The sequence below is a fragment of the Schistocerca nitens genome, chromosome 11 (genome assembly GCF_023898315.1).
Source record: "Schistocerca nitens isolate TAMUIC-IGC-003100 chromosome 11, iqSchNite1.1, whole genome shotgun sequence".
Classification (NCBI taxonomy): domain Eukaryota; kingdom Metazoa; phylum Arthropoda; class Insecta; order Orthoptera; family Acrididae; genus Schistocerca; species Schistocerca nitens.
The window spans coordinates 11,039,149-11,108,599 of NC_064624.1; the positions used below are offsets into that span (position 1 = coordinate 11,039,149).

General features: G+C 41.0%; 1 protein-coding gene across 1 annotated transcript; it reads left to right on the forward strand.

Moving 5' to 3' along the window:
* The first annotated feature begins 31,046 nt into the window (after positions 1-31,046).
* On the forward strand, positions 31,047-47,463 carry LOC126212954 (iron-sulfur cluster assembly 1 homolog, mitochondrial). Its single transcript, XM_049940479.1, has 2 exons — positions 31,047-31,233; positions 42,979-47,463. Exons 1-2 carry the CDS (start codon positions 31,081-31,083, stop codon positions 43,219-43,221), a joined length of 396 nt encoding a protein of 131 aa, XP_049796436.1. The 5' UTR covers positions 31,047-31,080; the 3' UTR covers positions 43,222-47,463.
* The last annotated feature ends 21,988 nt before the right edge of the window (positions 47,464-69,451 follow it).

Consider the following 69,451-nt stretch of genomic DNA (forward strand, 5'->3'; position numbering starts at 1 on the left):
GAAATTCGATTCAAAACAGGGTTTCTTTAACACTTTTGTTTTTCAAAATATTTCAGTAGTTAATATAGTCTTTTGCAAAGTAATCTACATTCATATCTCTTAATATAACCTTTTCTTTCATTTTAGATCATTTACAAAAAAGTGGAGCAAACTTTCCTTGCCCTTGGGATACCTCTCACAAGATGTCTAAATTACAGTAAAAATAAGGTTTACAGAGGGCTGGAGTAATGTTTTACTCTAGGAATGAAAGAAAAGGCAGCAGTTACATTAGAAATAGTGATGGCTACTGCACCCTAACTTTCAACACCTTGCGGAGTTATTATTTTCCTTTGAATGCTGTTAAACATAACATAGTGTTGCAACCTGTTAGAAGTGGCACTTAAATCTACTGTACTACTGATCTTCTAGACTTTGCAAAACTTGGTGTCAGGATCGTGAGCACACATTCAGTCATGCACGTTTTAAGGAGGTTTAGCGCATGTGGAAGTGGGGTGACGTAATTGCCTTATGGGCCAAATACTTGTGGATTTGACAAGCAATGTGCATGGTTCACGATGTGCACACCTAGACTTTACAAGCCAACTGCAAGTTTACATCAATGCCACCAGGTGGTAGCACATTGCGGCACACTTTTATCCCTGTTTGTTCGGTGTAAATACTGCTAGATGATAGCACACTCCTCAGATACGCCAGTGCACTCACTATATAGTAAAATTAGATCATACATCAGTATATTTTATAGTTATACCGACAGAAAAATCTATTTTGTGTGTTTCTAAATGGAAATGGAAATGGAAATGAAGTCCTAGCCTTCTTGACAGAGCGTAGGGGAACGACGCAGGAGACCCGCACTGCTGTGCTAGGCGAATTCCTGATGGAGGCGGCTCGCCATTACCTTCCTCTGACCGTAATGTGGATGAATGATGATGATGAAGATGACACAACACCGAATCATCTCGGGGCAGGTGGAAATCCCTGACCCCACCAGGAATCGAACCCGGGACCCCGTGCGCGGGAAGGGAAAACACTACCTTGAGACCGTGAGCTGCAGACATTTCTGAATGAGTTACAGTGTATTAAGTTTTGAATTTTACCATACAGTAATCCATTTGAGTTGCTGACAAGGGAACCTCCCCATCGCACCCCCCTCAGATTTAGTTATAAGTTGGCACAGAGGATAGGCCTTGAAAAACTGAACGCAGATCAATCGAGGAAACAGGAAGAAGTTGTGTGGAACTATGAAAAAAATACGCAAGATATACAAACTGAGTAGTCCATGCTCAACATATATAACATTAAGGATAGTACTACCTCAGTAGCGCCGTGGTCCTGTGGTCAGCGTGAGCAGCTGTGGAACCAGAGGTCCTTGGTTCGAATCTTATTTTTTATTTTCAGACAATTATCAAAACTCAGGCACACACACACAATCAACTTCGCTCTCCAACATTTCAGGACATGTTCAGATTTGCTTGGACATATGCAGGATTTGACGGTCTACACACGGAAAAATTTGAAAACGTTAAAAACATATGTTTTGACAGAGCACATGGAAAACTGTGCGACTGTTGCAGTCATTTGTTGTAGTTTATGTGACAAACTCTTATGTTTTCATCACTTTTTTGGGAGTGATTATCACATCCACAAGAAAACCTAAATCGGGCAAGGTAGAAGAATCTTTTTACCCATTCGCCAAGTGTACAAGTTAGGTGGGTCAACAACATATTCCTGTCATTTGACGCACATGCCGTCACCAGTGTCGTATAGAATATATCAGACGTGTTTTCCTGTGGAGGAATCGGTTGACCTATGACCTTGCGATCAAATGTTTTCGGTTCCCATTGGAGAGGCACGTCCTTTCGTCTACTAACCGCACGGTTTTGCGGTTCGGTCGCAAAACACAGACACTAAACTTATTACAGTGAACAAAGACGTCAATGAACGAACGGACAGATCATAACTGCGAAAATAAAGACATTATATTTTTCATTCGAGGGAGGACTTGAACCAAGGATCTCTCATTCCACTGCTGCTCACGCTAACCACGGGACCACGGCGCTCCTGATCTCACATTGTCCTTGATGATGCATATGTTGCACATAGAGTACTCAGTTTGTATATTTTGCTTATTTTTTTCATAGTTCCACACAACTTCTTCCTGTTTTCTTGATTGATCTGTGTTGAGTTTTTCAAGGCCTATCCACTGTGCCAACTTATAACTAAATCCGAGGGGGGTGCGATGGGGAGGTTCCCTTGTGAGAATCATAAGGGCCTGAAGCACATCACCATTGATTGTGACATTGTAGCATTTATTCGTGGTTCTGAAATCTGCCGATCTTATGGTGAGTCAGGTTTATTTGAGTTGTACACCCACATTGTAAATGATGAGTAGCACCGTGGTGTAGTGCTTGTGATACAAAACTGATGCATGGAGTGTCGTGAGTTCAAAACTCACCTGGACTGTACAATTTTAATTTCTATATTCGGTTTGAGTACATTCTAGAAGTATCCACGAATGTCAGGAATCATTGTACTGGAATTTTCTGTAGCTGTGTATATACTGTATGTGTTCTGGACAGAGGCAGTTCACTCCGTGCTCTTGTATGTGCAAGTGCTGAATAAACCTTCATTAAGTCAAGTTAGTGTTCGTCATTCATCGAATTACACCTTCTTCTATGTGACATTATTCTGGTGGACGCGCTGGGAATCGAAACTTGTGATAGCGCACATTATCGACGACACAGTGTCTCCGTCAGGTCGTGACAGAGCCGCCGTTTACGTGGCGAGAATCCCGAGTTTGAGCCCTATTTGACAGATCGCAGTCTATCGGAGACAGAAGAAGAAGAAGAAGACGGTTACGATGACAGCAACTGTGTTCCACCACACGAGACATCCTTCTGGGTTCTCTGGTGACGATGGCCAAGATCCAAACAAGTGGCTGAACGTATATGAGCGTATAGCCAAATTTAACGAATGGGATGACACTGTGTGTTTGGCTAAAGTATTTTTCTACTAGGAGGGCACTGACAAGCAATGGTATGAGCACAACAGGGAGAAGTTCTCAATCTGGGAAGTATTCCAGGCGGAACTGCGCAAGTATTTCGGTGACACACAATGACAGAAGTGCAAGCTGTCCAGGAGAAACTACAGCATCCTACATTCAAGACGTCTTGGAGCTGTGTAAAATAGTGGATCTTAGAAAGAAGGAGGAAGATAAGGCTGCACATCTCATGAAGGGTGTTGTTGAGGACATGTATCAAGCCCTACTCCTGAAGGAGGTTTCGACAGCAGGCGACTTCATAAAACGGTGCCAGTATATCGAGACAATGCACCAAAAAGAATTACATACAAGAAGTTTGAACGGCTTCCAAATGTCGTATCGATGTCTGTGATAGAGGAAGAAACTGATTTCACAAGTGTTCTTCATCAGATGGTGAGAGAGGAAGTTCAGAAGGCACTTGGATTGCACGGCGAGCAAAAACCTGAGACGCTTCAAGAGGTCATAAGGGAGGAAGTGGCCGGCCACGGTGGCCGTGCAGTTCTAGGCGCTTCAAGCCGGAACCGCGAGACTGCTACGGTCGCAGGTTCGAATCCTGCCTCGGGCACGGATGTGTGTGATGTCCTTAGGCTAGTTAGGTTTAAGTAGCTCTAAGTTGTAGGGGACTGATGACCTCAGATGTTAAGTCCCATAGTGCTCAGAGCCAGAGCCAAGGGAGGAAGTGGAACAGACACTGAACCCAATCTCTCGTCCTTCATTTCCATTTAAAACGGTGAAAAAGTCGAGACCCAGGCGAAGTTACGTTCCTACAATGCCGCATGAGGAACCTGTTTGGGCACCAAAGAAGACTGACGCCTAGAGGACCCAGGACAACGAACCAGTATGTTTCCACTGCGAACGATTGTGACATGTGGTGTGCTACTGTCGAGAAAGGCATCGGATATTTTATGACGCCCGTGCCAGAAGACAGCAGACCGATCTTAGCCGACGCCAACTCCGGGACGATGAAGATGAACAGGAAGATGTGGGTGCAGGATGACGTAGGTCACCATCGCCGCAAGCTAGCCGCTAGAGAGGACACTCCCGAACACGCCGATCGAGGTCTCCATCGCCGTTTAGAAGCTCCAGCCGATCACCTAGCCGCCGCAACCTGGAAAACTAAAGTGTACGACCTTCCTCAGAGGTGAGGGCACCGAAGATAAAAATCCTCCGCTGTCGATCTCTACAAAAATGATAGGAAACTACGTCGATATCCTCACGGATGGCCGACCAGCCCGAGCTCTTGTGGACTCTGGAGCATCATATTCAGGCATTTCGGAGAAGTACTGTCGACAGTTGCAGAAAACCGCATTCGTCAACAGCAAAACGTCTCTGCTGAAGGTGGCTAATGGGAAATACGTAAAACTTACAGGAAGATGTGTCATTCGTGTGGGAATAAGTGGCCATACACAGCCCTTGGAATTCATTGTCTTACAAGAGTGTAGTCATGACATCATTCTCAGATGGGAGTTTTTGAAAGCTTCTCAGGCAATTATAGAGTGTGGTCGCTTGAAGATTATGCTAGACGAGATGAGATACTGTGGACAGGAAGGTGCGCATCTGAGTGTGTGGGGACTATGTGTGCCGGATGAGGTGATCATTCCCGCAATCAGCGCTAGAAAGGTAAGTATCACGTGTCGTACCATGCGTCAACCCATATATCTTGTGGTGGAATGTAAGAGAAGCATACCACTGAAGAATAACTTGGTCATCTCAGCCTCTGTCGTCTCAAATAAGAACGGATTCGGTGAATTGTGGATAGTTAACTGTCGCCGAGAACTGCAGATCCTTCCAAGATGCATGTGCGTAGCAAATGCTGAGCTGTTAATTGAAAAACAGCTGAGTGTCATGGAAACCTCCCATGCCGAGTCTGTGGGCGAAATTAGCGCTACCACTACGAGACAAGATCTTGTAGCTCGAATATCACCAGATCTCACTAAGGAACAACAGAAGAAGCTACTTGCCATTCTTCAAGAGTACTCTGAATGCTTCAATCCACAGGTGAAGAGCAAATTAGACAAATTGATGGTGAACCACCAGATTAGCACTGGAGACCATCAACCAATAAGCCAGAGAACTGAACGTCGAATAATTTGCGACGAGGTAGAGAAAATGAATAATGACATCATTGAGCCTTCGCAGAGCCCATGGTCCTCACCAGTGGTTCTCGTCAGGAAGAAGGATGGCAGTTGGTGCTTTTGTGTTGATTACAGGAAGCTTAATAAGATAGCTAAAAAGGACGTTTACCCTCTTCCATAAACTGATGATACACTAGATTGTCTGAAGGGGGCTAAGATGTTCTCAACCGTGGTCATATACTCCGGATACTGGCAAATCGAAGTAGATGAGGCTGATCGTCAGAAAACTGCATTCGTCACCCCTGAGGGCCTGTATGAGTTTAAGGTAATGCCATTTGGTTTGTGTAATGCACCAGCAACTTTTGAACGAATGATGGATAATCTTCTAAGGCATCTGGACGATGCGCCTTCGTTATTTAGATGACATTGTAGTGTTCTGAGAGACATTTGATGAACATATAAAAAGACTGAGGGCCATTCTCAAGTGTCTTCAACAAGGCGGAGTGAATCTTAATCCAAGAAAGTGTCTCTTTGGAGCAAAAGAAATCAAAATACTTGGACACCTTGTGTCAAACAAAGGTGTGCGACCAGACCCAGGAAAGGTGAGGTCTATAATGGAATTTCCTATTCCTAAAAATATTACTGATGTGCGAAGCTTCCACAGATTATGTTCTTATTACCGTCATTTTGTTAAAGACTTTTTGTGTGAAAGCCAGGCCACTCCAAGAGTTGTTAAAAGCCAGTTCTAAGTTTATCAGGGGTGGTACTCAACAAGATTCTTTGGATGTCCTGTGAAAATCTCTGATGACTGACCCTGTACTTGGTCTGTATGATCACAGAGCACCTACAGAACTACCACACAGACGCCAGTGGGCATGGGATCAGTGCTGTTCTGGTGCAAATTTCGGATGTAAAAGAGGACACTTACAAAAGCTGAGAGAAACTACTCAACTACAGAAAGAGAATCTCTTGCTGCGATCTGGGCCATGTGCATATTTCTACATTATCTCTATGGAAGGCCATTCACAGTTGTTACAGACCCTCTTTCACTTTGTTGGTTGACAGGTCTTAAGGATCCAGCAGGACGACCCACCAGGTGGACACTACGTCTTCAAGAGTATGACATTACCATAGTGTACAAAAGTGGAAGAAAACACCAAGATGCCAACTGTCTCTCAAGAAACCCTGTGCAAGACCATCAAGACTTTGATGAAGATAGTGACTGTCTCGCTGCACTCCAGTATCTGTCTGCTGAGCAGAAGAAGGATGCCAAGATATCTCAAATTATGCTTGCCTTAAATCGGTCAGAGGATGCAAAAGGACAATTGAAGGTAGTTAATGGATTACTTTGTAAGAAAAATTTGATCCGTTTGAAAAGAGGTGGCTACCAATGATTCCTAAACACATGCGCTTAAATGTTCTGCAGAAATTCCCTGACACACCTGAGGCTAGACATTTAGGATTTATTAAGACCTACAATACCAGGTTTATTTAGGAGTGTCCGTCACTATGTGTCGCACTGTAGAGAGTGTCAGAGCAGAAAGTCAGTTCCTCAGAAACCACCTGGCCGACCCATACCAATTCCACCAGCCGAAACACCTTTCCAGCGTGTTGGGATTGACCTCCTCGGACGATTCCCAATGTCTGCTAGTGGCAATAGATGGATTATTGTTTGCACTGATTATCTGACATGCTACGCCATCACAAAAGCCGTGAAAACAGCTGAAGCACCCGAGGTAGCCAAATTCGTGGTGGAAGACAATGTATTAAAACACGGTGCCACAGGTCGTTAATTATGGATCGAGGGAATGTTTTTCAATCGAATCTTGTGACAGAGATAAACCGTTGGCGCAACATTACTCATCACATGACGACTGCCTAGCATCCGCAAACTTACGGGCTTACTGAACACCTTAATAAGACCTTGGTCGACATACAATCAATGTTTGTCAATGTTGAGCAGAGCAATTGGGATGAGGAGCTACCTTTCGTGACATTTGCCTACAACACCGTCAAACAAGACACCATAGGATTTACGCCATTTTTCCTGGTGCATGGTCACGAGGCGTGATGGACACTGTGTTTCCGTTAGATTCTGATGACGCGGATGGCGACTACATCAGCCAGGTGTTAACCAGAGCTGAGGAAGCTCGGCTGTTAGCTCGACTCCGCGTGCTGCAGGCTCAAGAAAATGATCGCCGTAGGTATGATGCGAGCCACAGCCCTGTTGTCTACCAGCCTGGTGACCTCGTCTGGATCTTCACTCCTGTTCGGAAGGGTCGGTCTCTCTGAGAAGCTCCTCAGGCACTACCTTGGGCCTTATGACGTCGTAAGACAGTTGTCTGATGTTACTTACGAAGTTGAACATTTCAACCCCGACGCAAGACGACAAAAGATCAGAGATACGGTCCACATCCTTCGAATGAAACCCTACGAGGATCCTGCCACCCAGAGTAAATTCGAAGTTCCAGCAACAGGCAACAAGTGGAAATGTGACGAAGAGCGTAAAGGCAAAAGAAGTTCTAAGAAGATCACCGCCAGGGCGAGCATCAGTCATCGGGAGTCGGAGCGTTCAGGACCGAAGACTCATTCCCGGGCTAGGAGGATGTAACGCCAAGACACTGTTCCCTTAAGGAGGGAGCAGTGTCGCAGAAGAAGCTGAGTAGCACTGTGGTGTAGTGGTTATGATACAAAACTGTTGATGGAGGTTCGTGAGTTCAAAACTCACCTGGACTGTACAATTTTAATTTCTATATTCGGTTTGAGTACATTCTAGAAGTATCCACGAATGTCAAGGATCATTGTACTGGAATGTTCTGTAGCTATATATATACCGTATGTGCTCTGGCCAGAGGCAGTTCGCTCTGCACTCTTGTACGTGCAAGTGCTGAATAAGCCTTCGTTAAGTGAAGTTAGTGTTTGTCATTCATCAAATTACACCTTCTTCTATATGGCAATATGAACGTTCACAAAAAGCTGTCTCACTGGTTTCTCCAACAATCACTTAAATGTGGGATCATCAGCTGTGTGCTTTAAGACCTTATGGATTTCTGTGCCTCATCTGTACTCTAGCCAATTGATCGTGTAGACATTACTACTTGAATTAATCATTTCCACAAATGGCACTTCGTCTTTGGAGTTGGTTGTTTACCATGCGGGGATCAGCTTTCGTGTACAGAGTAAATATGAACTGTGTCAAATCTATTTTAAGCGCTAACAGAAAAGTAAAGCTATGAGGACGGGCCGTGAATCGTGGTCGGGTAGCTCATTCGGTAGAGTACTTGTCCACGAAAGGCAAATGTCCCGAGTTTTAATCTAGGTCTGGCACACAGTTTTAATCTGCCAGCAAGTTTCATATAACTGCACACTTAACTGCAGAGTGAAAATCTCATTGGGAACAGAGAAGTAAATAACCAGAAAATTTTAGCTTCAAAGGGACTATGACCATCGAGACCAGATCTGTTGATTGAGAGAGTACGAAATCAAATAGACGTGACTACAGACAAAAATTTAACAAGGAAGTGTACAATTAGCATAAATTGTAGTGTGGGTGCAACATAAGAACATCTGATTCTCAGCTTGGGAGTAAATTTGTGGACTAATACATCTGTTGGGGATCTCGTACATTTGTCTGAAAAAATGGAAAAGCACAGAAACTCATTACTCACACAAAAATGTGAAATGGAAAGTTGTAAAAGTTTACCCATTATTTCAATCTTGCCCTAAACTATATTTAATTATGTATAAAACAACAAATTCCACAAAAACAAGTCTTTCTTTTGTCAGATAAGTTATGCATATTATTATTATTATTATTATTGGCAGTGGCTGTAGTTGTTTAAACTTGTTGATAAGCGTAACTGTTAAACAGCAGACACTATTAGTTTCACATTCTCAAATTTATCTAAATTTGTGAACACCCAGAACATATACTCAGAGCTGCTACTGATTAGAAATAAGGATTACAGAGCTGCAATGTTTGACCATAGGAATGAAGGAAAAATAGCATTCATGTAAGCATAAACAAATTTTGTTACCAATATATTTTTACAGATGAAAGATTTAACACAAAAGGTAGTCTACATTGTGAGTTATTAACACCAATATCTACCAAGCGCTGGCACACAAAAAAATAAAAAAATAAATAAATAAATAAATAAAAACACATTGGATTATCTGTTTTGGAGGCTGAATGGTGCAAGTTATTTCATCAAAGTCACACTTCATGTCTTTCAGGATTGGCCACTCCTGTGATTTCTCAGACGTTTTCATTGAACTGATTGTAGCTCTATCGTCAGTAACATCAGTAATTAATTCAGGAAAATATTCCCCTTCCAGGCTGCTTTCATGGGTCCAAAGAAAGCAATGTCTAAAGGCCATGTAATACGGGTGCTGTTTGCTGGTGGACAGATTAATGAAATGTTATTCTCACCACAGAGCTCTAGAACATAGTTTCTCAAATGTGAGGAAAAATTATGACAGATTACTACCTTCTTTCCTTCTAGCTTTTTCAATCTCAGTAGCATCAACTTAGTGAACCACTCACTGAATGTGTTACAGTCAAATCATCCAGTAGGGCTATGTGAGTAAAGGCATCCAGTCCACCCATTTTCTGGCCGTGTAGATCATAAATGTACTGATTTGCAAACAACGAATGTAGGCAAAATTTCTTCATCATTGCCAGCAAACATTACAGATATGCTGCTCTTGGGGGAGTTACAAATGTTTCCTGAATATTTTGAACCTGCTTTTGTGAGGACTTTCTTTTTCTCCGGATTGTCAGTGATATTGATTTCATTGAAGTTCCATATACTGCTTGTGGGACATTTTTCAGTTCAGCATGCAAGTGTCATCATATACTCTGAGAACATGCTCTCAACAGTAGCTCTAGACCTTTTAATATTGGTTGCGAAGAGTACAGACAGTTTAGGGTGCTTTTTGATGAAACACAAGAGCCATTCATGGCCTGAACAATTGTCTTTGAATCTGGAAAGTATACATGTCTGCATGGAGAGGTATGACTTCACAATCATTCTGAGTTCCATTGGAGTGACAGGAAACCCAAATTCACTCAACTGCAAAACACATTTTACATACTGTGCTTCTTCTGTATTAGTAAAAATCTGAGGGAAACCTGGACATGAATTAATTCCTCCTCTGACTTCAGTTTATTAATTTTGGTTCTTGCTGCAATATTAAAAAGGTTTTCAGCTTTCCTCTGCAATATCTCATTCCTCCTAGTGGCTTGTAGGCATTTCTCCAGAGTTTCAGCTTTCCTCTGCAATATCTCATTCCTTCTAGTGGCTTGTAGGCATTTCTCCAGAGTTTCTGGGCTGTAATACAGTTAAGCCACTTTTTAATAAAGGAGGTAAAGAAATAGGTCAAATTTCGGCCCAATTTCAATTTTTTCCAGCATTCTCAAAAAAATTAGAAAAGGTAATGTGCAATCAGCTTTACAACCATCTTATCACAAATAACATACTGTCAAAGTCGCAGTTCGGATTTCTAAAGGGGTTCGATATTGAGAAGGCTATCTAAACTTATAGTGAAAATGTACTTAATTCATTAGACAAAAAATTGCAGGCAACTGGAATATTTTGTGATCTGTCAAAGGCATTAGACATCACAATGTCTTTTTAAGTAAATTAGAATACTACGGTGTAACAGGAAATGCTGTAAAATGGTTCAAATCTTATATCTCTGGCGGGAAACAAAGGGGGTTATTAGGAAAGAGACTTGTATTAAGCTACTAAAATGTAAACTTTCACGGCAGGAAATATCATGTCCATTATAATTATCCGGGCTGTTATGCCGTGGTCGGTTGATGAATTCTGAGGTGATTCCCAGTAGCGAGCCAGTGTGTGTTGGACCTTCCATCAAGCTACGGATCCCCTTGAAGATGTCTCCCGCAGTCGGAGACGAAACGTTGGGAATCACCTCAGAATTCATCAACTGACCATGGCATAACAGCCCGGATAATTATAATGGACATGATGTATTAAGCTATCAGGCATCATCCAACTGGGAAATAATTACATGTGGGGTCCCACAAGGTTCCATCCTAGGGCCCTTACTTTTTCTCATGTATATCAACGACCTTTCATCAGTAACATTACCAGATGCCAAGATTGTTTTGTTTGCCTATGATACAAACATTGCAATAAATATCAAATCAAGTGTAATCTTAGGAAGATTGGCTAGTAAAACATTTGTGGACATTAATCACTGGTTCCTAGCCAATTCTTTGTCACTAAACTTTGAAAAAAAAACACACTACATGCAGTTCAGAACTTGTAAGAGATGTCCCACAAGTATATGCCTAACATATGATGACAAGGAGATAGAAGAAGTGGACAGTGTTAAATTCTTGGGATTGCAGCTTGATAATAAATTAAACTGGGAGAACCACACCACAGAACTGCTGAAGTGTCCAAACAAATCTCTATTTGCAATGCGAATTCTGTCAGACATAGGGGACATAAAAATGAAAAAGCTGGCACACTATGATTACTTTCATTCCATAATGTCATAAGGGATTATTTTTTGGGGTAATTCATGAAGCCAAGCTACAGTTTTCTGGGCACAAAAACGTGCAGTAAAAGTTATATGTGGTGTGAATTCAAGAACATCCTGCAGAGGCCTGTTTAGGGAACTAACTTTTGTACCATTTCTGTGCAGTAATGTGCTCATGGTAAATAAGTATTGTAGTATCTCTTTATATGTTTATTACCTTATAAATAAAAAGAAACATTTTTTATTTTTTTATTTTAAATTCAGTGCATTAATGTGACCTTAGTAAATGAGTGTCGTAAAACGATCCTTTCGTATAGTTCAAATGGTTCACATGACTCTGAGCACTATAGGACTTAACTGCTGAGGTCATCAGTCCCCTAGAACTTGGAACTACTTAAACCTAACTAACCTAAGGACATCACACACATCCATGTCCAAGTCAGGATTCGAACCTGCGACCGTAGCGGTCATGTGGCTCCAGACTGTAGCGCCTTGAACCGCTCGGCCACTCCGGCCGGCTTCTATATAGTGTTCATTAAAATAAATAAATAAAAAAATAAATTAAATAAAATTACAATCATTCCACTTGGGACCAGTGGAAGGTTCATTAGCTTATTTGTTTTAGTTGTAAAGATTTGTCATGTATTAATGTCTTTCTGACATGTTCTACATCTTGGAGAACCTCCTCACTATGGATCAATTGGAAAGAAATTAAATCTAATCTAATCTAATATCACCTACTGCCAACAGTTCTCTTGTACTTCAGTGGCATTTTCACCTATCTGAAAGTTGTTACAAATGTTGTTCACAGCCAGGAGCACACCATAGTGGTAAACTAGGTCTGAAATGTTTGTAGGAATGAAATGCACCCTGGGGATAATTTACTACACTTCTATTGTGGTGCAATGTTTTCCCAAAATAAGAAATTTCATAACCTACAAAAGTAAACTGACAATGACACAAATAATATTGTGTTAAATGAAAAACTACAATACTTTTCAGCAGTTAGACATTCTGAGTAATTAAAATAATGGTGACTGGTGATGAGTTAACCATACAAAAATAATATTTTTCCAGCACACTTCAGCACGTGTTTACTTTTATGCCTGTGAAAAATTCAAAATGGCTGAAATGGACCAGAAAAGCAAATTTGCCAACTTAAAAGTGCTATCTGACTTAGAAAAAATAGTTCAAAGATACACAGCAAGTAGGACAGCATCTAGGAGCCAACACTTTCTTCCCCCCCTCCAAGTGGAGCAATGTTTGACTGTATAGAGCAAAGTGACCCAGAGACAGTATTGAAAACATTTGAAAATTTAAACATACATCAGGAACACTTGTATCAACAGGAGAAAAATAAGTTTGAAAATTGGATGTATAAAGCCTGCAAAATTAAAAAATTCGTGTTACTTCTCTCATCACAGTTCATTTGTTGATTGATGAACCAGGGACCTTGCCGAGGTGGGATGGCTTTTGTACTTCAGTGATACAGATAGCCATACCTTAGGTGCAACCACAATGGAAGGGCTACCTGTGGGGATTCCAGACAAACATGTGATTTCTGATAAATGAAATAGCCCTCTCGCTAGTTGCACGTGCAAAAGTCTGGATGATTGATCTGGCCTCATAACATCAGCCAACATGCGCTTGCTATGCTGGTACTGTAAAAGCTGAAAGCAAGAACACATTACAATCATTATTTTTCTCAAGTGCATGTAGCTCCACTGTCCAGTTAAATGATGATGGCATCCTCGTGGGTAAAATATTCCTGAGGTAAAATAGTTCCCCATTTGGCTCTCCAGACGGAAACTATTCAAAAGGATGCCATTATTAGGAAAAGCAAAACTGGCATTGTCTGGGTTGGAACATGGAATGTAGGTACCTTATCGGGCAGGTAGGTTAGAAAATTTAAAAAGGGAAATGGATGGGGTAAAGTTAGATATAGTGACGATTATTTAAGCTCAGTGCAGGATGAACAAGACTTCTAGTCAGGTAAGTACAGGGCTATAAATACAAAATCAAATAGGAATAATGTTGAAGAAGCCTAATAATGAATAAGAAAATAAAAGTCCAGCTGAGCTGTCGTGAACAGCATAGTGAATGCATTATCATAACCAAGACAGACACAAAGCCAAACCCAGAACTGTAGTACGAATTTATATGCCAACTAGCTCTGCAGATGATAAAGAGATTGAACAAAATGTATCAGATGATAAAGAGATTGAACAAAATGTATGATGTGATAATAGAAATTATTCAGATAGTTAAGGGAGGGGAAGTTTTAATTGTGATGGGAGACTAGAATTTGATAGCAGGAGAAGGAAGGGAAGGAAAAATGGTAGGTGAATATGGATTGGGAGAAAGTAATAAAAGAGGAAGTTGTCTGGTAGAATTTTGCACAGAGTGTAATTTAATCATGACTGATACTTGACTTAAGAATCATGAATGAAGGTTATATTTGTGGAAAAGACATAGAAGCACCAGAAGGTTACAGAATGTCAACATTATGTTAAGTCAGAGATATCAGAACCAAATTTTTAACTGTAAGACATTCACAGGTACAGATGTGTACTGATTAGGAACCATAGATTAAAACTGAAGAATTTGCAAAAAGGTAGGACATGAAGGAGATGGGACCTGGATAATTTGAAGGGAGGAGGAGTTGCTGAGAGTTTCAAAGGCCCATCTGCTGTAATTAACTGAAGCAGAGGAAGAGAATACAGTAGAAGATTGATGGGTGGCTTTGAAAGAAGAAATAGTGAATGCAGCAGAGGATCAAATACATAAAAAGACAAGGCCTAATATAAATCATTAGATATCACAGGAGATATTGTATTTAATTGATGAAAGGAGAAAATGTAAAAATACAGCAGATGAAGTGGGTGAAAGGGAATACAGAAATACAAACATCTAAAAAATGAGAGTGGTGGAAACTTGCAAAATGGGTATGCAAGAATGGTTAGACAACAAACGTAGGTCTACTGAAGCTTGTAAAACTAGGGGAAAGATAGATACTGCCTACAGGAAAATTAAAGAGGTCTTTGGAGAAAAGAGAAGCAGTTGTATGCATATCAAGAGCTCAGATGTGCTAAGCAAAAATGGGAAAGATGAAAGATGTAAATAGCATATAGTGGAGCTATACAGAAGGGGCAAATAGAAGTGGCTCGGATGAATGGAAACGACCGGATATGAATGTACACATACAACCACACTCCGTGACACCCAACAGGATGGAGCAACTGCCCATACTGCTAGCCAAACCTTGGAGCACATTTACACAGTCTTCATGCCTGACAGAATTGTTAACAGAGCCCTAGCAGGCCATCCAGATCATCTGATCGGTCAGTGTGCAATTGATTTGTGTGATGAGTCTTCAGGTCTAACGTTTATTGCAATAACCCTCATAGTCTTCAAGAACTGCAGCAGAACATTTCGGATAACACTGCAGCAATTACAGCAGTCCTGTTTCAATCCAGCATCTTGCTGACCAGGGGGCAAAAGTGCCAAGAGATGAGTGGTCGTCACTTTCTACATCTGTTATGGTCAGGTCAGTATTGTATTTCCTTTCCTCTGTGGTGCTGCTTTGTACCCTGGAACTCTGTTCTCTGGGACTCTTTTCTTTGCCCCACAGAGAAATGAACGTGAAGGCAATATTACAGGAAGGCAAGAGGAAGTAAATAAAGAAGAAATGGTAGGCACAATCCCGTGAAAGAATTTGACGGGGTGCTGAGAGCCCTAAGTCAAATGAGGCCCCTGGAGTACACAAGATTCCCTCAGAACTACTGATATTTTTAGGATAGAAAGCCAAGACAAAACTACTCGACCTGGTGTGCAGGACGTACGGCGCAGGCAAAATGCCCTTACAATTCGAGAAGAATGTCCTAATTCCAGTTACGAAGAAAGCAGCTACTGACAGGTGTGAATATCACCAGACTACCAGTTTAATGAGTCACAATTACAAAATGTTGACAGAAGTTATTTACAGAAGAATGGAAAAGCTGGTAGAAACTGATGTCACGAAAGACCAGTTTGGTTTCCAGAGAAATGTAGGAACACACGAGGCCACATTGAGCCTAAGACTTAGGTTAAGGAAAGGCAAACCTATGTTTATAGCATTTGTAGGTTTACAGAAGGTTTTGACAATGTTCACTGGAATATTGCCTTTGAAATTTTGAAGATAGAAGGGGTAAATATAGGTACTGAAAGGCTATTTATTACTTGCATGGTAACTATAGGGCAGTCAAAAGAGATGATGGGCATGAAAGGGAAGAAGTGGTTGGGAAGTGTTGTGATGTTTTTTCTGAAGAGTTTGTCTGAAACATGGATGATAAGAAATTCAGAGAAGAAGGGAATAATAGCTTTTTAAATGTGGTCCTACAGAAGAATGCTGAAAATCAGAATGGTAGATCATGTAACTAGTGAGATGGTAACGAACAGAAATGAGAAGAAAAGGAATTTGTGGCAGAACTTGAATAACCACCAGTTTTGTACTGGAGGGAAATAAAGGAGGTAAAAATTTTGGAGCAAGACCAAGAGATGAATATAGTAAGGGGGCTGAAATGAATGTAGGTTGCAGCAGTAATTCATAGACGAAGAGGTCTGCACAGGGTAGAGTGGCGTGGAAAGCTGCGCCAAGCCAGTCTTTGGCCTGAAGACCACAACAAAAACAATAATGCATTGATCTAACATAATTCTCCCAGAGACTCAGTCCAGAATACTTTGCTCTGAGAGTTTTTCAAAAGGCTATTCCTCAGAAGATGCTACAATGGCTCACTTTGGTTACTTTCAATCCCTTGCAACCTATGGAATAGTTTTTTGAGACAAACTAAGAGTCAGTCAAATAAAATGTTTACTTGACAGAAAAGGGCTGTGCAAATCTTGACATGCAGTCCTACAAGAGCACACGCAAGCCCTTATTTCAATGATGTACATAATTACAGTATCAGAAGAAAAATGACATTAATTACACCACATTAAGATTGTCCTCAGCACAACAAGGGGTGCAAAATGCTGCAACCAAAATTCTTGATCACTTACACAGCAATATAAAATATCTGACAGAGATGATGATGACGAAGTCCCATACTCCGTGACGGAGCGTAGGGGAACGATGCAGGAGACCCGCACCGCCGTACTAGGCAAGGTCCTAGTGGAGGTGGTTTGCCGTTGCCTTCCTCCGACCGTAATGGGGACAAATGATGATGATGAAGATGACACAACACCCAGTCATCTCGAGGCAGGAAAAATCCCTGACCCCACCGGGAATCGAACCCGGGACCCCGTGCTCGGGAAGCGAGAACGCTACCGCGAGACCACGAGCGGCGGACATCTGACAGAGAGCAAAGTAATATTTGAAAATAAACTGAAAAAGTTTCTCATCATTGCCACTGTAGAGTCTTGTACCACGGGAAGCAAGGAGAGGACATTGTTTTGTTGCCAGTATCCTATTTCTACAACACAACTGCATACATGTACTAACAAGATTCTTTATTCACAAGAATAAGAAGCTACTTATCTTTAAGCAAGTTGTTGTGGTACGAGCTCTTCCGCAATAATCCACATTCGCCTCACTGCTGGTGAAGTACAAGTCCAGCTACAATCACTACACTCTCATAGCCGGTGACACGAACTGACAGACGCCAACTAGAATAGTGACTGAGCTAGTAACTGAGCTGACTCTCTGGTCAGGACTACGACTGTAACTGACTGGCTCAAATGGTCAAATGTGGGTAAATTGCTAAGGGACTAAACTGTTGAGGTCATTGGTCCCTAGACTTACACACTACTTAAATGAACTTATGCTAAGAACAACACACACACTCGTGGCCGAGGGAAGACTCGAACCTCGGGTGGAATGGGCCACGCAATCCGTGATGTGGCACCTCAAACTGCCTTCCAGTCTGTGGCAGCAATCTAAATACTTGCAGTCAAGGGGGCACTGGCGGCACGTTGCTTGCGAGTCTGTCTTTGGCCTCTCTCCTGACAGGTGTGCTCGATCCAGCACCTACTGTCGATCCTCTCGCAACCTCTTTGCCGACCGGTGTGCCGGTGGGCGACAGCTTAGGCCAGCACAGTTATAAAGTAAAAAAGATGGTGGGTGGGAATTACTATCTCTCATGTGTAGGTCTCCTTTTTTTATTAAAAAAATAATAATTGAAAAAATTGAAATAGCTTGTCAGTGATCAGACCCATATCACTGACCTCAATTTGCAGTAGGATTTTGGATCATATACTCTACTCAAACATTATGAATCACCTTGAAGAAAATGACTTATTGATACATAACCAGCACAGATTCAGAAAGTATAATTCTTGTGCAACACAGCTAGCTCTTTATTCCCGTGAAGTAATGAGTGCTGTCGACGAGGGATCTCAGATCGATTCCATATTCCTAGATTTCCAGAAGGATTTTAATACCGTTCCTCACAAGCGACTATTAATCGAATTGTGTGCATATGAACTATTGTCTCAGTTGTGTGACTGGATTTGTGATTTCCTCTCAGAGAGGTCACAGTCCGTAGTGATAGATGGTAAATCATCGAGTAGAGCAGAAGTGATATCTGGCGTTCTGCAAGGTAGTGTCATAGGCCCTCTGCTGTTCTTGATTTACTTAAATGATCTAGGTGATAATCCCTTAGGTTGTTTCCAGATAACACAGTAATTTACCGTCTAGTGAAATCATCAGACGATCAATTCCATTTACAAAATGATCTAGAGAGAATTTCTGTATGGTGCAAAAAATCGCAATTGGCACTAAACAAAGAAAAGTGCGAGGTCATCCACGTGGGTGCTAAAAGAAATCCGATAAATTTTGAGTATATGATAAACCACACAAAACTAAGGGCTGTCAATTCGACTAAATACCAAGGAATTATGATTATGAGGAACTTAAATTGGAAAGGCCACATAGATAATATTGTGGGGAATGCGAAACAAAAACTGAGCTTTGTTGGCAGAACAGTTAGAAAATGCAACAAACCCACTAAAGAGACAGCCTACATTACACTTGTCCGTCCTCTGCTGGAGTATTGCTGAGCGGTGTGGGATCCTTGCCAGGTGGGATTGACGGAGGACATCGAAAAAGTGCAAAGAAGGGTAGTTCGTTTCGTGTTATCGCACAATAGGGGTGAGAGTGTCACTGAAATGAAATGCGAGTTTGGGTGGCAGTCACTGAAACAAAGGCAGTTTTCTTTGTGGCGAGATCTATTTACGAAATTTCAATCGCCAACTTTCTCTTCCGAATGCCAAAATATTTTGTTGACACCCACCTACGTAGGGATAAATGATCGTCATAATAAAATGAGAGAAATCAGAGCTTGAATGGAAATATTTAGGTGTTCCTTTTTCCCAAGTGCCATTTGAGAGTGGAATGATAGAGAGGTAGTATGAAAATGGTTCAATGAACCCTCTGCCAGGCACTTTAATGTGATTTGCAGAGTAACCAATGCTTGTTGAAGACAAGAGCTAATCTTGGAGACCTGCAGACTAATAGTGATTACCATAGTTATAACATATACAACTATGTGTCCCTCCAAGTAGAGCAAACAAGAACAACTTGTACTCAAAAACATGTGAGCTGCATCGGTGTCATACTTCATTATACACTGTCATCGTATACAAAGAGGTTCAAAAATGAAACAACTTTTAGAACAGAGACAAAAACATTTCTTATTGATGAGCATTTCTACAATGGAAGTGGATGTCCTAGCTTTCAGAAATACTAGACTATTGTTTGCTGTTGAGTACTTTTGAATCTGTTAAGAGATGTGCCATCTATAATGTGCACGTCTTTTCACAAGAATGTTTCTGCTGTTCATTTCCTGTTTCCTCTGCCTCAGATCAGGTGCAGTACACCTCCTGAGAGAAGGGAACCCGTTGCCAGAATAACTGTGACGGTTATAACGTCAACAGATGTTCATATGTTCACACTTTCAGAAGTGTAGTATAACATGTTCATCTGTTTATATCTTTCAGAATTTTAATGTAACAAAGTTCAATGTTGTAGTGATATCACTGATTATACTTCTTGCACATGATGTATAATCCTTGCAGACTAGGTATATGTGGTTCTCTTTCCAAACCACATAACAAGCAAGGTGGCTAAGGCAGTATTAATGCAATGGACTTTTATTCAGGAGGAGCATGGTTTGTACCCTCTCCAGCCATCCTACATTAGGTTCTCACAAGTTTCTTATATGAATGCTGGGATGGTTCCATTGATAAGGCCTAATCCTTCCTGCATTGAATATTTTGTATATGTGTATATTATTTCTGTAATGCATCTAGCATGTCATATACTGTTATGCCAAACAGTCAAAGAATGAATGAATTACAGTCTAGCTGTTCTGCCGAACTTGTGAATTTCATCACATTTATTCAAATAATACTTAACCCTAGAAGTGTACACCGTGGTCACTCTGATCCTTCAGTTTTTGTACGCAGACCGCTGCCACCAGTTTAAATGCAGCATTGAGCAAGACCGAGTAGAGGACTGACATCCAAAGTTGTGAGACGTCGTTGTTTAATTAATTTTACGTAAATGTTTTTTAAGGGTCACTGTGGCCCTGGAGTGCACATTGTGTAATTGTTCTGTTGCTGAGTGTGAAGTTCATTTATGTGGAAATGGCATGTGGGACTAACATTTTACTAACAGAAGATGCTATGTGGGAACTATTGTTGAAAGAACTCAATTGTGAAAGTCAAACAATGAAAACTCCAGGTAGCAATATCAACAATGTAGGAAAAGATAGACTGCTACTTAGCATAAAGACGACATGTCCAATTGTGGACAGGTACAATTAAAAGGCACTCAGACGCTCACATGTAGCTTTCGGCTACAGCCTTCATCAGTAAAGAAATGAAATGAGCGTATGGCATTGTCGGGCAGGAGGCCCCATCCGGGAGAAGTTCGGTCACCGAGTGCAAGTCTTATTTCAGTTGACACCACATTGAGTGACGCATGTGTCGGTGATGAGGATGAAATGGTGAGGACAGCACAACACACAGTCCACGAGCGGAGAAAATCTCCAACACGGCCCAGGCCCATTTGCATGGGAGGCAAGCACATTACCACCCAACTAAGCAGGCGAGCGTCAGTAAAGAGAGAGAGAGAGAGAGAGAGAGAGAGAGAGAGAGAGAAAAACACACACACACAAGTAAGCACATCTCATGCACACGTAATGGCCCAAGATGCTGGAGTTGGCTGTCGTGTTCATCTGAAGTGTGCTTGCTTGTGTGGTGTGGTCTCTGTCTCTGTCTCTCTCTCTCTCTCTCTCTCTCTCTCTCTCTCTCTCTCTCTCTCTCTCTCTCTCTCTTTACTGACAAAGGCTGTGGCTGAAAGCTACATATGAGTGTCTTTTAATCATGCCTGTCTGCAGCTTGATGTGTCTTTTTTGGTAAGTAGAAATCTACCTTTCCCTACATCGTCAATTGTGAAAGTGACATAAGTGACTTTCCGATGGAAGTGATTCTAAAGCTGATGTTCCTGCAGTAGTTATGGACAACAGAGAAAATTACCAGTCTACCGAAGCCTCAGACAGAGATGAAGAAAATACAGTCGTCCACAGTGAGAGTGGTTATTGTTGGAATACAGTTGTCTGTAATAGTTAAGACCTGCCAGCTGCCAATAACAATGTAGGTCCATGTCCTAAGAGTGTGGAAGTAATGAATCAACAGATTTATGAACACCTCAAAATATTCATGTAATATGTGCAGTTCATTAAATGAATAGCATCTTCATCAAATTAAATGATAAAGCCTTTGCATATGGCTCACTTCCAGGTTCTTCACTAAAAAGTTTCCATAGCCATTTTCACTTAGTCTCAAATTTTCAATTTATTAATACTAATACGGATTGAAAAAGTACATGAGAGAGGTGAAATAAAATGAATTTGGTACATGAGAGTCCAGTTTCATTACAAAATATTATATTATATTTTCTGGCTATTTCTCTAGCAAATAATTGATGCTCAGTGTGACCCTGGCGTACACTTTGTGTGACAATTTGGAGGGTTAACTAATTGCATATTGGTAAACCCTAGCTGAAATGAAAGCAGTTTGGTAGTCTCACATTTTGACAGAGTTTGTTAACTGCAACCTTGGAAAGGTAGAGGCAGGAGCTGTTACCAATGGTTCCAAGGAAACACCTTATGATGTGCTTCTTGAACCTGAATAATCAGGGTGTAATTTCAAAATCAATCAATTCACTTTGACCTCCAACCACCACACCCCTCCTGAGTAAATAATTCGACTTAAAAACCACAACAACTACTACTACATGCTGGACAATTCTTATTGCACAGTCTAACAACAGGGTATACCACTTAGTTACTATCGAGATGTTACCGAGGCACTTTTTGTAATACGAGCAGCTTATAAATAATGAGTATGAATTTGGCGGTTCCTCACTTTTAAGGAGAACTTGAACTGACACATGCACAATGTAAAATTTTATGTGGTGTGCCTATAATGTACCAGTTTTGTCTTAGTTACAGAGCTTTTCTTATGCTCACATCCCATCAGTTCTGAAACAACAATATTGCAGAATTATGTTTGATGATTCAAATACATATTTTTTCCTATATGAGCCATGAAAAAAACCTCACAGACCTTACACTAACCATATGTGCACAGTAGAAACTTCAGTGTCATTAACTTTCTCTAAATCAGAACTAGAAAGCATACATTCACCGCAGACTAGTATAAACTGAACAGCCAGACCAATATGACATTCAACCTGTAGAAAAACATTTCCCCTGTAAAACTTTTTTGCAATGCCGCTTCTGTTTGAGAACTTTGCACAATTTTGTGTATGTAGATAATTTCAAAACCTTCGTTGCCCTTATCCAGCATTTTGCACAAGTTTTCAGAGCCTTTGAGCTTCCTACTTGACGTACTAGTAGCAGGGGAAGGTGTACAATTTTTTCTGGGGTTCTGTGTTTCTACTCCATTGATGTATTTAGGTTCTTCCACCGTTGAAGACAGTGAAACAAAGATGAAATAGTTCATGGATGAAAGGCCGGATGTCAGTGTCCAGCACACAAAATATTTCATCAAATCACCACAATACCATCATTATGTCTGTCTGCGCACCTACGCCAAAATATCATGCCTGTTGGACACTAACATCTGGTCATTGACCTGTGAAATATTTCATCATGAATTATGCCAAAAGAAGTTGAAGAGTCGCATACTGAAATAGTGTTTCCCATTGACTACAAGTTGTTCTTCAGTTTCTTCTGCTAATTCACACATTGTTTTGGATACCTCTCCAATAGCCCCCAGCTGTCTTCCCAAGTAACTTTCATCACCGTGTAAAAAAAATTTCCATTGCTATTATATCAGACCATACAAGTGGAGTGCACCCACGAAGGATGACAATCACTAGACTTTTTGGAAATTCAAGCGGCATTTGTCGATACAGATTTTGAAGAGATGGTCATTATTTGTAAACTCTTGAGACGTACAACAAAATGTAAAGAATAGCAGTGAGTACACCCCCTTTTGAGTGACAGGCTAGCAAGTGGAAAGTTTTACACAATATTACATAAACTTAAACAAAAACCAAAAGATTTTTTCAATATTTTTGAATGAGGGTTGAAAGTTTTGATGACTTACTTTGCATTTTATTTGTGTTAACATACAAAGATACAAACATAAAAGTGTCTGTCCCAGCTGAACACAAGTTGTCCCAAGCACCTGAAAATATTATTTGACTGATTTCTACTCGTGCTTCAATTTTCAGATTTATATCTGAATAATCCTTCAAATTTGTGTTGAAAAGTCCTGGTCTTTTTTCCACTTCTTCTGTTAGAATATCATTATCATTATCATCTTTGTGCACAGCCATGTTGTGCAAAAATGTTGATGCTGTGATTACGTGTCACTTTGTGATTAGTTGAAAAACAAATACAGAGTAGAGAACGCATGTAGAGTGACAATTTTGTCACTTGTGCATGCACAGCAATAAAAAACTTAGTGATGAGGTAACACTTTTGACGTGGAATTGTTTGCAGGCTGGCGGAAGAAAGTGTCACCCCACGGTCACATCGTAACATGGGCACAGCTGTGTATAGATCCACAGACAGGTTAAGAGTGACAAAACGGTCACAGAGACAAACGTCACCTGTGTGCACTAGCTGTAAATAGAAACAATAATCAAGAATTTTCTTGAAATAACAATACATGTAACAAATATACCGATGTCAAAGATGTAAACAGAAAACGAGAGCATCGTTTCCAGGTTGGCAAACAGTGAAACTAATCGTCGGAAAATAGGAGTCTTGACATCACGATGAAAGTTTGGAAAATTTCCAGTGCCCTGACTGTCTGCAGTAACAAAAACTACTTGCACCACCTGGGAAAACTGATGAATTAATATGAATAAAATTGTAGTAAAACAGCATGCAATACACCATTTTGTAGAGGAAGTCCAATAAAATATTTCAAGACAATAAATAATTATTTTCACCAAAATTTCAATTCCACTTACCCTTTCAAAGAAAGAAAAAGCAACAACACAGAGATCTACTGGTGCCAAAGTGACACTTTAAAAATATTAAGTATAAATTTGCAATACAGACAGGTAGAGGTAAATTGTTACCTACAACCGACCTAATAACCCCATCCCCTGTAATCTCCTCACCCTCATTGACCGTACCTTTTCCATCTGTATTATTGCCACTGATATCGACGTCGAAAGTAGATCCCCTCCTAAACTCTGCAGTGGGGTCAGTTTAAAGACCTCCTCTGAGGTGGCATTACATCCCACAGCTCGCCCGTCCTGAAAGCGACACCTCCCCCAGTGTCGTCCTAGCACCTCTCGACCTCCTCGGATGCCTCACTGCGGAGGTCCTCGATCCCAGTGGAAGTGACCACACAGTAGTTCTCCTCACTGTCTCCTACACACAACCTCTTCCCCACGCACCCCATCCCACTCCCCTCGAAAACTCCCGTGCCGACAGGAATACCTCTCAGGAATCCACAGATAACCAAAGTGGAAGCCACGAGCATCCCGACAATTTCTCCCTGCGGGAGACCTTGTCGGAAGCAGTATCCACCCACATCCTTACCGAGGCTGCAAACCCCCTGGCCCCACTCTCCCCCCACGATCACTACTCCGAGAGCCCCCGTCACGTGTACCACTCCTCCCTGAGGACTCACAACTGGGGTACACTCGTCCGCCACCGGTAAATACGGAGATGCATCAGGAATTTACTGAATGCTAAAAGAAGCTGTGACTGACACCGGATGTGCACCAGACTCGACACTATACTCCCTGTTAACTCTTCCAAGTACTGGAAAGCATTCCATAAACTCACTGGCAGTAACCCCATACCTCACTACCCACTTCTCCACCTAACAACAAGAGCAAAGCTGACCACTTTGCATCATATACCTCCAACATCTCCTCCATACCTGATACCCTTATTTTGATTACTCCCTTTTCCCCACCATCCACCAACACATCCCACCGAAATGAAATTTTCACTCTACAGAGAAGTGTGCACTGATATGAAACTTCCCGGCAGATTAAAACTGTGTGCCGGACTGAGACTCTAACTCGGGAGTCAAAGGTCAAATCTTGCTCCAGCACACATTTTTAATCTGCCAGGAAGTTTTACATCCCACCAACCTTACATCTACACATCCTCCACATGTTCCACCAAATGAACTTCGACCACCTCCCCCTCTCAGACCGTGAACTCTGCTCCGACGTTTACCAATCCTACCAGCTGTAAGACTACCCCATCTATTCCACCTCATCAGGGCTACCTCGCCCTCCTCTCTCCACATTTCCTTTTCCCCTGTGTGCCTTTCTTACCCCACCCCCTTTTTCCAATAACTATTAGCCTCATCAATTAACCCCCCCCCCCCCCACACACACACACAGCTACCCCACACCCTCTTCTGCCAGTACAGCCACTCCTACCTCCTATGCACCAGCCCTCCATCCTTATGACGCCACATTTCCAACCTTCTCACAGTCCAACCTTTCCCTCTTCAACCCGCTAGCCCAGAGTCGGTCCTTCCAGTTGCTTTTTTCAAATATCAGTGTTTCGGCATTGTGTTTTAAGTGTCTCATTTAATTTTTATTGTCAACTGGCTGCACAGATGCTGACTCCATGGGGCCGGAGGGGGCCCGATCCCCCTCTAAAATTCTTTGGGGAGGGGGGGGGGGGGGGGCGGAGCACCTCCAATAATTTAAGAAACTTATTAGTTATATTATGCTTTGTAAAATCACAAAATTACGTTGGAGTTTTTTTTTATTTTCCTTGTTTGACGATAGTTACCTTTTAAAATACATTCAGTAGTGAGTTAAAACAAATAATTATTGCAGTAGTAAGCAGGTTCCCTGAAAATGAGTGGTGTGAATCATGATTGTGTTATGGTGCTGTGGGCACACTTGGAATTTGTCCCGGTGCGCGAACCTTCGGGTAAAGTCTGGCACCGTTGGGGTAGGGCTGCGGCCACGCTGACATCAAAAGGACTGGAGTAGAAGCACCTGGAACACGCCGCTTCACATCGCCTTGACACTTCGAGACTTCACGATGCCGTGGCTATATAAAGCCCACCCTGCTGTCTCAGTCATTCAGTGCGGATAGTTTCGTTCAGTGCATGCTGCAAACATGTTTAGTGTTCCGACTTTAGTGTCTAGTGCACTATTTTATATGGCTATATTTTAATCCTTTACTTTAGTCTCTTAGTGTATTGTGAATTAAGTTTGCAATGGATAAGCTTGTTACTAAAAAGGTGTGCTTGGAAGTTGATGATACTGCTAGTCAACCTCAAACAATTATTGTGCCATCATTTGCTTCATCATCTTCAGGTGAGAACCGTTCACAGTCGAAACCTGGACAATCCGGTAAGGGAAGATCATTTCAGAAGTCTTGGTTGATCAAATATACATGGCTAGAATATGAAGCATCTACTGAAAAAGTTTTTTGCAAAACCTGCAAAGAGGCAGATGCTAAAAATCTATTACAATTTTCTTCAAAAAATGAAGTTGCATTTATTTCTGTAGCGTTTTTAAAGGCTTTGGAAAAATTCCGTCTTCATGAAAATACACTTATGCATAAAGGAGGTGTTCTGAAACTACATTCTATCACTAACTGAAGTGTGGCCTCCCAATTGAGTGAACAGTTAGATAGTGATATGAGGAAAGGCCGTTTAGCTCTTTCTATGCTGACAAGGACTAGCAATTAGAGGGCATGAAGATGTAAACTCAATTTTTTTCAATTGTTGGAACTCCAAAAGAATTTCATACATGAGTTTAATGATTGGTTAGGGCATTTGGGGTATAAGTGGACGTCGCACAATGTTCAAAACGAGATCATTGTTCTACTAGGAAAGTCTGTGTTGAGAAAGGTATTGGCTTCAATCAAGAAGACTGAACATTTTTCTATTATGGTTGACAAAACAAGTAATTCTTCGATTCACAAACAAGTGTCGTTTTGTATTCGTACTGTCAGTGATTTCTTAATCATCAACAAAGACTTTATTGGCTTATACGAGACCCCCAACACTGAATCACAAACACTGTTTAGTATTTTAAAAGATGTTTTTGCTCCTCTTGATTTGTCAATGGATAAATTAAGAGGGCAGTACTATGATGGTGCCTAGAATATGAGAGGTAATTTCAAAGGACTAAAAAAAGTTAATTTTGGATATACAACCAAAAACACATTATGTGCACTGCACTGCTCACAGTTTAGACTTGGCAGTTGTAGACAGTCTCTGCCATCTTACGTGTATGAGGGATATTATGGCTTTAGACAAGGACTTAATAAACACCATAAGGGAATCCAACAAAAGGATGGGACTTTTCTGAAGCATACGCTTTGAGAGCACCAACGACCAAGCTGGTCTGCGACCCCTATGCCCAACTCGATGGACTATGCGAGCTTCTCGTATCTTGAGAATATTGAAAAACTTTGAAAAAATTCTAGAGTTTTTTGAAACATTTTCTGCAGAGGACAAAACAGAGGCAGGTTAAAAATGTGCTGTCTACCTCGAGACAATGTTATAATTCAAGACTTATTTCTTTTTACATCTTTATTGCCATCCATTGAAGCCAGTAGAGGATGCCAATGAAAAAATTCAGTGCCCTCATCTAAGTGTTGCTGATCTGGAAAAAATATATGAGGGCTTGATTTGTATATTGAATGGAAGGTGTGATAGTTTTGAACACTTTTGGGAATTGTGTTTAAAAGAAAATCCTTCACAAGTTGATGATCCTTCACTTCCTCGGAATCGAAGTACACCAAAGAAATATGAAAACAATGAAGCCAGCTCACCGCACACTTTCAAAACCCCAAAGGAATACTACAACACTATTTACATTGAAATTTGTGAAACAGTGCACTCTTGCATTACTGAGTGGTTTATTTCAACTAGACTCACACAAGTCATTGCAGTTGAACAAGAGTGCTTGCATTTAGTAAACAGAGGTAAAACAAATTTGGAAAAATCAACTGAGTTTTTCAAAAATGACCTAGAAATTGAGAGACTGCACTTACACTTGAATATGTTAGCTGATATCACTAATAAAAATACTGGTCTTAAAAAACATGCCTGATGTAAGAAAATACATTACACAAGAGCCTGCAGTTGGAGGTATGTAATGTGAAGTAGTGAAGTGCATTAAGCTTCTCCAAGTAGTTCCAATCACAACAGCAACAGCAGAATGGCCATTTAGCTCCCTTAGACGTCTGAAGTCATATCTCCAATAAGCAAAGGGACAGAAATGATTGAACAACTTCAGATTCTTTATTCACCATTGACCACATGAGGTGGAATAGGCAATTTACATGGATATCATATAACAATTTCCTTGAATAGTACCTTAAAGCTAAATGAGCATTGCAAATAGTGCCCACAGATGATAACATACACCATAACATAAGATAAATACATTCAGTGGCATCACATAATGAAATCCTTAAAAATTAATGTCGATTGATTTTATATTCAAAAATTCTGTTATATTGAAAAAGGATTGATTAGTAACCAGTTTAGTAGCTCGCTCCTAAAGCTACTTATGTGAGCTGACTGAGAAGAAAATGGAAGTGTATTAAATATTTTTAGACTATTGATTAGATGGGAATTCCCTGTTCTTGTCAGCCTGTGCCTAGGTATGTCTAATTTTGTTTTGCCTCTGGTATTATGGTGATGTATGTTTTCCCTCATTTCAAAATCTGCTATATTGTTTTTTGCATACAATGCTGAGGTGTATGTATAAAGATTAATAACGGTTAATACTTTCAGCTGAATGAACAATGGCCGGCAGTGCTCTGATCTACCAGAATTGCTCATTACCCTCATCACTTTCTTCTGCATTTTTAGAACTTCAGTGATGTGAAGCGAGTGTCCCCATATCAGCAGTCCATACTCTCTAGGAGACTGAAACAGTCCAAAATAAATAACTCTTAAATATTCTTTTGTCACCAGGCTCCTCAGTTTCCATATTAAATACATAACTCGAGACAATTTTGTGCAGGTATGGTTGATGTGTGTTTCCCACGTTAACTTAGAGTCTACATGAATTCCTAGAATTTTAACTGCTTTCACCTCTACCTCTTTTGACAATCCTAGTATAAGCTGTTGGTTTTTATCAGGATTGCAAAGCAGTGTATTTGATGAGAACCAATTTAGTGCTGCTTCCGGGACATCTTGCATCATATCTTGCAGAACTGATATGTTCTCATGCTGAGCAAGCAAATTTGTGTCACCAGCATAACAAATAACAATATTGGGGATACAATGGGGTAAATCATTAACTGCAATTATAAAAAAGAAGGGTCCAAGGACAACCTTGTGGGACTCCTGTCTTAACTTCTAGCAATTGTGAGTCTTTGTTTCTGACAGAGGCAAACTGCTTCCTATTGTTTAAGTATGATTCAATTACTGCCAATGCAGTGTCTTGTACACCATAGAATTTGAGTTTAGCAAGTAAGATATCATGAGAAATGCAGTCAAATGCCTTACTTAAATCACATAAAAGAAGTGAGGCTTTATTTTTATTCTCAAAGGCTGTTATTACTTCATTCACAATTGAAAGAACAGCAGTGGTGGTATTTCTTCCCTTGCGGAAGCCAAATTGACTATTAGAGAGTAAGTTATGCGACTCAAAGTAGTAGTTTAATTGGTTATAAATAAGAGATTCAAATATTTTCGAGAAAATGGTAACTATTGAAACTGGTCGGTAATTTTTGAGATCTTCATGCCCACCGAGATGTTTTGGATGAATTGGATATCCGACCAGTTATCAACGAGTTCATTTTCAGACATCCAGTCAGACGGTCGACATTTGCACCTTTCTAAAGACACTCTAGCCCTAATAATGGCATTTACAGCAATATTAAAAATCTTTATAATATAGGGAATTAAATCCATACATAATGTTAAATTTTCAGTTTCGAAATATTAGTACTAGTTTAGTAGTGTATTAGTATATTACTATAGTACTGTATTAGTTATTTTCAAATACTTAAATATTTTTAGGGTGTAAGACCCAGTTAAAACCCGCTATTTACATGCTTTTTGAGTGAAAGTATTAAGCATACAGTATTAACTGTATTAATGCGTTGACCTTGACATTTTGTTTTTATTTAATGAACCCAGAGCATTTCACAAAGTAAGCTTAAATTAGCTATTTCACTTATTAATCAAAATGCTATTACTGTGCGACAGCAATATTGTATGTTTTATTCTTTTAATGATAGTTTAGGATTTATTTAAATATAACTTCAGTTTCTTCAGAGCTATGTATTCACTGTTTTAGTAATAGTCTATAAGCATGATTATTACTGTATATTAATTTAGCTTTTTACGAAAATACCGCGCGTGTTTATGTTTTGTTTCTTATTTCAAAAACAAGAACTGTGTCAGGCTTATCGAGTTTCCCGGAGTGTCGTGTTATCGAGAGTCCAGTTTTAGGGGTTCTAATGTTGATCGTATGATTCTAAAACGCTTAAAAAAAACTTTAAAACTCTCTAGTTTTCATCTAAAATTTATAAAATTTCCCGGGGCAAGACCTCCAGTATGACCCCCTCCACTCCTATATTTGTTATAAGTCGGCGCCCCCTGATTGGCTCAAGAGCGGATTGGCTCTGGTCTGTACTGCTGACAGCCCAGCCCACCCTCGTTCCGCGATCCATATGCGATTATGCGCGGTAGAGAGAAATGAAATAACAACAAAGGAAAAAAGGTAATTTTCATATGGGTCAGTGTCACTACCAACTCGTTAAACATACTGGAACGGCAGATGGTAAAAATGCTAGTCAGGGGCAAGAGCCCTTTCACTAAATAATTATTATGCTCAGTTGATACCTCAGCAGACAAGACGCTAGGCGCTCTGTGAGCAAATATCTCTGAACAGCACAGCTGATTTTCCGCGTCGAGTTCCATAGACTGTGGTCGATTGGGTTCTATTTACATCTGTGATCAGTCTGCAAGATGGCGGCCCGTGTTGTCGCAGCTGCGACGGTGAAAGCAGTAAAAGGTGTCAGGAAAGCAATACCAACTAGAGCAGCACTCGTACTAACGCCAGCAGCTGTCAACAAAGTGAAGGAGCTGATGAAGGCGCGTCCGGATAGCATAGGATTGAAGGTGAACTTCTGGAATTTTGTGAATGTTCACAACCGTGATGTAATGACCCCAGATTAGGATTGTCTCTTACGTTTGTTGTTTTTCGTTTGGCATTACGCAATGCCGAGGGCTTACGCATTGTTTCGTCAGCATTATTTGTCATTTTCTATCACACTGAGTATGGGCACCAGATAGATTGACTTAGTTGTATGCTTGATGACCCTAGTGACATAATTTTGGCATCAATCATACCGGACTTGCTTTTCGAAAATACATTGGAAAACTCTTGAAAATAAGTACGTTGCCAAAAATCTATTAATATTTTGGGATTAGTTAACGACGCGATACCGCGCCGATATAGGCCTACCGATGATGTCTTTAACCTGATGAATATACGACCACAAGAAACCTATGTACCCTGTTAAGAAACCGCCAACGATATGTCAATAACAGCAGCATAATAAAATCTGACGAACGAGATCTCTACAAGCTTATGGGTTTTGAACTGCGAATATTCCTGTTATTAAACATATATGAAAAACTTGAAAATGGGAAAAGAGAGCTTTGATCACGCTCGTGAATTCCACTCTGGAATGCGCAGTTTATATAAAACAGGCAGACAGTGGCTTCACAAACTCGCAGCCGAACTATACCTTTCAACCTAGCCCATATATCGCTGGCTACATTACACTACATTCCAGTCCGTCGAGATTACGTCATAAAATCCTTTTGCAGACGATGCAGTACTTTCTGAAAGAAGCTGCATAAATATTCATTTGGATCTTGATAAGATTTCAGTGTGGTGCTGAGGTTGGCAGCTTGCTTTAATATTTAGAAATATAAAATCAGCACTTCACCAAATGAAAAGATGTAATCCTATGACTATAATATAAAGGAATTTTTGTTGTAATCGGCCAACTCGTAAAAATAACTGGGAGTAAAACTTTGTAGGAATATGAATTGGAATGATCACATAGGTCCAGTCATGGGTAAAGTAGGTGGTACACTTCGGTTTATTGGTAGAATATTGGGGAAGTGCAGTCAGTCTACAAAGGAGGTTGCTTACAAATCACACATGGTACCTGTCATGCTTGTGTGCAGGACACTGAGGATATTGAAAACATACAGAGAAGGGCAGCATGAGTGGTCATAGGTTTGTTTAATGTGCGGGAGAGAATCACAGACACAGAAGGAACTGGACTGGAAGACTCTTGAAGGTAGATGTAAACAATCCCAAGAAAGTCTGTTAACAAAGTTTCAAGAACAGGCTTTAAATGATTGCTCATGTATGGATTGTGAGGATAAGATTGGAATAACTACTGCACTGCAGAAAGGCATTTGATCAATCATTCTTTTGTGCTTCATATGTGATCGGAACAGGAAGCAGCCTCAATGACTGGTACATTGGGTGATGCCTTCTACTATACACCTCAAGTGGTTTGCAGGGTATAGATGTAGATGTAAAAAAATGACATTCGTAGATATAAAACAGTCAAATACATCATCCCCTAATGGGTCTCCATCACTATACCTTGCCTCTGTTCCTAAATTTCTGTATTGAAGAACATAGTAATGTAATTGTTCAAGTCAAAAAGTAGTTTAAAGTAGGTTTGGAAAGCTGATATACACACCTGTAACATACGGAAGATAACTAGATGTGAACCATATCCAACTGGCTGACAATTCTTGAAAAAGGACCACTGCACTTCGGTTATCTACAAATAAACTTACAAGATAGTATCCATGGCACCAAATTTCCAACTCTCAAAGGTTATCTGGTGGAAAAGGAATTTTGCCGTCTTAGATAATGTATGTTTAATTTAATTTACAAATGATGTTCTTTGTAATTAGTCTTGGTAGTGTGTCTAATCAAAATGGTTGTCTCTGGGAAATGGAAGATACTGAAAGATTTGCTGTTGATATATCTTATATTAAATACTGTGTGCACTTGCTGTACCAATGTAATCACATAGGATCAAATTCAGTTCACTTTGGTATTTCAGTTTAGACTTTCAGCTTATTGTGGGGAGCGTGGCAGTGTACAGTTTTTTTTTTTTTTTATTTGAAACCAGTTTCCCCAAGGGCTTTAGCAAATGTCAGAGGTGTAATTTCCCTTTCACTGTCAAATAGAACAATGTCATCAGCGTTTAGGAGCCATGGGCAACTGATTTCTTTGAGTATATGAAAATTGGTGATGTTGCAAGTTTTCATGAATTTGGGGGTTTTCCTTGTTTGCGTTTGGTAATTGTATTGAACTGTGGTTAAGTATTATGGTTATTGGTTTATAGTCACTGGTTATGTTATGTTTTTGATATTAGTTATGTGTTTTGTTTTGTTGTCCTGTAGACTTCATTATAGATAGGTTACATAAAGTTTTGAATAATGAATTTGAAGATTTGAGTGGTTTGTTTTTTTTAGTACTTCATTTTAGCTGCCATGTAGGTAAGTGAAATTTGTGGTATTGGGTTTTAGAGTTGTGTGTGGGTTTGTAATATTTGAGGCCTTCGTATGTGCTATATAGGTCAAAAGAAATTTGTGGTACCAAGTTTTCGAGTTTTGTATCGGTTACTGGTATTCTGGGTCTTTGTTTGAGCTACACAGGGTGACATTTCTCCACCGTTTACAAACTCTAGGGATTGACTGATGATTCCACCTGTCTGCTTTGACCCATGGTGTAAGGGTGTGATGGTATGTGATGTCATTAGGGCACTGAGTTGGTTGATGTGGATGTAGATGATGTCTTGTTGTGTTTGCTGGCACTGTGTGTGTGTGTGTGTGTGTGTGTGTGTGTGTGTGTGTGTGTGTTTTGTGGTTTTGTTTTTCGTAGTTGTAGGTGTTGGTTTTTTCGTATCAATAGTTATGGTTTACTTATATAGGTCAAGGGAAATGTCTGATTCCAATTTCCATAGTGTTTGCTGTAGGCATTGGTGTTTTGGTATCATCAGCTGTGGTTGACCTGTATAGGTCAAGGGAAGTGTCAGATTCCTGTAGATTTTGTAATTATTTTTTTTGTTCGTCATTTTGTGTGTTTTGGGATCGTGGTGTTTTTTTACTGTTATATTTAGCTTGTCCCCTCCCTAAAACCCCCCGTTGTCCCGTTAGTTTGATTGTATTTTAGGAGAGAGACGTTATTGTCTTATGTATAAGGATTTTCATGTTTGTTGCCATGTGTATGTAGTTATATCATTGGCGCCATATTGGTGACGCTTAGCATAGCCATTTTCGCCATATTGATGACATCATGGTTCAGACAAGTAGAATCGGACACTTCTGTAAACCCTAAAGGCAAATGGCAGTGGTTGGCAGGCAGCAAGGTTGTATCAGGAGACCTATCCCCGCTGACAACCACCACAGCATTCAATGTCCGCGACAGTGTTTCACCGTTTGTCTGAGACAGGGCAGTTTCAGGAAGCTGGAGATCATGCAGGACATACCCAAAATGTTTGTACTCCAGTCTTGGAGGAAAATAGGATTTAACACTGCGGAAGGCAACCACCATGTCAGTATCAGGCAGTTGGCCTGCGAGTACAGGGTAAATGGAACAATCGTGTGGAACTTTTTCCACGACAATTTTTACTAACCTAATCATTTACAATATGTGGAGGACTTACCAGTGACTGACTTTCCACATCAGGAGGGGTTTTGTCAGTGGTTTCTTCACCAGGTAACCACAATTCCAGGTTTTGTCATCCATCCTATTCACAGATGAGGCCACCTTTACACAAAGTGGGGAAATACGGAAGCGTCCGATCCCACCCGTCTGCTTTGACCCATGACGTCACAAATATGGCGGAAACGACCATAAACCATGATTCCAATATGGCGCACATAGTCGGTACGTACACGTTATAAGGACGAAAATACATCGAAAAACAAACACACACACTTTCCACAAAAAACCTAATTGCACTAACGGGACAAGGGTGGATAATGGGGTGTTTTTGGGTGGGGGCAAACTAAATACAAACAAATTTAGACACCCACCCCCATACAAAACCACACAAAATGACGAAAAAACCTACTTCACAAAACTCCCCAAATACCACTAAACATAATATCATCTGGAGTCGGACACTTCCCTTGACCTATATAGCTCAACAGCAGCTCACGATCCCATAAATTAGGATCCAACACTTCCCTTGGCCTATATAACTCAAAAACATCTCCCGATACCAATATCAACATACACAGCCACACAGTGGTATCGAACACTTCACTTGACCTGTGCACTGTAAATTTTATCCGTCATATCCATTCCTGAACAAAAACAACAATCGATTAATTTTACTAAACTTACCACACGATGTACAGCGAACAACACTAAATTAACCTTCACACAAAATCACACTAGGGGATCCAATTGCACAGCCTGCTTATTCATTGGACCTCAACCTATGTGATTTCTGGCTATGCGGCCATCCCAAAAGTATCTGTATGCAGAACCCATTCCAGATGTGGAGACACTGGTGCAGTGCATTTGTGGTGTGTTCAACACTGTTCGGATGCAGCCTGGTCGATGTGAATGTGTGAGGGGAACATGCTATGGCGTATACATGCACGTGTTGCACACGGAAACTATTTTCAGCATATACTGTAACTTTTGCTACATGGTAGAGCGCATATTGTCTCTGCAACAAAGTAAGATTGAATAAATGGTCTCTAGCGTGGAAACTATGCATTTCCGGACGTAGGTTCATAAGACCTTTTTTGTTCCATATCACTCATTGCTCAGTCCCTACAGGTTGTACATGGTGGAAAAAATCATCCTGTATAAATGAAGCAAAATTCGTGGTACCAATGGATTTTGTTTTTGATTTTTTGATTGTGTTGAATGTTAGAATTTTGTACACTTGTTTTTTTTTATATTTGTTTTGGAATGGTAGTGTTAATCTTATTGTTATAAATTACCCACATGAAATGTTCAGTGCTATTTTCGAGGATTTCAAATTGATTCCATATTTCTGGAAGACTCTTGCACTGTGCTGCACAAGCGGCTTGTAGTGAAATTGCGTGCTTATGGAATATCATCTCAACTATGTGACTGGATTCATGATTTCCTGTCAGAGAGGTCACATTTTGTAGTAATTGACGGAAAGTCATAGAGTAAAACAGAAGTGATTTCTGGCGTTCCCCAAGGCAGTGTTATAGGCCCTTTTCTGTCCCTTATCTATATAAACGATTGGGAAGACAATGTGAGCAGCCGTTTAAGGTTGTTTGGGGTCGACCGAAGCACCCGATCCCACCCGTCGGCTTTGACCCGTGACGTAAGGCTGTTGTGGTGTGTGACGTCACGACGGCGCGGAATTTAGTTTGTTAGAGTGGCGTGTTTGTAGGTGTCGTTTTGATGTGATCAGTGGTGCTCTCTGGAGGTGTGTTAGGTGATGTTTTTGGTTTAGTTTGCGAGTGTGGCGTCATGTGTGAATTTTGGTAAATTGCTTTTTTTTGCCTTTAGTAGGTATGGATATGACTGACAGGGTCAACAGTTTTCGGTTGTCGGCTATGATGGGGACAGTGCGTTGTCTCTAATAAAATTTCAACTATTCGGATTTTTGGATGAAGTCGTGTGTCGTGAAGAAATGAGGCTTACTTAAAGTTCCGGCGTCTCTTACCGGGGACGGCTGTATGTGGAGATGTCGTAAGGATAACAGGTAAAGGGAAGTGTTCGATCCCAGTGTGTGGCCGTGAATGTTGGTATTGGTATCGGGAGGTGTTTTTGGGCTATATAGGTCAAGGGAAGTGTTAGGTCCCAATTTATGGGATCGGGAGCTTCTGTTGAGCTATATAGGTCAAGGGAAGTGTCCGATTCCAGATAATATTGTGTTTAGTGATATTTGGGGAGTTTTGTGATGTTGGTTGTTTTTTTTCGTCGTTTTGCTTGGTTTTGTATGGGGGGGTGTGTGTGTCTAAATTTGTTTATATTTAGTTTGTCCCCACCCAAAAACCCCCTATTTCCCGCGCTTGTCCCGTTAGTGTCATTAGGCTGTTTGTGGAACGTGTGTGTGTTTTTCGAAGTATTATCGCCCCGATAATGTGTACGTAACGACTTTATATGCGCCATATTGGAATCGTGGTTTATGGTCGTTGCCGCCATATTTGTGACGTCATGGGTCAAAGCAGACGGGCGGGATCAGACGCTTCCGTATTTCTGTTTGCTGATGACGCTGTCGTTTATCGAAGATCAAAACAAATTGCAAAACAGGTTTAGAAAAAATGTCTGTATGGTGTGAAAATATTTCTTATATTACTGTTATGAAACTGTTGATTTTTATGAGTGTTGGGATGAGAGAAGGGATGGCAAGTTTAAAATTGACACCCCCTTCCACCCCGAAAAAATGCTAGTTCTGGCCCTGTGCTGCATAAACAATTGACATGCACAAACAATAACGAAAACTTCCTAACATTTTATGATCCTACATTACTTAACAAATGAAAATCCTTTCAACTGCTGTATTCATCATTGTCAGTAGATAGCTGTTGGGTAACGCATCCCTTTCCTCGCACACTAGTTTGATGCAGCTCTCCGTGTTAGTCTGTCCTGCAGAGGCCTTTCTGTCTCTGCATAGCTACTGCACCCTATATCCGTTTGAACCTGCTTGATGTAGTCACATCTTGGTCTCCCTCTATGATTAAGGCCAGCCCCCCCCCCCCCTCTCTCCCACCTTCATATGCACGCACATCCTGAGGCATCTGGTACAACCTGGTACTAGAGTACGAAACGGTGATTCCTCAATGTGTCAGGACGCGACCTATCAAACAGTTCCTTGTCGTAGTTGAGTTGTGCCACAAATTTCTTTTCTACTCAATTTTACTCAGTACCTCTTCCTTAGTTATTTAATCTACTTATATAATCTCTAATATTATTCTCTAGCACCACATTTAAAAGTTCCTGTTCTCTTCTTGTCTGAACAACAAATAAGTCACCAAGTCCAGACGGAATCCCAATTCGGTTTTACAGTCGTTGGTCCCTTACTTAGCTTGCATTTATTGAAAATTTCTCACTCGGTGCTAAGTCCTGAGTGGCTGGAAGAAAGTGCAGCTGACCGCTGTACATCAGAAAGGTAAAAGAACATACCTGCACGATTGCAGCACATTAGTTTGCTGCAGAATTCTGGAACATATTCAGAGTTTGAATACAATAAATTGCCTCGAGACGGGAAAACTTCTGTCCACGAATCGGCACAGTGCTGGAAAACGTCGCCCGTGCAAAGCTCAATTTGTTCTTTTCTGTCGTGATATCTCGCTAACAGTGGGTTCCATATTCCTAGATTTCTGGGAAGTGTTTCGCACAGTACCCCACTGCAGAGTGTTAATGGGGATAACAGCATACAGAATAGGTTCCCAGATATCAGTGGCTCGAAGACTTCTCACTTAATAGAACCCGATACATTGTCCTCGACAGCGAGTCTTCGAAGCGAGGATACCGTCAGGAGTGCCTCGGGGAAGTGTGGTAGGAGGAATGCTCTGGTTCTTTACGTACACAAATGAGAAACTTAACATTAGGGCTGGTGACCGTGAAGTAGATGAAGTTAAGAAATTCTGCTACCTAGACAGAGAAATAACCCACGTCGGTCGGACGGAGGAGGACGTAAAAAGCGGACCGGCACTGGCAGACGGAGCATTCTTGTCCAAGAGAAGACTACTAGTATCAGACGTGGGCCTCAGTTTGAGGATGAAAGTTCTGAGAATTTACGTTTGGAGCACAGCATCGTACGGCAGTGAAACACGGACTGTGGGAGAACTGGAACAGAAGAGAATCGAAGCATTTGAGATGTGGGGCTATAGGCGAATGTTGAAAATTAGTAAGGTAAGAAATTGGGAGGTTCTCCAGAGAATCTGCATGGGAAGGAATATATAGAAACTGACAACAAGAAGGGACAGATGGTAGGACATCTGCTAAGACATAGCAGAGTAAGTTCTGTAGTACTAGGCAGGGCTGTAGATAGTAAAAACTGAAGAGGAAAACAGAGATTCGAATGCATCCGGCAAATGGGTGAGGATGTAGGACGCAAGTGCTACTCTGAAATGAAAACATTGTCACGAGAGAGGAATTGGTGAAGGGCTGCATCAAACCAGTTAGAAGACTGATAGCTCAAAAGAAAAAAAAAAAAATCTGATGGACAACGGACGGAGTGAACAGGAATCCGCAGCTGTTTGCTGACGGTGCTGTGGCGTACAGGAAGATGTCGAGGTAGCGTGTGGAGTACGTATGTAAATGTACAGCTGTTTACCGTCCTCGTTTCAGTTCGATACATAGCTGCACTCCACAAATACCACCAGAAAGAGAGTTCCTAAAACTTAAATCTTTGTTTGACATTAACAAATTGCTCTTTTTCAGATATGCCGTATTCACTACTGCCGGAGGATATTTTATGTCTCCTCTACTTTGGCCATAGCCAGTTATTTTGATATCCAAATAACAGAACTCCTATAGTGCCTCAAGTGTCTCATTGCTTAATGTAATCCCCTCAGCATCGCACAATTTAATTACGCTATATTCCATTTCCCTTGTTTTACTTTTATTGATGTTCATTTTGTGTCTTTTCGAGACACTATCCATTCCGTCCAACTGCTCTTTCAAGTCTTTTGCCTTCTGACAAAATTAATACGTACTGTGCTGTGCTACTGTAATCTGAGAAGGCTCATGTAATGTTGCATCTTGTATGTAAATTATCTGTGTACTTTGTCTCCATTTAGCACATTATCGTAGCTTTATTGTCCCAAAGATGTATCGAGACTATAGATTCGTATTTTGCAAGTAAAACTTACTGTAGTAAAATTGTTTATCGTTCATTGAAATAAATAGTGTAACTTACTATACTGTATATTGTGGCAGTGGCATAACAACAGCTTCAAATGTTGAAAAGCTACAGACGTGATCGGCAAATCACAAAGTTATCATTTCTCCTCCGTGAACTTTAATTGCATTTCCAAATTTCTGTTTGGTTTCCTTTATTGCTTCCTGAGTGTGCAGACTGAATAACACTGGAGATAGGCTACAGCCCTGTCACGTTCCTTTCTCAACGACTGCTTCTTTTTTGTGGCCTTAGACTCTCATAACTACAGTATGGGTTCTGTAAAAGTTGTAAATATCCTCTTCCTCTCTGTATTTTATACTGCTGCCTTCAGAGTTGTGTATTGCTGTCAGCGAAATAAGTTAGTTTGCCAATAATACATTTAAAGTCGTGTATCACATTTCTAGTATAAGTTCTGCAACCAGTGCTTCTCGATGAAAGATTTATTTTCCCGTAACTATTTTTGTGCCTGAGCTCGTCAGGTGGCAGTGAGGATTTCTCATAAATTTCATATTATATTGGTCCTATGAAGTGAAATGTCAGGAGATTGTTTATTTTCTCTACAAAAGCTTTTCATTATGAAACTTTCTGGCAGATTAAAACTGTGTGCCAGATGGAGACTCGAACTCGGCTTCGCAGGGGAACTCCTGTGAAGTTTGGAAGGTAGGAGATGGGGTACTGGCAGAACTGAAGCTGTGAGGCCGGGTCATGAGCCGTGCTCGAGTAGCTCAGGTGGTAGAGCATTTTCCTGCGAAAGGCAAACGTCCCGAGTTCGAATTGCAGTCCAGTACACAGTTTTAATCTGACAGAATCGGCAAACACTTCGCCGAAGAGTGAAAATTCATTCTGGAGGCTTGCCATTGTGTTAAAGATATTTACTTTAGGGAAGGTTATTCTTTATGTAGTATGGCATAGGGTTGTGTGTAATTAATATGGACAATGCTAAATCTGAACATGACAAAAAGACAAGATTCGTGTTATATTACAGGACCAAAATAATGTGAAATTTCCACAAGAAAACCTCACTACTGTCTGATGGTAGGCTCAGGTCTGAAACTAGTTACAGTGTAATAAAGCATTCGTCAAAAAGTGCAACTGATTGCAGATTTTTCCTTCAAACAGATGGAAAAAAAATTATAACACCCCAAAAAATTACATCTACATCCATACTCCACAAGCCACCTGACGGTGTGTGGTGGAGGGTACCTTGAGTACCTCTATCGGTTCTCCCTTCTATTCCAGTCTCGTATTGTTCGTGGAAAGAAGGATTGTCGGTATGCTTCTGTGTGGGCCCTAATCTCTCTGATTTTATCCTCACGGTCTCTTCGCGAGATATACGTAGGAGGGAGCAATATAGTGCTTGACTCTTCGGTGAAGGTATGTTCTCCAATTAATTAATGTAGAGTACTGAAATTTTGGGAATGCATTTTTCTAGGTAACATATTTAAGTGGTCAACATTACAAGATCACAGGTTAATGTGAGTGTGAGAGAAGGCATTGCAAATGTGAAATTCTGGTAAATTAGTAACCAGTGTCACAGCTAGAATGTTGAATGCAAACTCCCAAACGTGCACACATTGTATTTTACAGATGCGAGACGTCAGTTTGTCGGATGGTTTTCCAAGCTTGCTGCACTTGGTCAGTCATGACGGGGATGGTTAATGCTGGTTGTGGATGACGTCGGAGATGCCATATAATGACAACCCGTACGGCTCGATTGGAGAGAGATTTTGTGATCGAGCAGGCCGAGGCGACATGTAGACACACTGTAGAGCGTGTTGGGTTACAACAGCTGCATGTGGGTGAGCGTTATCCTGCTGGAAAACACCCCCCGGAATGCTGTTCTCGAATGACAGCACGACAGGTCGAATCACTAGAGTGACGTACAATTTGACAGTCAGGGTGTGTGGGATAACACCTGGAGTGCTCCTGCAGTCATACGGTTTGCATCCCAGATAATAACTCCAGGTGTAGGTCCAGTGTGTCTAACACGTGGACAGGTCGGTTGCAGGTACTCTACTGCTCTCCTCGTAACAGACACGACCGTCACTGGCACAGAGGCAAAATGATCTTTCATCAGAACACCAACGGATCTCTGCCCTGTTCTCCAGTTTGTTCTCGCTTGACACCACTTCAAGTTGCAAATGGCAGTGGTTCGAGGTCAGTGGGATGTGTGCTACAGGGCAACGGATTAGTAACGGTTTGTTGTCACTGTTGTGCCAATGCATCTTAAGCTGCTGCTGCAGATGCAGTATGATGCATCAGAGCCATACACTGAACGTAATGGTCTTCCCTGTGGGTAGTGCCACTCGGCTATCCGGAGCTCAGCCTCCTTGCGACCGTACATTCCCGTGACCACCGCTGCCAGCAGTTGTGTACAGTGGCAACATTACCGCCGAGTGATTCCGCAGTGTCCGAGAAGGAATCTCCAGCTTCTCTTATTACACACACTCTTTCGAAGTCGGTGAGGTGTCGACAACAGCGTCTTCGTCGCTTTAAAGGAATTCCTCACTAACGTCAGCTCACCACGTCCAGTCTCCGAGGTAACTAGCAATCGCGACCGTTACAGCAGGTACTTAACGCAAATCTGAGTTGCATCCTCATAGTGGCATTAAGAGCAGCTGGTGCATAAGAATCATCCTTCAGATGTAGAAATATGCCTACCAACTTTTGTTTATATCCCCCTCCTAGGTGTCCCAAGGAGCAGTTGTGCAATACATCTAGTGTGGCTTTAGGTGTGTGTGTGTGTGTGTGTGTGTGTGTGTGTGTGTGTGTGTGTGTGTGTAGTCATTTTGTTGTGCGTATGTGCGACTCAGCATATCTGCTATATGGTGAGTAGCAACTTTCCTTTTCGTGTGTATTTAAAAAAACAGCTGCAAGATTCTTGAACTGTTACGAATAAAATAATGTCCTATGTAAAATGTAAGGCTGTCAGATTTCAGTGTCCTAATGCCGCACCTCCCTTATTCCCCAGGTGGGCGTGCGGCAGCGCGGCTGCAACGGGCTTAGCTACACGCTGGAATACGCCACCGAGAAGGGCCGGTTGGACGAGGAGGTGGTCCAGGACGGGGCGCGCGTCATCATCGACCGCAAGGCGCAGCTGACGCTGCTCGGTACCGAGATGGACTACGTCGAGACGCGCCTCGCCTCGGAGTTTGTCTTCAACAACCCCAACATCAAAGGCACCTGTGGCTGCGGCGAGAGCTTCTCGGTGTGAGAGCGGCAGTCGGAGGCGTTCGCCGCACGGAAGAGGTCTCGCCGTTCTGCGCTCTGCGTCTCCTTTCCGTCTCGGCCCGTGTCGACACTGTGGCGACCTTGCTTAGCTCAGTAATGTTCCTGTTTAGTTAAGTTTTTTTCCTGCTAGATGTACCTGCCAGTTACGACAGTACTAGATATATGGTGCTACCCGAGTGTTTTCAGGATTTGACAGTTTTGGAGAGTGCAAGAGTAAAAGCGAACTGCAGGATCGATACTGACTTTTTTCACAGCAGAATCCTCAGGTAAAATGTTCTCGGTTAACTCACTGGTGAAATTCAGATGACGTCAGACATATTTCAGCAGTCTGGGTGGGGCTCCCAGTCTCGCGATACGGCAGCTTCCGGTCGTGCACCCTGTGTCGTCGTGACATTACGGGGTGGGGAATGCCGAAGTGTTGCCCTCTCCTGCCAGACGGTGAGTTTACACGCACACTGGCTGGTGTCACTCGCACACTCTGCGTGGTAAACTGTACGCCGCCTCCTCGCCTGGTATTTCTCTCACGTGATGTTAACGGGGTAGACGCACAGCTGGCAGGTCGGCGATGGTGCTCATCTTTTGTGCACTTGCGGTTTATATTTAGATGTAACAGACACCACTTTGGTACAACACACTTCTCAGTCTTTTTTTGAGAAACAGAGGTTCAGAGCCTCGCGATCCTACCACGTACCGCACGAAAGTGCAGGTTGTCGAGCGGCGGTGTCAGCGTGACCGGTCGAGGTGGCCTGCTCGATCCTACTGCATCCGAATTGTCCTCCAAACACTCTTGTTGGTACAATGAAAGTTTGCTTAGAAAATATCAGTATAATAATCATATTAATACATTCGAGCTTGTATTGCAGGAAAATCATACCAGGCTATACCTGCTTAGAATAGTGTGAAATTTATTGAAATATGCGTATGAATATCGTCATCATCATCATCCATTATCGCACCTCAGTTACAGCTCACTGTGAGTGTGCGACAGTGATCCGTCATCAGTCAGTCAGTTTACTCACTGCCGAGTGTCGTGACCTTATTTCTCGAGTACCTGAATCTTTAAAAAGTTGTCTCCACTCAGAAATCTTCAGCACTTCCTAATATGTGGAGTGATAAGCCAGTAATCTTCTTCATTTTACCCAGTCAACTTGTTCCTGCTCTTCCTCGTAGTCTTCTGTCTTCAGTTTTGCTTCACGAAATAATCTTTCCGAAATTATCCCCTTCCCTTCTCAAAATGTGCCCAAGAAAACTGTATCTATCTTTGACTGATGCGGAAAGCTAAACTTGTTATGTTACATTCTTCTAGAAGATAAGCACCGGTTCTTCTTTCTGTCCGAGGTACACACATTTTCCGCCAACACCGCATCTCGAAGGCACCAATTCTGGTCGTGTGACTAGCTTACACAGTCAAAGTCTCGCAGATGTATAACAACACAGGGAGCACCAGTGATTCCACCGAGCATATCTTCTTTGTTTTGGATGTTGCCTGGTTCTGCCAGATCGTGGAGAGTTTGGCTGTCGAGACTTAACAAAGGAGATTTTCATGTTTTATTTCTTTATCATAGTTTCTTGTGTCATTGATAAGAGATCAGATATATACAGTCATTCGATACCTCCATATTCTCCTAGCAAGCTGCAAGTTGGATTTGATCTGTATTTAGAAATAAAAAAAATGCTTTTCGAAACAACCATCATTATTTCTTCTTCTTCTTCTTCTTATTATTATTATTATTTTCTGGCCATCGAGGACCATGTTAAGTCCTGTTATATTTCGCAGTGAACTTCATTTTCTTTGAAGCGCAGAGTTCGATTGGGTTTGCTTACGTTCCTCCATCCACAAGAAGGGCCTCTCCTTTTTGGCCGCTCGTCTTGGTATAGCCTGTTCGTCACTAACTTCTTATGGAAGAGATCTGTATCACAAGCATCTTAAGTTTTGATTTGTAAGAGTTGGAGGTCCTAGTAACCTTTTCCTGGAACTCTGTGACCCTTTGTCAAAGTTTGTCAGTATATGATCTGTTTCAAGGTTTTCAGACTGTTTCTGGGGATCGATTTGAATCTAATTATTGACATTTAGTGATTTGGAGCTACATTTATGCCTTACTCAAACTTAGATTTGTAATCTCTGTACTCTTTCTACTGGATATTGCGACTTGAAAAATTTCGATCTTTCCTGCAGTTCGGACAGGAAATGGCCAAATTGTCTGGCTTCTGGGTAGTTGCCAAAAGTGGGTGTGTGACCAGCAAGTTGCGAATTTCACATCTGGAGACCAGTATGTAGGTCAGTTGTCTTGTGGACAGGATAGCAACTAATCACTCTTCCATACTTTCATTCTCAAATATTCTGGGCATCGGTATCACCCTTAAGAAGCTTCGAAATTTGTAACCGATTAAGCAGGTCGTTTGTCAGTCGCAGCATATGTGATTCTGACCATTGTAGATCCCTTGAGGATCCTTTTTTGAGCTCTACTGCTTTCCAAAAAATCTGATATATTCGAGGAAAAAATATCAATAGACAGTAAGGCAGCAGAGTAGGTTTGAGTAGAGTAGTCTCTCACCTTAGCTGGTTATGGTAACGTTGCTGCTAGATGGCTGACCCTCTCGTGCTGTATCTGACAGCTTCGTAACACGTACGTCAGTCGCAGAAATGCTCAAAGTGCTTCATACTAGAGTGGCATTTGTTGTATCTAATTACGTACTAAAAGTGCGTGAAAGATCGCTGAAGAAGTGTCTTGTGTGCACTTCCCTCATAAGAGTGTAGAGTCACTGTTAAAGTTATCACAGTCTGATTTGAATGCATCACCTAAAGTGATAGTCCTGTAATTTTCTGCTCTCGTGGTACGTGTAGCAGCTTTTATCCTTCGAAGTTCGTACCTGCGATCAGATTGCTGTGCTGTTCACTGGAATTGCTACTGTAAGATTGCAGTGGATGTTGGAAATTGTGGGAATTTCCCATAAAAAATAAGGCAGCTGGCGGGTGCAGCTTTTGTATTACTGGAGGCCTGGAAAATGCTTGCAAAACCACATACGTCCAGTATTCGAGCTCTGCAAAATAATGGGCACTTCTGTATGGATGTGGTATTGTAGCTGTGCTCATTTGTGTTATAGTGTTCAGAATGCAGCCTTCTGTTTGTACAGGGTCAAAAGTTTCCATGTCTCTCCTGTTAGTCTTCCTCCTTTGTTACGCAGATCTTTGAACCGAGACTGGTGCTCGTTTACACCGGGCCTTTCCCTACTACAAATTTTTCAACAGTTTTGCAATTTGTAAAATAGCTATAAAAATCACTTCTATTGTGTGGGAGCTAGCATAGTTTGTGATGGGAATTAATTTTTCTAATTTTGTCTGGACAACGTGAGTATACTTTACCAATTTCAAATAAAAGGATTCCACAGTTTCAATAAAATTAGGCAGTAAACTGTTATAATGTTGATTACACTCATTATTTTCTGTGCTATCCTAAAGGTTGTTGACACATTATGTTAAAAAGAAAATAACTCGAGATTCTCTGCAGCAGGTTCTCAGGAGAAAGTTTTACAGTTTCACACACCTCGTGTAACCCATAATTATTTCATCGTGCCACCATTCACTTAATACTGGTGAAAAGCTTTCTGTGTCAGCAACCACAAAGGACAGAGCAAATGTCAGTATTAAGTTTTTTTTACTTCATATGACCCTTTTTCTGCACCTCATACTGTTGTCCTTTCAACTGAGTTGCCACAGATGTACGAATACAGAAATCCAGCCAAACGTTACCTTTCCGTACGGTGCAAAATTGATAATTTTATGTTATTAAAAATAGGAATGCAGTGATCCAGAATTAATGAAAGGAAATAGTAAAGAAAAGCAAACACTGTTAACTTCTAAAGTGCTTGTTGTAAGTGATGCAAGATAGTTTCCTGTCTAAAGCTCTGTGATTGTGACTCTATTATACAGTATATACTGCCCATGTTCCAAAGGTTAGCTGTTTCAATGCTCCCACTGTTATCATTCTTCATTGACTTTACCTTTAGCATAAAATGTAGTACTTACTTTTGTATCAGTTCCACAGTGTTTTCAAACTGTGAATCATTCCTGCAAACCAAGTACCAGTATATATTCTAAACTTGTACATAGATTGTGCACCTCTTGTGGGCGATGAAAACAAACTTTTTTCTGTACATAGCACATCGTTAAACTGTACATATTGATATTTTTGTTGTTTTTTTGTTATTAAAAGCCAAAAATTTCTGTTGCGGAACTTCATTTACATTTTTTTTGCAATTGACCCGATTTTCCTTGCATATGAAAACACCAACTTTCTCCTCATATATAGAACTGTAACCACAAATAAAAATTATAGATAATTGCAACAAACGGTATACAACTGTGTCAATTGCGTGTAAACACAAATATCGTGATTACAACCCTCATTGGCACAAATTATTATGTTGTGTTCAGTACAAATTTTCCTCCTATAATTTTGTAACATGTTTCGTTTCATTGTGCTGAAGAAGATGGACACATCTGTTAAAAATGAGAATTGGTATGCTACTTAACAAGAGTGGTACTTCACGTTTTGTACCTTATCGGCACGAGAGAAAGTGGAGTGCAAGAGCTCCGTGTTGACCACATAGCAGCCTGAAGTAGAGATGGGCATACTCATTCATCTGTGGGAACCAGTTCACTGGTTCCTCTTTTTTTGAACCATTCATTTTTACTCGTTCACCTTCCCTTTATTTAACTGCGCATACTATGTGGATTTTAAATAAATTTGTAAGAAAAAAATATAAAGTATGCCAAGTATTCCTTCTGCATGGTACATTTGTTGATTGCCTCATATGGACAGGTTATTTACTTCATTTCCTTAGCTGAATGAATCACGTTTTTCGTGTGGCATGAGGGACCAGTGACCAAAAGCCAGGTAGAGGTGTCTGAGCAGACCGAATGGAAGTAGGAATTAGGAAAACCAATTACAACACAGCACGGACCATTCACCCCAGCCGCCATTCCTTTTGAGGGAAGCTAGTAATTGTAGCGAGCACACTGTCTTCGTTTTAAGTTCATTCATAGAAAATAATATATACTTGCGATTGCATTACTAGCGTGAAATAACTTTAAATAATCTGGCTTGCATCGAACCGACACTGTTTACTCGTACAATGTGCAGAGCGTGTAAATTTAACTTGGCATCGAAGTGTTATGCTGTGTACGTGTGGGAAGTAAAGGTTTATTTGGAATAATCACAGCTTCTGACACAGCAGCTGAGAAACGGCTTGCTAAAATTAGATTTGTCAACAGAGGGGATAAATACATAAATATGCTCTGAGATCCATGAAACTTCCGAAGTGAAATAAACATTACTACTTTTTTTTTCCTTCAAAACCTTCATGGCATAGCACACACCATTGCTTCGAAGATCTTTACAGCCGAAAAATATCAGTTTTTGATCAGTATTTGTTTGAAAGTGACTTGGCGGTTCGTGTACGGAATCAGTTACCAGTTACTTGAGAAAGAAAACAGCTGAGCAAGCACAGGTTGCCATTAACAGACAACAGTGAAACTAATTTGAAATTGAACAATTAATTGTCTATTAACATACTCGAAATATAAATTTTACACACCAATGTACTTGAAAATAGAGGAAAAGTTCAATGCTTACACATATTTCAGTGATTTACCTTTGTATAGAAGAAGACAGAAAAAAGTTGTCTGTGAAACTCCTGCTGAATGATTTTTTAATTAAATCATTAGTTTCACAACAGCATAAATTATTACTACTTTTAGAGGTGCGTGTGTTTTGGTTAAAAACATTTGGGAAAAATATATCTCGTAGATACCGTGAAGGTATAAGATGTGGGAGGATTGTATTGAGAAACCATCTCGTTGAATATCTTTCCGTGCTCTGAGGGAATCTATCACGCAAGCTGGATGGTGAAAGCCATTTACGTACTCAAAAAGGTCTTCTCGTGATGAAGTTGAATTACGACCACAGTCATCGCCGGGACTTCCTCCCAGCAAGCCGGGTAGGAACTCGCTGAACGATATGCCTCCATTGGTTTCTGTCCTGGTATAACTTTCCCCTCTCCACTACATCCCATGGTACTCCTTTCCTCTTGAGATCTTCCTTAACCTGGTCTGTCAATCTTTCTGGGCGGCTCAATTCTTCTTCTTCTTCCTGGTACCTCAATCTCCAAATACTGGTGTGTGGAGTTAGTTGGGTGCATTCGCTTCACATGACCGAACCACTTCAGTCTCAAAGCACTCATCCTGCCCTCTAGTCAATGTTACCTGCAGGTGTCTCCTTACATAATCATTCCTGACTCTCTCTCTCTCTCTCTCTCTCTCTCTCTCTCTCTCTCTCTCTCTCTCTCTCTCTCCCCCTCCCTCCCTCCCTCCCCCCCCCCCCCCCGCCTCCTCCTCCACCCAGTTCTTTGTAGATCTGACCTAAGGAACTTCATTTCACATGCTTGTATTTGAAGTTTCATACACGGTCTGTTTGGCTCTTAGAGGGACTTCCTTGTCCTAGATTAGATTTCGTACTTGTTGGAAGAAGCTAGATCCTTTTGTTATTCTGTTTAAGACTTCTGGTTTGAAACTTCCATCATGTCACAGGGTGCTAACAAAATGACCACTAGAAGACTGCAGTTTTTTCAGTTCGTATTTTCCATACCAGTGTGTAAGTCGGCATGATCTCTTGCTGCTTCAGAAGTCAAAGCACTGTATTTAGATTTCTGAATTTTTTTAAAGCTTTATATTACATATATCAGGTCCTGAATAGTGATACCTTACATGTGATTTTACAGAAATGGAAAAATCTTTTATGGTTGCTTTTCCATATCACCTTAATCTTCTGAATCAGAAATGAAGACAGTAACTGCAATAAATTGTGAAGAACCAGCAGATGAAAATATGTAAGGTTTCAAGTAAGAATCGATCAAATCCCAAAAATTATGACTAATGGGATGAACAGTTCATTTGTAATAGGCCTAAAATATCAGAGTATCTTTAAATACATTTGATTTGTGACAATATCCTCCACATAGGTCTTTCACAGTGGTATGAAAATAAAGGTGTCATCATACCTCATGCCCTACACACACACACACACACACACACACACACACACACACACACACCCCCCTCAGGTTGTGTCTGGGTATTCCCATAAGGTTTCAGAGCAAAAAAAGACTTTATGGAAGAATGTGTGCTTAAAATGTGACTATCATATTTGCCTCGCACACTTAAGAAATAAGTTTGTAGGTTGTTATTAAAGTAATGTAGCATTACATTATTAATAAGTTGAAAGTAAAAAAAAATATTTTGTTAAAAACAATTTCTGAACAATATTTTTTTGTGATAAAAAGTAAATAAAATTTTAAACTTTTTTTTAAAAGCGAAGGGGCACTGCTTCTCCATTTCTTACTGAGCTGAAATCACACACAACTTACTTTTGTCCATAGAAACTAAACTATGAGGCACCAAAGAGAAACCCTAACTGTCAGGTTTTGGTTTTGCAAGAAATACGGAAGTTGCAAAAAAAAAAAAGAATCATTAAGTCATATTAAAGTCTAGTCATTATATCATGCAAATAGAACTTTTTAAAAAAAATCTACAAATAAAAGAATGGCTACTTGTTTTTCTCGATCAAGCAAGGAAACAGCTTGACTTGTAATATATATGTCTCCAACTGTTCATCAGAACGATGATAAGATAGGCAGAGTTCTCTTTTTGTTGCCTGAAAAATGTATTGCATACAACTTAACTTTTATGTTAGTTATATAATTATTTTAAAAAACTGAGTGAGAACAAAAATGAAATGGCCAAATGACTGATGCGGGAAGGACACCCTCAAAGTCAAGTGTGAATAAGCATTCCTGGGAACGAGACCGACTGCAACCAAAGGGAATGGTGAGCAACTGTTCCTTACAAGTCATCCTCAGTCCTCTTGTGCACTTCAGTGAACCATTCCTTTGTACCCATTTGTTTGCGAACAACTAACCTCTAGTTCGAAGCAGTTACATGTGGGGTGAAATACAGTGTGCTAATGACACGAGACACCACAGGATTATATTTTGGGGTTTCTGATACACATAAATTATCAATCTTACAAGGGTGGAAGCTACAGATTATGTCATCTACATCTACATACATACTCCACAATCCACCATACGGTGCGTGACGGAGGGTACTTCGTACCACAACTAGCATCTTCTCTCCCTGTTCCACTCCAAAACAGAACGAGGGAGAAATGACTGCCTATATGCCTCTGTACGAGCCCTAATCTCTCTTATCTTTGTGGTCTTTCCGCAAAATGTAAGTTGGCGGCAGTAAAATTGTGCTGCAGTCAGCCTCAAATGCTGGTTCTCTAAATTTCCTCAGTAGTGATTCACGAAAAGAACGCCTCCTTTCCTCTAGAGACTCCCACCCGAGTTCCTGAAGCATTTCCATAACACTCACGTGATGATCAAACCTACCAGTAACAAATCTAGCAGCCCGCCTCTGAATTGCTTCTATGTTCTCCCTCAATCCGACCTGGTAGGGATCCCAAATGCTCGAGCAGTACTCAAGAATAGGTAGTATTAGTGTTTTATAAGCGGTCTGCTTTACAGATGAACCACATCTTCCCAAAATTCTACCAATGAACCGAAGACGACTATCCGCCTTCCCCACAACTGCCATTACATGCTTGTCCCACTTCATATCGCTCTGCAGTGTTAAACCCAAATATTTAATCGACGTGACTGCGTCAAACGCTACACCACTAATGAAGTATTCAAACATGGCGGGATTCTTTTTCCTATTCATCTGCATTAATTTACATTTATCTATATTGAGAGTTAGCTGCCATTCTTTACACCAATCACAAATCCTGTCCAAGTCATCTTGTATCCTCCTACAGTCACTCGATGATGATACCTTCCCGTACACCACATCATCAGCAAACAGCTGCACATTGCTATCCACCCTATCCAAAAGATCATTTATCAAGATAGAAAACAGCGGACCTACCACACTTCCCTGGGGCACTCCAGATAATACCCTCACCTCCGATGAACACTCACCATCGAGGGCAAATTACTGGGTTCTATTACTTAAGAAGTCTTCGAGCCACTCACATACTTGGGAACCAATCCCATATGCTCGTACCTTAGTCAGGAATCTGCAGTAGGGCACAGAGTCAAACGTTTTCCGGAAGTCCTTGCAAATGAGAGAAGAATATAAATAAAAAATACCATAGTACTGAAAAGTGTGTTAATGAAATGTTTGAAAACAGTAACGGATGGCACAAGGCAAATTGAGTATCTACTTACTTAGTTACCTATTAATCCTTTTTATCTACAGTAGCATTGAGTGCTCATAGATACCAGGTTTGTCAATTACATCAAAATTGAACCCAAGTTTGCATTACTCAATTTGTAGGAGAATTGAACAACAATTTGTGTGTCACAGGAAGTATATTAAATGTTACAAAAGCAAAATTTTAACAGGTCTTGGTGCTTGTAGTTCAATACTTTTCTTGGAACTCCTGACTAGTCAATGAAATGCTAGAGGTGAGTGATTAGTTTTAGAGCTGCAAGTAGATGACAACCTTAACTGCAATATTGGTTTCACCGTATTATAAGGATGACATCTGGCGTTAGTTCCAGAACATCTTGCAGCAATTTCTTCAAAACGTGTGACATTCTGACGACAGTTTCATAATACGTTTATTTGTTAACATGCTCAGTTGTAATCAAAACATCAATGTTATACAATGACCACAACCAACCTCAACAAAGACTACTATAGCTTAACTTTAGTGCAGAAACAACTGTGCAAGCAAACATACACTATATGATCAAAAGTATCCGGACACCCCAAAAACATTTCTTTCATATTAGGTGCATTGTGCTTCTACCTACTGCCAGATACTCCATATCAGCGACCTCAGTAGTCATTAGACATTGCGAGAGAGCAGAATGGGGCACTCCACAGAACTGACAGACTTCGAACGTGGTCAGGTGATTGGGTGTCACTTGCGTTAGACGTCTGTACGTGAGATTTACACACTCATAAACATCCCTAGGCCCACTGTTTCCGATGTGATAGTCAAGTGGAAACGTAAAGGGAGACGTACAACACAAAAGCGCACAGGCCGACCTCATCTGTTAACTGACAGACTGCCGACCATTGAGGGGGTCGTAATGTGTAATAGGCAGGCATCTATCCCGACCATCACACAGGAATTCCAGACTGCATCAGGATCCACAGCAAGTACTATGACAGTTCGGCGGGAGGTGAGAAAACTTGAATTTCATGGCCCAGCATCTCCTCATAAGCCACACACCGTGCCGGTAAATGCCAAACGACGCCTCGCTCAGTGTAAGGAGCGTAAACATTGGACGATTGAACAGTGGAAAAACGTGTGGAATGACAAATGACGTATACAATGTGGCGATCCGATGACAGGGTGTGGGTATGGCGAATGCTCGGTAAACGTCGTCTGCCAGTATGTGGAGTGCCAACAGTAAAATTTGGAGAAAGTAGGGTTATGGTGTGGTCGTGTTTTTCACAGAGGGAGCTTGCACCCCTTGTTGTTTTGTGTGGCACTATCACAGCACAGGCCTTCATTGATGTTTTAGGCACCTTCTCGCTTTCCACAGTTGAAGAGCAATTTGGGAATGGCGATTGCACCTCTCAACACGATCGAGCACCTTTTTCTAATGCACAGCCTGCGGTGGAGTGGTTACGCAACAATAATGTACCCTGTAACGCACTGGCCTACACAGAGTCCTGACCTGAATCCTGTAGAACACCTTTGGGAAGTTTCGGGACACCGTCTTCGTGCCAGGCCTCACTGACCGACATTGATACCTCTCCTCAGTGTTGCATTCCGTGAAGAATGAAGAATGTCATTCCACAAGAAACCTTCCAGCACCCGATTGAACGTATGCTTGCGAGAGTGTAAGCTCTCATCAAGGCTAAAGGTGGGACAACACAATATTTATTGAATTCCAACATTATCGATTGAGGGATGCCATGAACTTGTAAGTCACTTTCAGCCAGGTGGCAGAAAATTTTTGATCTCACAGTGTATGTATTCTTTGTCCTGACAAAAAGTACTAAACATCATAAACGTGATGGTGTGAGCTTTAAGACTGGAGTTGAATAAGTTTCTCCCAGAAAACTACTGCTACTCTACTGAAGAGTGTCTTCACAAAAACTCTTAAAATGTTTAATATTAGTGCTGAAGGGCACTGCTGTTTTGTAATACTGTGTTGGTTATTTGTGTCTCAGTTAAACTTAGAGTTCTTTCCACCATTGTGATGTTGATCATTTCAGGACCTGTGGAATACGACTTGTGTGATGTAGAGTAAGACAAGTCCTCTCTCATGGCTATGGAATGAGTGCTGATATGTATGGTAGTGATAGAAAAGCTATGTGAATCAACCCACACGGGAAGAGCAGCAGAATAAAACACCTAAGGATTAATGTAACGTACTACGACCAAAGAACCTCGGTCCACACTCGCAGAGCACAGGAATCGACACCCGTGTTTTGTAACTCCACGGAGAAAGGATCTCAGTCCGCGGCTGAGGACTCTTCTGCGTGTACCAGCTGCAACTCTGAAGGCAGCTGCCTTCCATATTTAACTCTTCTCGTTCCACTATTTTGCTACAAGTGTGTGGATTATTACTGGTTTTTGTGTGGTGTTGTGAATTGACAGAACCCTGCTTAGCAGGGGAAGAAAGTGATGTGCAGCCCAAAAAGACATTGAGAGATGCATTTTGTCTCAAGAAAAATAAGATCTACAGTGCAAGTGGGAAGGGTGACTGGTGTACAAATTACAAAGGCTTTGTAGTCTAGCATCATTCTTTCCTTCCTCGCGACAGGCTCTACAAAAGTGTCACCGAGTCTACATCTGGCATATCGATACCGCTATATAAAGACGAGACATTCTTACTGAAAAGCTCGAAAAGTTCTTGACCGTTTTATTTCAAATTTTTACGAGATGCTCTGGGAAACGTTGTTACTGTCTCTTAAAGTCGTTGACCGATTTACTTCAAAGAAAGAGAATGTTGCGCTGTGTTGTGAAGATGCGTGGCTTAGTTTTCTTTCTCACAGTCAATTATATATAACAGACAACAGGAAAGCTGTATTTATGGCTTCTGATTAGGATGCTATTGCAGAATCTTAGTTGACCAAAACTTTGTAATCCAGCCATTTGCAAATTAAAACTATGTGAAATACCATCACTGGAGCAGCTATCCCTAAGGGTCCAGCAGCTGGTGAGGTGTGTCTCATGTTCCGTATACCAATGGTCTCAACCTATGTACCAACACGTTTTAAGAGACATCAATTCCCAATCTAGTTTTTGTTTATAATAACAATAAACGAGGCTCAAGATCATGGAGAGAGAGGGGGGGGGGGGGGGAGATTAGGAGGTATATCCAATTTCAATACCTGTTTAGCTATTGCTAATCACTGCCAGGTTCTCTATCTACAAAAAGACTTACCCATCAGGAGAAACTGCTACATGAAGTGTTCCTCGAGACCAGAAAATGCATTTCAACGTTGGCAGCTTCAAACAGGATTGCCTTATTGTGTGCCCGGATTGACAGTATGACCGAACATACTCACACCCAAACCACCTGGTGTCAGACACTGCGATCGGTACCAAACGTTATATGTCAATAGTGTATCAATCGAAACTCCGGTTTAGTTCATGCTGTGTGTCGTCGTTCAGTAGAACGTGCATAAACAGTAATTAAAAGTATCACCAGAGCTATGGAACACAGGAAAAGCAGATCTGTGAGTGATTGTATTACAGGCCTCGTGTGGATGAGAAGGTAGAGCATTCAAACTATAATGTTGACAGTTTTTTTTAATTGTTTATGTGTGAAACAGTTGTATGGGAGAACATTTTCCTGACATTTAAAAGGTCTTTTAGAAGTTTGTAGCTATGTTCTTTTGGCAGTCTGCTTTCACTTTGTTAGTTGAACGTTACGTACTTATTGTTGATATTTTTAGTTTGTTATTAATTATTATTATTATTATTATTCTTTCTTTTCTCAGACGTTATGTCTGGTCAAAAATGGAAAGTGACGTGGACCTTGATCAAGCGTGACTTCCTTTTAACTGTATGGTATATGTTACATTGCATTTAGGAACTTTCGGGTAATTGAACATGTATCAATAATTACAGATTTCTGTAGTTGTATATATAAATTTGGATGTAGCTGTATTGCGTTGATGTGCTGGTGGATATTGTGTGGTATGACTCCTGTAGTTCATAGTATAATTGGTATGATGTCAACTTTATCCTGATGCCACATGTCCCTGACTTCCTCAGCCAGTTGGATGTGTTTTTCAATTTTTTCTCCTGTTTTCTTCTGTATATTTGTTGTATTGGGTATGGATATTTTGATTAGTTGTGTTTATTTCTTCTTTTTATTGGTGAGTATGATGTCAGGTTTGTTATGTGGTGTTGTTAGCCCTATTAGTGGTTTGTTCTTTTCGTCGCCTTTTACGACTGGCAGAACATACCGGAGGCCTATTCTTTTCCTGGGCCTACACAGGTAGTTATTATTATTATTATTATTATTATTATTATTACTTCTGCACATGCAACACAATTGTTTCTTTATTTTTCTGTTCTGATAGTATATTCTGTGAAACTATAAATGTACTTTATAGGTTTACTATTTTCAAAGAAACGAAGCAAAAGCAGCATGCCAAGAGAACATTGCTGTAAACTCCAAACAGCCCTTTTGCATGTCATAAACATGTTGTCCCATGTAACACTTTCACATATAATACAGGAAAACAAAAAGAAACCCTAGTCGTTAAGGGGTTTGATCCCAGGACACTTGGTACGAATATCTAACTCTCTATCAACTTCCCCACAGAAGCTACATGTAACTTACAGCTACCCTTTTGATGTTCTTCGTAGTTCTGGTGTTACTTTTAATTAACATTTACACCCATCCTGCTGGATGACAGCACATCGTACGAACTAAATCGAATACTGTATTGACATACAATGTGTGTGACATTTGGAGGTTTGGGTATAAGAGTGGCCCAGCTGCAGACCACACACCAGCAAAGTACCCGACAGGCTGTGGCCCAGTATAACCTGCCGAGTGTTCTGTAAAGTGTTTCTGATGGGGAGAATAGTCCATTGTCTTTCAGGCTCGCATCTGGGACCACAATATTTCTTCATCCGATATTTCGGCTGTTGACTGTTCGAATGTTCCTGTTAAGTTTGTTGCTTCAACTGTACTTATTTTCTTGGCGCACTGATTTGCACTGAGCTATAATTTGCTGAAATTCTTGACTGTGCCTGTGGAAATCTGTCAGACTTCTTTTCATCTCCAGTCTGCAATAATGCTGGAAGTAACATGGTTGAGTAAAACAATACATACTAGTAACTAAATACAAAGAATTTCTTCTTTAGCGTTCTCCATATATTCTTCAAAAAACAATATCGTAACTCTTCTGAACGAAACTTTCTCGATACAGGGACGTAACGTATATGGCTCTTATAAGAATACAGACGCAAACTTGACGGCCTGATACACAAACGACAGTGAGTACATTTGAAATGGGTTCATTTGTTTGGTACAGTCGCCTTCCCCGTTGTGCTCTCTTGCCCTCGTTCAAGGGCCGATGTGCTGCTCCGACCTGGGGTGTCGATCTCCGTAGAGTGCGCACCAACGCCACCACAGGTACTGCGACTCGTGAAGTTAATGCGGTCGTCGTCCCACCTCGGACACACGTGTCTTCCCTCGAGGTGACTGACCGTACGCGAAAAAACGATGACAGATTTCCACGACAGTCGTGCTCTCCTAAATATCGAAACTGTTTACAGATTGGGAACATCATTCGTCAGCAAGGTGGATGTGGGGTTACACGTTACTCTGCCAGGGTGAAATGTAACGCCACGCTGTTCGCCCATCTTTGAAGTGAGTTGGTTACTGATGTGTACCACGTGATGTATAATGATATTCTGTGAAGTAATTAAGAAAACAAACACCAAATAATAATTTTAGTCACCAACATAGCTAGAAGCTGAAATACTGGAAGAATAAATATTCCTCCCCTGGATGCAACCCTGAAAGATCGTGCAATAAGAATCTGTCAGGTTGAGTCACGTGAGGAAATTGTTTTGCTAAATACGAATAGGCCGAGCGGTTCTAGGCGCTACAGTCCGGAACCGCGCGACCGCTACGGTCGCAGGTTCGAATCCTGCCTCGGGCACGGATGTGTGTGATGTCCTTAGGTTAGTTAGGTTTAAGTAGTTCCAAGTTCTAGGGGACTGATGACCTGAGAAGTTAAGTCCCATAGTGCTCAGAGCCATTTGAACCATTTTTTAAATATGAATAGTTTTATGATGAATTTTTTGCATGGCCATCGAGTGAAAATGAAACTACTAATTTTTTACCACAAAAATGAATGACAGTAGTTGACAGGTTCAGCAACTACAAATTTTAATGACAATATTAATATAGGGTGAAGTTACTGATCATGTTATAAGATGAAAATTGTATAATACAATAGAACATAATACAACAATAACAGAAAATATATGCTATTGCAATTTCTTTCCTACTAATTGTAATTGTGTGCATTTTTTTCTGTTTTTCTTGCTGGAACTATGGGCAAAAATTAATAAGTTCAATCAAAATATACCATATTCTGCAGAAAGGACCTCAGCTGATTGTCTTTTATTTCAGCACTTACTCTAGACTAATGTGTGAAGATCAGGTAATGTTATGAAACAATGGAAACTCTAGGTAGGAATATCAACAATGTAGGCACGGGCCAGAGTTGGCGGTCATGTGTGCGTGAGGTGTACCTGCCTGTGGCTGTGAATGGCACATGTTTCTCTTTTGCTGTTGAAGGCTGTGGTCGAAAGCTTTGCGTAAGTGTCTTTTAATTGTGCCTGTCTGCAACTTAACGTGTCATCTTTACAGTAAGTAGAACCTACATTTTCCTACAGTGTTGTAAGTAATGTTATGAAATAGTATTAAGAATAGTGGTACCTGTAATATGGAGCAGTTTTTTTTAAACCTGAGACAATAAAAGAGAATTAGAGGAAGGAAGGAAGATTGCAGTATTATTGTCCCATTAACAGCTCAGAAGAAAATTAAACGTCTCTTTTTCTGCATTGGTTTATGTCAGGTCTCATGAAGACTACTCTACTAGATTACACCAGTAACAATTCCTTCTCTGATTTCTTTCTACAAGAGTTTCACAAAGAACCATTATGTGATTATTTAACTGATGAACTTTAAAGGGTTGAGTATGACACAAGACATTCAAGTATTTCATTAACTATTCTCATAATAGGTGCAGGTTTGGATACAGTTCCATACATTCATTCAATAGTACAGGTCGAGATATAAACTAACAAAAAATGAGTAACACTTAGAAATTTATTATTTACATTTTATTACAGTTGTACAAAGAACCTTGTGAAAGTTTTGGAAAGACAAATTTGGACAATAGTGGAAATGAGGACGAGAGATTGACAGCATGGCTTCAGAGCAGGAAATCTGAAGTAGATCTAATTTTTGCTGTAAGGCACAGGAACATCACTTTCATTTTGGACTATATCTTCTGATAGCCTACTAAAGAAATATGTAATGGTGTGTGTGCAGAAACAAAGTATAGAAGTCCCTAAAGATAGAGGAATAGAAATGCAAATTATATGGAGGATGAGAGGAATCTACAACGGGGGGCAGGGGGGGGGGGGGTGAGCTGTGTAAGGGTGGGAGGAGAGAGAACAGCATGGTGGGATAGAATAATGGCTCAAGAGAGGGGAGCACACTCTCGCCATTGATCTTTGCTGTGGTGATGGGTTAGATAGTGACCAGCAAGGGACTGGAGGAGGAAAGATGAAAGTAATGGTATTTTCCAATAATTTGATGGTGTAGGGGAACAAGGAGGAGGAAGTGCAGGAGCTGTTGGACTTAGAGTAACAAATAGTATAAGGATGTGGGATGGATTTTAGCATAAGTAAGTGTGAAATGATTAACACACCCAGAAAGGAGGGGAGAGTCACAGCTGGAATAACAATGGGTGGGGAACGACTGAGGAGCATGGAGAGTTTCAAGTATGTGGGAAGCATAATACAGGAAAATGGAAGAAACGATAGAGAAATAAACGAGCAGGGGGAAGACAAACAGAAGCTTTCTGGAGGATTGTCAGAAGTCTGACGTGGAGCAAGGCTGTAGCCAAAATAGCAAAAAAGTTGTATATCGGGTGTACTACGTTTCAATCCTGACGTGTGCCTTGGATACCTAGGAAATGAAAGGAAGAGAGAAGCAAAATACCTGCTTGTGATATGAAACTTCTGAGAAATGGTATTGGATTGACAAAGTTCGACAGGTTGAGGATCTGGCATGGGACACATTTCTCCCAAAAAGAGACCAGTTTATTCTTACTTTCAGTGTAGAATGTTTGGCTTTGTTGGCGGAGCTACAACCTCACCTCTGTTTGCACTGCTTCGTCACTATCAAAACAAAGTCCTTGTGTTCATTAAGCTTTGAAAAAGGGCAGAAATCGGAAGGGGCCAAAATGATTGGTTGCTGATGTCACAGTGTTCGTGTGTGAACTGACATTATCGTGCTGACGGGGAGGGGTGCTTGGTATGCAGAAAAACTCTTCAAATACGAAACTCGATTACAGCACGCTGTTTCTCATGCACCTTCAGAGTAATGTTACACTCCACAGTGTTATATGTTATAATTTGGAGCTCTGTAGTGGCGGAGGGCTGAAAATACGTGGACATAAAGAATAAAGATGTAAAATGTTAATAACGTTTGCTTTATTTAAAAAGTTTTAAGAGTTTTCACATAAAAAATCTGGAGACATTACTTTTCAGCATACACTTGGGCAAAGAAAGCAGTGGGGAAAAAATTGTACAGTCAGTCAGGTGTCAATGACACCACGCGAATACGGCACAAAGCTGCAACAAGCAGAAGACGTACTTTGTTCGTCCTGCACATTTTAGTGATTTTAATCGAGATAAACTCACGCTGCCGTGTTCTTCCGTGGCACACCAGTTTAATAGAAGTGTCCACAGAATAAGCCAGGTGAAGAATCCGTGCGATACGCACGTTCATTTATATGTAAAAGCCAAATTTTACTGTTCGTGTCGTTTCTGCGTAATATTTTATTGATTGTTCTATCGATACCCGTTTTTATTGTGATATGTTGTGAATTTTCGACCATTCTCGAGTGCCGCGATAAACTCGTACTTTTATCGTCTATTGCAAGGTTAAACTTAATTGTGCTCTTTTAAAATTTTTGAGAACAGTGGGCGTGTCCTAGTACAATTACATGACAAATCTGTTCTCATACATGTATATTATGCTTACGTCCACTCTACATTACAATATGGAATCATATTTTGGGGGAACTCACCTGGGGGTAGATATATTTTCAATATGCAGAAAAAGGCAATACGCTTAATATGTAACCTAAGACATAACGAATCATGTAGACAACATTTCAAAACAAATGGCATTATGACACTGCCCTCTGCTTACATTTATAATATCGTCTCATTTGTCAAGTCATACCTGTTAAACAGTGACTGCAATTAAAATTCAATGGAGGTATTCATAACTATGCAACAGGGCAGCAATCTGAGCTACATATGATTCAGTCCAGAACTACCTACTACCAAAAAAGTGTTTTAAATGTTGGGATACAAATTTATAATAATTTGCCAAATGAAATCAAAGCAACAAAGAATCCAAGAGCCTTCACACATAAGTTAAAAAAATATCTATTGGACCAATGCTTTTATGCAGTTGATCATTTTGTTTTAAAGGGGTTAAAATTGTAAATAATTTTCTAATAAATGTTCAATTAGGTCTGAAAATTATATATTGTGCATGTCTATGAAATATACTGGATTATTATATACTGTGCATGTCTATGAAATATACTGGATTATTTTACTATTATATTTGTATTGGCTGTTTGTATTTTACTATACCACATTTGTATTTACTGTTTTGTTAAAGATAGATAATTTCCTCATTACAAAATAATGTAAAACCAATTTATTAAAAATTACTTGCAAATATGTTCTCTTGACCTGTCCAATATCATATGTACAACTGTACAATTCTATGATTTCTATTGACTATTTTGTTTAAGATAGATAATCTCCTCACTACAAAATAATGTAAAAATCAATTTGTAAAAATTACTTGTAAATATGCTCTCTTCACCTGTCCAATATCATATGTACAACTGTACAATACTATGATTGCCTGGATCAATAAAATACAACACAATACAATATAATGACAAATAGATTATTTTAAGAATCTATGGACGCTTACAAAACTATATTTTCGTAAGTTATCGGTACGAGTGTTGTACTGTTCTTGAAGGTGGTGCGAGTCGGTTGAGCAAACAACTGAAAATCGCCCCGACCGCTGCCAAACGATTGGCAACTGCTGTGTCGGAAGTACCAGAAGTACCTCTCCTGTGGATCCTGTCACCTCTGCAGAAAGCACAGGATCTGTCATTACTTGTTCACACAATTGCTGGTGGCGTGTCAGTGGTAGATCCAGGTGTCCCGTGCAGGGTGGACGGGCACCAGGAAGGATTCAGAGTGTTGTTCCCATTCCTCTAACCAACAAGTTTGAGGTGCTGTCTTTCACTGAAACTGAGCCAGTGGCACTCACTCCACCAGTTTTGGGATGAAGCAAACGCAAAAGGGTAGGGGCCTATTAATCTTTGGCAGCTCAAATTTACGGTCAATTACGGTACACCTCAGGGAAATGGCAGAAAGGGTCAGGAGAGGACACTCAGTGTGTATGCCTGAGGGCCTCATTCTACCTCTTGACGAGGCTGTTCCAGGAGTCATTGAGGGAACAGGGTGCAGTCAACTGCAGATTGTGGCTCACGTTGGAAAAATTATGCCCATCATCTGACCTCTGAGGTTATTCTCGGATCATTCCACCGACTGGCAGAGACGGTTGAGAAGACCGCCTCGCGCACGGAGTTTCAACGAAGCTCAATATTTGCAGCATTGTCACCGGAACCGATCGTGGCCCTTTGGTTCTGAGTCGAGTGGAAGGACTGAACCAGAGACTTCGAAGGTTCTGTGAGAAGCTGGGCTGCTACTTCACGGACTTGCGACATAGGGTCGATAATTTTACGTAGGGCAGGTGTGCACTACACATCGAAGGCTCCTACTCGGGAAGCTGAATGTACTTGAGGTGCACAGGAGCGTTTTTTTAATTTTGGCGACTCTCCTTGCAGTCCAGGTAATGATAGCTGTAGGAAACCCAGAAGTGTCAGTGTAAGATCGAAAGAAACGCTTTCCACAGGTGAGAATATTAAAATCCTAATGTAGACTGCCGAAGCGTTCGCAACAAAGTGCCACAGTTTGAAGCACTCGTGAGAAGCAGTGAAGCTCACAAAAGACGAGGTACAGAAAGCTGGTTGAAACGTGAAATTGATAGCAGTGAGAACAGATAGTTAGGAATCCCATTTGTGATGAAAATATATTGGATCTAGTAGCAACAAATAGAGCTGACCTTTTTAATGATGTCCACATTGAAACTGGTATCAGTGACCGTGATGCAAAGGACAACTAAAACAAGCAGGAAGATATCTATGTTCAATAAACTAGATAAAAAGTGAGTAGTGTCATATCTCAATGAGGAACTTGAAACTTTCAGCACAGGACAGGAGCATGTAATGGAACTCTGGCTTAAGTTTAAAAGAATACTTGACCATATACTGCAGATATGGACCCAGTAGAACAGTTCGTAATGAGAGGGAACTTCATAGTATACAGTCACTGTCAAGAAAATTACAAAGAGACAGAGATTACTGCATAATAGGTGTAAAACAAAGTGTCAGGCTGCAGATAGAGAAATGCTGAATGAAATGCATTTGGCTGTCAAGAGAGGAATGTGATGTCTTCAATGACTATCATTGCAGAATGTTGTTAAATGACATTTCACAAACCCCAAAGAAGTTCTGGTCGCATGTAAAGGCTGTTAGTGGCACCAAAGTTAGTGTCCAGTCCCTAGTGAATGAGACAAGAACTGAAATACAGAGTAGCAAAACAAAAGCTGGAATTCCTAGCTCCATTTTGAAATGTTCATTACAAAGGAAAACCCAGGAAAATTGCCCCAATGTGATCCTCATGCCACTGAAAAGATGAATCAAACAAGTATTAGTGTCAGTGGTGTTCGGAAACAGGTGAAATCGTTAAAATTGACCAAAGCTCCAGGGCCCAATGGAATCCCTATCAGATACGATCCTTAATTTGCCATGGACTTAGCCCCACATCTAACTATAATCTGTCATAGGTCCCGTGAATAAAACACTGTGCCTAATTTCTGCAAAAAGGCACAGCTCACACCCGTCTACATGAACAGTAGTAGAAGTGATCCACTAAACTACCGTCCAATATCCGTGACTTCTATTTGTTGTAGAATCTTAGCACAAATTCTAAGCTAAAACATCATGAGGTATCTTGAACAGAATGATGTCCTCAATGCGAACCAGCATGGATTCAAAAACATGTGAAACTCAACTCGTACTTTTCTCACATGGCATACTGAAAGCTTTTGATCGAGGCAATCAGGTTTTGTATTATCACGTAGTAGGGGAGAGAGTGTGGCAGATATGATACGCGAATTGGGATGGAAGTCATTACAGCAAAGACGTTTTTCGCCGCGGCGAGATCTATTTACGAAATTTCAGTCACCAACTTTCTCTTCCGAATGCGAAAATATTATGTTGAGCCCAACCTATATAGGTAGGAATGATCAACAAAATAAAATAAGAGAAATCAGAGCTCGAACAGAAAGGTTTAGGTGTTCGTTTTTCCCGCGCGCTGTTCGGGAGTGGAATGGTAGAGAGATAGTATGATTGTGGTTCGACGAACCCTCTGCCAAGCACTTAAATGTGAATTGCAGAGTAGTCATGTAGATGTAGATGTAGATGCAGTTATTTCTCGGCTGTCGAAAAGCTTTTGACTCGGCACCACACCTACATTTATTGTCAAAAGTACGATCATACGGCGTATCAAGTAAAACTTGTGACCGGACTCAGAATCTGGTACTGCGCTCTGCGGAATTTGAATCCGCACCAGACGTCACGGACGTCGAAGACCCCTAGAGGTCTCTGCACCATCGTGCCGTAAGCCGTGGCGGTGCGCACCTTCTGGCCCACATTCAGTGGGAGGGCGCCACAGTGGAACACGTGGTCCCAGCGGCCAACAGCGGCGCCCCCGATCGTTTATTTAAGCGCCTGCCTCTCGCTCAGCCAGCGAGTCTAATCGTTGAGTGCGTCATTACTAGTGGATGTCTCGGATTCGTTTGGTTGTCTCTGTCACTCCGTTGCTTCTTGCCTCTTGTCGTAAGGTCTCTCTCGATCGTCCGCCGTCCTTTCCGTTCATTTGTTTGTTCGTGGGCCGCTCTCCGTTTGGTCCCGCCGCGCTTTCTCGGCCACCCCGTAACCGTCCTGGTCGCGGTTACAACACATAACTTTTTTGTAGGTGGGATGTAACATGTTATCTCTGATGGAGAGTCATCGTCAGATGTAGAAGTAACTTCAGGTGTACCCCAGGGAAATATGTTGCTGTTCATGTTGTATATTAATGAACTTTTAGATAATACTAATAGTAAAATCAGTCTTTTTGCAGATAATGCAATTATCTATAATGAAGTAGTATCTGAAAGAAGACGCATAAATATTCAGTCAGATCTTGATAAGATTTCAACTTGGTGCAGAGAATGGCAACTTGTTCTAAATGATTAAAAATGTAAAATTTTGCACTTCACAAAATGGAAAAAACATAGTATCCCATAACTATAATATCTATGAGTCACTGTAGGAATTGGCCAACTCACGCAAATACATGGATGTAACACTATGTAGGGATATGGAATGGAATGATCACATAGGTTCAGTCGTGTTTAAAGCAAGTGGTAGACTTTGCTTTGTTAGTAGAATATTGGGGAAGTGCAATCGGTCTACAAAGGAGATTGCTTACAAATCACTTGTGTGACTGGTTCTAGAATGTTGCTCGTGTGTGTGGGATTCATACCAAATAGCATTAGCAGAATATATTGAACGTATACAGAGAACAGCGGCATGCATGGTCACGGGGTTGTCTAGTCCGTGGGAGAGTGCCACAGGGATACTGAAGCAACTGAAGTGGAACACTCGAAGACAGGCACAAATATCTGTTAACAAAGTTTCAAGAGCCACATTTAAATTATGACTCTAGGAACATACTGCAATCCCATATGTACTGCTCACATAATATTTCATGTACAAAGACATTCAAACAATCATTCTTCTTGCGCTCCATATATGAATGGAATGAAAAGAAACAATAATAACTGGTACAGTGTGATGTACCCTCTACCGCGCATCTCACGGTGTTTTGCAGAGTGTAGATGTAGATGCAGATACTGCCTCCTCTGTACTTGACCAGTTCGTAGCTCCCGTTACTGCCACGAGATGTCAGTCCAAAACTAATAAAATGTGGAACAGATAATAAAAATGTATCACCCACTCAGCTGAAGAGTGGCATAGTGTTGCTGTAAGCACCCTCCTGCACCAACCCCCCCCTCTCCCCCCCTTCCATGTTATCGCCGTGGGGGAATAAAGAAGTCCTCAGAAGGTTATCGGAGGTACATGGCACCAGATGTTTATACGCAGGTCACACGATTCTCATAAATTATGGTCCGGTGGTTCACAGTAAGAAACAGGCAGTGCATTTTTGCGTCCCCTCTTCATTGTGGTTTTGGATGAGACAATGACTGACACGGCAGTAAAAACTGGAGAAGACGAGATGAAGGCAGTGGTCGTCACAGGTGACTCGGTGGCCTAGAAAAACGGGGAGAAGGAAATTCAGGAACAACTAGGTACTTGGGAAGAAACTGTGAGATAGTATGGGATGAAATTTAATGTAATCAAATGTGAGATCCTCATCACAGCTAGAAAGAAAGATAGACCAGCTAGTGGAATAAGGACTGGAGGTGAACAATTGAAGAAGATGGCAAGTGTCAAATACTTGGGAAGTGTGACGGAGGAAAATGGAAGAAATGAGAAAGAGATCAGTGAATGTGGCAGACAGGCAGAAGCATTCCTGTGAAGTGTTAGCAGCCCAGTTTCACACAAAGACGCCCCATAAAATGACGAATAAGTAATACTCAGAAGTCACTACATACAAATACTGACCTGTGCATCTGAAACTCGAATAATGAAGAAATGAGATGTAAGCACATTACAGGCATGTGAAATTAAGTTCCTCAGGAGTGAGGTACGACTAACAAGAAGAGACAGGGCGAGGCTGAAAAGAGTAACAGAAATAGTGAAAGAAGAACCCTAGCAGGGCATGATAGAAATATCGAGGCTAAAATAGTACGTGTACCTAAAGAGAATGGAAAACAAGGGGATTCCCAAATAGATACACGAAATGAAGACGCGAAGGAAATTACTGAGAGGAAGACAGGTGCATAGATAGGTGAAAGGTGTGAAGGATTGTGTTGAAAAAAGTGGCAAGGACTGGACCAGAGTGAACACAGAAAGGTGCTGGGAAAACAGAACTACATGGTGAGTATTATTTCCCAAAGAGACCTAGTGTGGGGCCAGAAACTGCTCGAGATCATGATGAGGATGTGACGGTGATGGTTCACTGGTACGGAGGTAGCACTCATTTTCTCCATCGAGTTCAGATCGGCCTAATTTGGCAACTGAGGCATTAATGTGAGTTCACTATCGTGCTTCTCAAACCACTATAGCACGATTCTGGCCTCGTAACGTGGACACTTTTTCCGCCGGAAGGTACCATTGACACTGTGAAAGACATGTAGCTTGGAGAGTGCATGCGGTTTTCAATAACATTCACAGAGTACAGAGCTGTCATGGCACCTTTGAACACACAAAAGCCACAGTGATTGCCGCCATAGCATAATACAGCTCCACCGGCCTGTGTCCGTGCTGCAGAGTATGTTTCGGGCAGCCATTCTCTCGGATGAAAGCGTATCATCCAATGAGGCAACAAATTACTCTCAATCCACAGTCGAATCTCGATGACCCCGTGCTCACTGCAACACTTACTGACAAATGTCATTGGGTCAGTGTGGGAACTGCCTCTGCCTCCACCATCATTGCAGTCTCTTATCAGATCTGTCATAGATTGCTGGTTGTACTGCTTTACAGGGCTAACAGTCTTCCATCCTCCAAGTTCTGTGATGAGATACAGACATCTGACACCCGTTCACCTATTCACAGTCCTTTAACCATTTTGCACAGATGCCCATGACAGTAGCACATGTACAGCCAATCAGCTTCACCATTTCCTAAATGACCATTCTAGGTGCCAGGCCATAACAATCTGCCCTTTGTAAAAGACACCTGCTTCAGTCGATTTCCCCCCGTTTGTAGCCTGTATCACTAGAAAGATTCTCCTTCCCTTCTTTTCTTTTCTTGATTGCAATTTTATTCCACTATAAGGGGGCACCCTTCAGCTTGCACGTGTTTGAAACATAAAGAAAGAACTTGCCCCCCTTCTAACAGCCGTGTACCGCAAGTCTCTAGAGCCACGGAAGGTTCTAAATGATTGGAAAAGAGCACCGGTATTTCCAGTTTTCAAGAAGGGTCGTCGAGCAGATGAGCAAAACTATAGGCCTATATCTCTGACATCGATCTGTTGTAGAATTTTACAACATGTTTTTTGTTCGCGTATCATGTCATTTCTGGAAACCCACAATCTATTCCGTAGGAATCAACACGGATTCCGGAAACAGCGATCGTGTGAGACCCAACTCGCTTTATTTGTTCGTGAGACCCAGGAAATATTAGATACAGGCTCCCAGGTAAATGCCATTTTAGTCGACTTCCGGAAGGCGTTCGATACAGTTCCGCACTGTCGCCTGATAAACAAAGTAAGAGCCTACGGAATATCAGACCAGCTGTGTGGCTGGATTGAAGAGTTTTTAGCAAACACAACACAGCATGTTGTTCGCAATGGAGAGACGTCTACAGACGTTAAAATAACCTCCGGCGTGCCACAGGGGAGTGTTATGGGACCATTGCTTTTCACAATATATATAAATGACCTAGTAGATAGTGTAAAAAGTTCCATGCGGCTTTTCGGAGATGATGCTGTAGTATACAGAGAAGTTGCAGCATTAGAAAATTGCAGCGAAATGCAGCAAGATCTGCAGTGGATAGGCACTTGGTGCAGGGAGTG

Coding starts and splice junctions, on each gene's coding strand:
- LOC126212954 (XM_049940479.1), top strand. CDS start 31,081: ATGGCGGCCCGTGTTGTCGCAGCTGCGACGGTGAAAGCAGTAAAAGGT. Junction 31,234..42,978: donor CGGATAGCATAGGATTGAAG/GTGAACTTCTGG, acceptor CTTATTCCCCAG/GTGGGCGTGCGGCAGCGCGG.